At 40.3% G+C, this 72089-nt stretch overlaps 1 protein-coding gene across 3 annotated transcripts; it reads left to right on the forward strand.

Moving 5' to 3' along the window:
* The first annotated feature begins 24383 nt into the window (after positions 1-24383).
* On the forward strand, positions 24384-46574 carry LOC148032860 (protein PHOTOSYSTEM I ASSEMBLY 2, chloroplastic-like). Of its 3 annotated transcripts, none has more exons than XM_087683527.1 (4): positions 24384-24756; positions 39690-39893; positions 42823-42915; positions 45627-46092. In XM_087683527.1, the coding sequence occupies exons 1-4, from the start codon at positions 24594-24596 to the stop codon at positions 45638-45640; spliced, it is 474 nt and encodes a 157-aa protein (XP_087539653.1). In that variant the 5' UTR covers positions 24384-24593; the 3' UTR covers positions 45641-46092. The 3 variants fall into 3 exon arrangements, with proteins under 3 accessions (XP_087539653.1, XP_087539651.1, XP_087539652.1); XM_087683525.1 differs by lacking the exon at positions 45627-46092 and adding an exon at positions 46188-46574 and having other exon boundaries at positions 24392-24756; XM_087683526.1 differs by lacking the exon at positions 45627-46092 and adding an exon at positions 46188-46550 and having other exon boundaries at positions 24402-24773; positions 39719-39893.
* The last annotated feature ends 25515 nt before the right edge of the window (positions 46575-72089 follow it).

The raw sequence follows: 72089 nt of genomic DNA on the forward strand, positions 1-72089 counted from the left end.
AGATAAAAGTCAATTTGTTGTAGCTAAGGAAAGTAAGACTCTCTAGAGAGGACCTAAGAGTAATCGACATCCTAGCATAATTGATAAACCATTCCCAACCACAAAAGAATAGTTGCCCTTCCCTCCAATATTTGAGGCAAAAGAATAGGACCCGATGGAGGTTGGATCAACACTAAAAAAGCTTAAATGCATGGAAGGATATACCTCCTTGAAAGTGAGGATAGAAGCCAAGCAAAGAAGAAAGGAAAGAGTGGAGAAAATCAAAAGGAAGTTTGATGCATCACCCTAGTAAGTGCTAGATATAGCTTTCCCACAAAGGTGGGATCCCACTCCTGCTAGTTTTGAGATAGCAATTTTTTTGTGCTAGAGCAATGGGGGTCCCAAGGGTCTCCTATGTAGTGTACTTTCTATCTTTCAAAGGGACTCTAGAAAGTACTTCCTATCAGGGCATTGCAAAAAATAATTAGCATGGAGGCAAAAAGGTGGTACTCTTGTAACCACTCTTACCAACATTCCATATCCTACATTGGCAAGTACCATCCAATCCTATTTGGATGAAGAAAAGAGGAACCACAAAGAAAGCAGCAATAGTCACGCATCTTCAACTTCCCGTTGATCAAGCATTGGTACATAGAGCTCTCACTAGATGTTCTTGCTGTAAGAAAAAAGGACATCTTATAAACAATTGTTGGAAGAAGTATCCCGAGAAAATGAAATGTAACAAATGCAAGAAGATAGGGCATATCACTAGTAAATGCCCCAACACTCCTAATGTACCCAAAGAACTGGTGGCCAATTATGCCTCCAATTCATCTGAAGATCGACTTTTTTGAGTTTTTAAACTATCTACCTAAAAACACTCTTGTAGCCTGATTTATAAAGGCATCCCGGCTGTTTAAAGGGGGGGACATCTTACATGCCTTGTAATCCAATGCCACCCTGGCATTGAGAGGGGGTGTTAGAAGATAAGCATAGGAACCCACTGTAAGCAAGGATGCATAAGGGCAGATGGGTGTGAATAGTCTTAGGGGCAGGGGAAACCCTAACCCTAGCTTGGCAAAGGCTATATAAACATCCTATGGGTCACTATCAAATGTGGGAGAGTGTACCCAAGTTGTACATGGAAGCAACTTAGTAAACAAGATGTTGTTCTTGTACTTTGAGCTCTCTCCTTCCTCTTGTGCACACATTCCAATGCTGCAACTCTGATTTGTCACAAAGATTGTCATTACTATGGCAAGCATGGCTGTTGAGATGACAAGCTCAACACATGCGGACATTGATGATGGACCGCCTGGTTAGATGGGTCCACACGTCTACACTTAGCACGTTGGTGGTCATTATGACTCTCACATGGCCACTGACTCATTACTTATTATATTCAGGTAATTGCACCTATTTACAGAGCTGGCAGAGTTATAGCGCCAGTCGACTAGTGTAGTCAATTATGCATTGTTTGGCTTAGTAAAGTGTGTGGAAGAAGAAGAAGAAACCAGCAAGAAAACGTTTTGGCCTCCATCTCTCTTCTTCTCTCTTGAGTGAGCTTCTCCTTGTGCATTCTGTGTGTGTTTGGCGCAGCATCTTGAGCAAGTCCCCCCACCACGCGATTCTTGACATGGTATCAAAGCCGCTCCATTGAGAGAGGCTGATTTCGAAGGCTGAAGCGAAGGAGAAGAAGCAAGATTCGAGCAAGCAAGCCACGGGTAAGAAGCTCTCCCATTCTTTCACTCTCTCTTGGATAGTGCATGTGGAGGCACCGAAAGCAGGGTCAAGCAAAAATCTCAGATTACAGTGAAATTGCAGTTACTCTGGGCATCTGAGGCTGTTTCAAGCCCCGTTTTAGAGCCGCAAGGTTGCGAACAGCAATTTCAGGGTACACTGTGACTTCGACTGTATTGACCGAAAGCGGGTGCACAGGTTACAAATCTTAGATCTGTAAGTTCAAAGGTGTTTACCACTGAGTAAACATAAGGTTTATCTGCAAACTGGTTGCAGATTGCATGTATTGTTGAGTAGACAGTGAAAAAGGATGTCTGGTGTATTGTTGTGCACTACAGGTCAAGGGTTGCAGAAGATTTGCTTGCTGTAGGTATTAATTTTGTGATAATGGCAGAGAACAGTGGAAGGCCCATCATTGAGAAGCTCGACAAGAACAACTACCCTTCGTGGAAGTTCCGTGTCACGAACTTCCTTATTGGAAAAGGCCTCTACGAGTTTGTTTCAGGTGAAGAAAAGGAGCCGGAGGTGAGTGATCCTCCAACTGCAGAAGAGACAAAGGCACGGAAGGAATGGAATGCAAAAGACAAGAAGGTCATGTATTGGTTATCTGCAGTAATTGACAATAATATGCTGGGACACATTAGAAATGCAGAGAATTCATATGCAGCTTGGACCATATTGAAAGTATGTTTTCTGTAAATACAAAGGCACGCAAGATTCAACTCAAGCAAGAGTTGAATACATTGAAGAAAGGGAAGATGTCTATCAATGAGTATGCATTGAAGGTAAGGAGCATTGGAGATGCCTTGGCAGCGATTGATGCAATGCCGATGATGATGATTTGGTGTTGTCTACCTTGGATGGACTTAACAATGAAAAGGCTTGAAAGTCTTTTGTAACTTTCGTATATGTCAGAAAGCCATTTCGAGATTTCGATGAGTTGGTCTCCCCTGAAGAGATCAACATGCAGAGTGAGACATCTGAAAGAAGTGGTGAATAGGTCCAAGCTTTCTACTCCAGTTCAGGAAGGGGACGTGGCAGGTTCTCTTCAAGAGGCCGTGGTACAAGACGTGGTAGTGACAACCAGCAAAACAGATTGAATCAGTAATTTGGCGATATGCAGGTTTCAGGAGGTCGTGGTAACTTTAGAGGCAGGGGGAGCTTTAGAGGAAAAGGTGGATGGCAGAACAGAGGTTCTAACAACTCTGGTATTGTGTGTCACTACTATGGCAAAACAGGTCATATTGCAGCCCAATGTTATGCTAAGAAAGATGATATCCGCAGTGGTAAGCTGCACCAAGGAAACTATGCATCGTCTTCACGACAGATAAAGACAAAAATGAACGTCTGTTTGTTATGCAGCATATGCTGAATGCTGTTACAAGAAAGGGAACACATGATGATGTTTGGTATGTTGATTCAGGTGCATCCAATCATATGACTAGTCATGCAGAATGGTTTGGAGAGATGCAAGATTTGCAAAATGCAAGTTATGTGCAGACGGGTGATGATTCATGCCACCCAATTTCACACATTGGAAAAGTTTCCTTGTCCTTGCATGATGGTAAGACAAAGAGTCTTTCAGATGTATTACATGTGCCATCTATTACAAAGAACTTGGTGTCAGTGGGTCAGATGGTAGAGCAAGGGCTACAAGTCAGATTTAATGCAAAGGGCTACTTTGTAGAAGACTTCAATGACAAGTGCAGGTTAGTTGCAAAGGGAAGTAGAGTTGGACGTATGTTTACTCTGGATGCTGGAATTCCTACTATGAATGCTGTTATGTATGCTAAAGGAAAAGGTGTTGTTGCATACATTGAAATTTGGCACAAACGCATTGGACATGCAAATGTTCAAAGGATGAAATTAATGCAGTCCAAAGGGTTGGTTACATGTTTGCCTACATTTAGAGTTGCAGAATTTCATAAGGTATGCGAAGCATGTCAGTTTGGTAAGCAGGCAAGACAACCCTTTTCACATGACAGAGATGTAAGCAGAAACATCCTTGATGTTGTACATACAGACATTTGGGGGCCTACACAAAATGTATCTCTTGGAGGCAGTTCATACTTTGTCACATTCATTGATGATTGTTCTAGAAAGCTGTGGGTATATTTTATGAAGGAAAAGAGTGAAGCGTTTGAGCACTTTAGAACTTTCAAGGCTGCAGTTGAAAGAGAAACAGGCTTGAAAGTAAAGTGCTTGAGGTCAGATGGAGGGGGAGAGTACCTCTCAAATGAGTTCAGTAATTTTCTGAGGTCTCATGGGATAAAGAGACAGTTCACATACAGGTATACCCCACAGCAAAATGGGGTTGCAGAAAGGAAAAACAGGCATATTGCAGAAGTTGCACGTGCCTTGATGGGGTTGAAAAGAATATGCCTAAGCATTTTTTGTCTAAGGCTGTTCATACTGCTGTTTATATTATGAACAGAACTCCCACAGCTGCAGTTCATGGTATGACTCCTGAAGAATGCTTTACTGGCAAGAAGCCTGATGTATCGCACTTGAAACTGTTTGGCTACATTGTGTATGTTCATGTGCCAGATGAGTTGCGGAAGAAACTGGATCCAAACGTTGAAAAGTGTGTCTTTATTGGATACTCTTTAGAGCAGAAAGGGTATCGCTATTGTCACATGTAAGTTCAGAGTGAGCAGGGATGTCATCTTTGATGAAATGAGCAGTTGGTATACATCTAGTGGTGATGCATTGGATGATGATGATGATCATGATACTCATGTGTAGATTGAAAAGCAAGAATCACAGACTCTTATGGACCAGAGACATCATCTGGTAGTCCTTGGTCTGGGAGACTAAGGAGTACCTCTACATCTTCAGGTGCATCTAGTAGCACTACAGGTAAAGACAAAGGAAAGAATGAAGTGTTAGATGGCATTGATGTAGTCCTTGATGGAGACTCCAGTGGCTCAGAGAGCTTAGATGATGAGCTTGGTATTCCTTCTGTCAAGACACCAGGTGTACAGAGAGCTCATAATAATGTAAAGGCTCCATTGAGTGATCCGGTGGTATGCAGATCTAGCAGGGTCAGATACCCTATTAAAAGATTTGGTTTTGAAAGTTATGCAGCTCACCATTATGCTTATATGGTGAAACTAGTTGAGGATGTTGAGCCCACATGTTTTGAGGAGGCTGTTGGTCATGCTCATTGGGAGGTAGCAATGGATGAGGAGATGGCTGCATTAGAGGCCAATAAGACTTGGGATCTTGTATCATTGCCGAAGGGCAAGAAAGCTATTGGATGTAAGTGGGTTTATAAGATTAAGCACAATGCAGATGGTTCTATTAGTAGGTACAAAGCTAGATTGGTTGCAAAAGGCTATGCCCAGACATATGGCATAGATTATGATGAAACCTTCAGTCCAGTTGCTAGGATGGCAACTGTCAGATGTGTGATTGCTTTGGCAGCAGCCAAAGGTTGGAGGTTGCAGCAAATGGATGTGAAGAATGTCTTCTTGCATGGTGATTTGTAGGAAGAAGTGCATATGGATCAGCCAGCAGGTTATGAAGATTTAAAGCATCCCACGTATGTGTGCAGGTTGAAGAAGGCGCTCTATGGGCTCAAGCAAGCACCTAGAGCATGGTCTGACAAGATCAGAGAGTATCTTGTCAATATTGGCTTCTATGTTTCTGATGCTGATCACTCACTTTATGTGAGAAAGGGAGATGCAGCTTTGGTCATCATAGTCATCTATGTGGATGACTTGATTATTACAGGTGATAGTGATAGTGGGATTGTTGAAGTCAAGGATTTTTTGAAGAAGAAGTTTGAGATGAAGGATTTAGGTGAGCTAAGGTACTTCCTTGGCATTGAGGTGATCAGATGTGATGATGGTATATGGCTATCCCAAAGACAGTATGGCTTGGATATGTTGTCCAAGTATGGTATGATAGCATGCAAACCACTTTCAGTCCCGTTGGAGCAGAATGTAAAGTTGAGTGCTGATGTTGGGGATGAGATAGAAGACCCTACTATGTTCAGGAGGATAGTGGGGAGTTTGATCTACATGACCATGACAAGGCCAGACTTGAGCTACACTGTTGGTCTTGTGAGTCAGTTTATGCAAGTACCTAGAAAGCCACATTTGGATGCAGTCAGACGTATATTGAGATATGTGAAGTCCACATTACATTATGGACTTTTCTATGAGGCAGGTACAGATGTACAGGTGTTTGGATACACAAATGCAGATTGGGCTGGTAGTATGTGTGATAGAAGATCTACCAGCGGATACATGTTCTCTCTTGGTACTGCAGCAGTTGCTTGGAGCAGCAAAAAGCAATCTACAGTTGCTTTGTCGAGTACAGAGGCTGAGTATAGAGGTGCTACTGTTGCAGCATGTGAGGTAGTATGGCTACAAAAGTTAATGGCTGATTTGGATGTGCAGATGGAAGATCCAGTTGTCATTTATTGTGACAACATGAGCAGTATACAGTTGGCTAGGAACCGTGTGTTCCATGCCAGGACAAAACATATTGAGGTACACTACCACTTTGTGAGAGAGAAGGTACTAGTAGGTGAGATTGACTTGGTGTATGTCAGTACACACGATTAGATAGCCGACATCTTCATGAAGGCATTGGGTATAGAGAAGCTTCAAAAGTTTCGAAGCTTACTTCGAGTTGCAGAGATGCAGTTGAGCTTGAGGGGGAGTGTTGAGATGACAAGCTCAACACATGCGGACATTGATGATGGACCGCCTGGTTAGATGGGTCCACACGTCTACACTTAGCACATTGGTGGTCATTATGACTCTCACATGGCCACTGACTCATTACTTATTATATTCAGGTTATTGCACCTATTTACAACTGGCATAGTTATAGCGCCAGTCAACTAGTGTAGTCGGTTATGCATTGTTTGACTTAGTAGGCCACTTTCCTTTATGTTGTATCTTATCTATACTTTGTGTACATTGTAAAGTGTGTGGAAGAAGAAGAAGAAACCAACAAGAAAACGTTTTGACCTCCATCTCTCTTCTTGTCTCTTGAGTGAGCTTCTCCTTGTGCATTCTGTGTGTGTTCGGCGCAGCATCTTGAGCAAGTCCCCCCACCATGCGATTCTTGACAATGGCCACATTGCAAAAGAGTGTTGGAAGAAGCAAGATTATCAAAAGGGTAGATAGCAAGGTCATTATTCATCTTCTAGGCAGATGGTTGAGCAAAACCTGCTACTTCATAGAGGAGTATAGCAGAGGATGTATATTGGCCACTAAAGGTCAGAGACATGACAAGATGTTTATAGTAGATACAAATATACATGAGTTGAATGCTACCATGTTTGCTCATGATGGGGCAAGTATCTGAGACATTGATATATGGCATAAATGGATTGGACATATAAATGTCCAAAAACTGAAAAGTATGTAGCATAAGGAGCTTGTTACAGGGCTACCAAGATTTAAGTATATTGATTTGGGACATGTATACATAGCATGTTAGTTTGGGAAACAAGCCAAGTTTCCATTTGTTGAGAATACATTGAATAGCAATAGGCCTTTATAACTTCTACAGTTAGATATCTGGGGACCTATGCATAATGCATCACTTGGTGGGTCTCAATATTATGTGACATTTGTGGATGACTATAGCATGTACACATGGATATACATCTTAAAGCATAAGGATGAGGTGTTTGACAACTTTATGGATTCTAAAGCTCATGCTGAAACCTATTATGTCTCATGCTTACGATCTGATGGTGGCGGAGAGTATATCTCAAAGGAGTTTGATATATACTTAGCAAAGCATGGGATTAGGAGGCAATTGACTTGCAGATATACTCCACAATATAATAGAGTTGGTGAAAGAAATAACAAGGTGATTATTGAGGGAGCTAGGGTCATGTTAAATAAGAAGGATATGCATTTGTCGTATTGGGCTAAAGAAGCACTTATGATTATCTATGTTATGAATAGAACATCTATTGTAGGAATACATGAAAAGACACCTTATGAGGAACTATATGGCTACAAGCCTAACATATGACATTTGAAAGTATTTGGTAGTATTGCCTATGTTCATGTTCTCAATGACAAATGGAAGAAACTTGACCCTAAAGCAGTGAAGTGCATCTTCATTGGATATTCACAAGAAACAAAAGCATATAAGTGCATTGTTTTGACTACACGAGAGATATTACTCGGTCATGATATCATATTTGATGAGTTAGCATCTTGATATGGTCCCAAGTAGGCTACAATATATGATGACACTTCACCAAGCATGTATGCTAAAAATGGACACTAAGGCACTTATTTTATCAATGGACCTATTCAAGATGCATCTGGTAGTGTAATTCCTTGGGCAGGTTAGCTATGCAGCCAAATGGGTCTCCATCCACTAACATGGATATGTCAATGAGGGGGAGAGATACAAGAAAAGAGAAGGTTTTTGATGTTTTTACAGGTCCATTGACTTCAAGATATGACTCTAGTGAGAATCTTGATAGTGAGTTTGACATACTTGTAATGGTTACACCTGGAGTTAAGTAGAGATATGTACCGCCTCATGAGAGAGTTGAATCTAGTTCACCTCCATTGCGGAGATCGTAGAGAGAAAGGAAGCTTGTGGATAGGCTTACCTACAATGGATAGTCAGTGAGACATTATGCATACATGACAAAAGTGTTGAAATACAAAGAGCCTATATCTTTTGCAAAAGCAATTAAGGATGAGAACTTGTGCAAGGCTATGGATGATGAATATGAGGCTTTTCTGAAAAATAGAACATGGAATTTGGTTGAGTTTCCTGAGGGCAAAGTGCCTATTGGATGCAAGTGGGTCTACAAAGTAAAATGTAAGTCTGATGGCTCACTAAAAAGGTACAAAGCCAGATTGGTAGTGAAAATATATGCCCAATAGTATGGGTTGGATTATGAGGAAACCTTTAGTTTGATTGCTAAGAGGCAACTGTACGGACTTTATAGCATTGGTTGCATCCAAAGGCTGGAATGTTTTTTAGATGGATGTTAAAAATGCCTACTTAAATGATGATTTGGAAGAAGAGTTTATATGGATCAACTAGAGGGCTATGTGCATCCCGACTATCCGTCAGATGTATGTAGATTGAAGAAAGTATTGTATGGCTTAAAGCAAGCCCCGTGAGCTTAGAATGCCACAATTACTTTCTACTTGCAGACACTTGGATTTCAGCTAGGTAAAGCGGATCATAGACTATTTACTAAGAAAAGAGAGATAGGATATGTGATTTTGGTGCTCTATCTAGATGATATGGTGATCAAAGGTGATGACATACAGGACATTGATGACATAAAAGCTATATTGTAGAAATAATTTCATATTACGGACCTGGAAAAGCTGAAATTTTTCTTAGGCATTGAAGTTATGCATACACCTCATGGGATATGGATGATACACAAACAATATGCACATAATATGTTGGAGAAATATGGCATGGTAGAATGCAAACCCATGGACACACCACTAGAGCAAAATGTAAAGCTATTTGTTGATACAAGAAATGTAATAGAGAACATGATTGTGTATAGACAGATGGTTGGTAGTCTAATCTATCTCACTATCACTAGACCGGACTTGAGTTATGCAATTGGTTTTATAAGCATGTTTATGCAATAGCCAAGGAAACCTCACCTAGATGCTATGAGGAGAATTTTGAGATATGTGAAGGGTGCATTGCCTTATGGGTTTTTCTATGAGCATGGTAAGACTATTGATCTTATAGGTTATTGTGATGTAGATTGGGTTGGTTGTATGTATGACAGGAGATCAACTAGTGGATATGCATTTAGTCTTGGAAGCAACATGGTTAGTTGGAGTAGTAAAAGACAACCTATTGTGGCTCTCTCAAGTACAAAAGCGGAATACAAGGGTGTAGCATTAGTTGTGTGTGAGGCTTCTTGGCTTGTTAAATTGATGGATGACTTGGGGATTCATGTGGATAAACTAGTCAAGTTGTATTATGATAACATGAGCAATGTGCTCTTGGCAAGCAATTCATTTTATCATGCCAAGTCAAAGCACATAGATATACATTACCATTTCATCAGGGAAATGGTGCTTGGAGGCAAAATAGACCTCATACATGTGAAGGCTAAAGACAAATATCTTTACCAAATCCCTTGGTAGAGATAAGTTCACTCATTTTAGATCACTGCTTGGAATACATGAAGTGATTTGAGCTTGAGGGGGAGCGTTGAGATATGCAAGCTCAGTCTACCTACTATTTTCTTACTCTATCTAGCAATAGATTAGCTAGATCACATGTGTGTGTAATAAAGTCAATTAGAATTAGTTGGTACAGTTAGACTAAGTCTCTTTACACTACTTGACTTAGGTTGTAATACATTGTGCTTTGTGTTATTCAGTTAGAGTAAGTGTGATGAATAATGAAGAAGAAGAACATTGAGAGTTACTTGCTCTCTATTGGCCATATCTCTCTCTCATCTTTCTAATAGTTCGCACGTGTTGAGCCTACCATCTCAACACTCCCCTTCAAGCTCACATGTATCTCTATAGCTCCAACTAAGCTTTGAACTTTTCAAAGCTTCTCTACACCCAATTCCCTTAAAATATCAATTATCTAATCCTATGTGTTGGCATATACCAAGTCAATCTCTCTTGCAACAAGTACCTTCTCTCTCACAAAGTGGTAATGCACCTTAATGTGTTTTGTCCTAGCATAAAACAATGGGTTTCTAGATAACTATATACTACTATGTTGTGACAATGAATGACAATTGGCTTTGCATATCCAAATCACCCAATCACTTTTGCAGTCATACCACCTTACATATTTCCATAGCAACACCTCTATACTTAGCCTCTGTACTTGATAAAGCAACTGTAGGTTGCTTTTTGCTACTCCATTCAACTATTGCACTACCAAGGAAAAACATTAATCCACTAGTAGATATTCTATTAAACATGTTACTAGCCCAATCTGCATCTATATATTCAAATACATGTATATCTTTACCTGCCTCATAAAAAATTCATAATGCAATGTGGACTTCACATACCTCAATATGCATCTAGCTACATCCAAATGAGGCTTTCTAGGCATCTACATAAACTGGCTGACAAGGCCAATAGTATACTCATGTTTGACCTTGTGATAGTCATGTAAATGAGACTTTCTACTATCTTCTTGAACATATAGAGTCTTCTACCTCATCCCCAACATCAACACTTAACTTCACATTTTGCTCCAATGGCACTGAAAGAGGCTTATATGCTATTATACCATACTTGAATAGCATATCCAAGATACACTACCTTTGGGACAACCATATACTATCATCATGTTTGATCACCTCAATACCAAGAAAGTAACTTAGCTCACCCAAATGCTTCATCTCAAACTTCTTCTTCAAAAGGTCCTTAACTTTAGCAATTCCATTATCATTGTTATGTATAATAATCAAGTCATCCACGTAGATGACTATGATAACCAAACATGCATCTCCCTTTCTCACTGAGTGATCAACATCAAAAACATAAAAGCCAATGTCGACAGGGTACTCTCTGATCTTGTCAGACCATGCTCTAGGTTCTTGTTTCAGCCCATAGAGTGTATTCCTTAACTTGCATACATATGTGGGATGCTGTAATAGCAGCCTTGAAAGTTTTAAAGTGCTCAAATATATCACTCTTTTCTTTTATGAAATATATCAATGGCTTTCTTGAACAATCATTAATAAAGGTGACAAAATATTTACTACCACCAAAAGGGATATATTATGCGTAGGTCCCCAAACATTTGTATGCATAGCATCAAGTATATTTGTGCTCACATCTCTATCATGCAAAAAAGGTTGTCTTGCTTGCTTACCAAATTGACATGCTTCAATCACTTTATGAAATTCTACAAATCTAAAAAAAGACAACCCTATAACCAATCCTTTGGATTACATTAATTTCAATCTTTGCACGTTTGCATGTCCAATACGTTTGTGCCATTTTTCAATATCTACAACCACTCCTTTGCCTTTAGCATACATAGCAGCATTCGTAGCAAGAATTCTAGCATCAAAAATGAACATGTGGCTAACTCTACTTCCTTTTGTAACCAACTTGCACTTATCATTAAACTCTTCCACAAAGCATCCTTTTGCATCAAATCAAACCTACAATCCTTGCTCTACCATTTAACCAACAAATACTAAATTCTTTGTAATGGATGGCACATGTAATACATCTAACGAAATCTTTGTCCTCGACCATTATGCCAAGACAAGGAAACTTTTTTAATATGTGAAATTGGGTGGCATGAATCATCACCTGTCTATACATAACCTAGATTTTATAAATCCTACATCTCTCCAAACCATTCAAGATGACTGGCCATATGATTAGATGTAGATGAATCAACATACCATACATCATTATGTGTCCCCTTTCTTGGAATAGCATTCATCATATGTTGTATAACAAATAGACACTCATTTTTGTCTTCATTCTGTCATGAAGATGATGCATAGTTTCCTTACTACCATTTACCATTGCGGATATCATCCTTCTTAACATAACAGTGGGCTACAATATTACCTATTTTACCATAATAATGGCAAACAATACTAGAATTTCCAGAACCTTTGTTCTACAATCCATCTCTTCCTCCAAAGCTTCCCCTATCTCTAAAGTTTCAATGGCCTACTAAAACCTGCATTTCACAGAACTGATGATTTAACATATTTTGTTAGTGGTGACAATACCGTTACCTATATCTGCAACCATGCCTACAACTAATTCTAAGAGAGATATCTCTTGTAAGAGGGGTTTTAGAGGTGGATCTAGCTTTATTGGACTAATTTGATTGATAGGAGTTGCTCATTAGGTTTAAGTGGTAGTAAGAATATCATTAGAGTCAAATGAAACTATCATAACAATCATTTTTAGATTGGCTTGAGGCCTTGTGTGTGAGATACAATACTTGCAACAATAGATGTCTTCACCTCACAGTCAGTAGCACATAGCATAGTAATGGGGCAATTTGATTTTGAAGAGAGTGCAATTTGTGTCCCTTTATAGCTCCCTTGATGGAGCTCAAAGTGTATGTTCTCTGCGAAGTCATTTGCCAAGTGTGTTTTGTTCCTTTTATAGAATAGTTTAGATTTAGCACCTTGCATTGGGCATTGTGGTGCTTGTTCTATTTTCTATGTGTGTGATTTGGGCAGATGGTGAGGTTGGGATTGGAACATTGTGGCGTCAAGCCACTAAGATTGTGTCACCGTGGTATGTGATAGCTCCAATAGCCATATCCATGTGTTACTGGCATAGTAGCCATGTGCCCATACATGACTTTAGGAATCCATCTAGCTTGCTCATGACTGCAACATTAGTGCTTTCATCTCACTGGACATGACTGAACAACTCTTACCGAATAAGCTGGAGCAAGCAAGTAAAAAAGAGATAAGGAATGGAAGAACAATAAAAAGTAGAGTCTTGTGATATCAATGCAAGACCAAACCTCTCTATTCTGGCAGTTGGACATGCTTTGATTGTTTGTTCTTTGAGCAACTTGTGGAGTAGAGTATCACCCCCTCTTAAGAAGTGCACTAGCTGAGGTTGAAGATGTATATGGCATTGCTTTGGTTGAGGAAACAAGTGTGCCCTTGCTAAAAGTTGTAATTATCCTCACATTGGTTAGCTCCAAGTAAATGCAATGTATTTTAAAATCGGACACACATTTGATTTGTCGTGTAAATGGGTGACCCAACAATACCTCATTCTCAACTCCTTCTATGTAGGTAACACATGGAATATGGTAGGCAAACTTGCAGTCTCAATAGTCAAATTGCTTGGCACTTTCCTAACAATGTGTAAGGAGTGCCTTTGTATGGATTCACCTTTGTAATAGTCAAAACGAGTGGAGGTTGGTCAAAACATTATATGTCATGATGTTACAATCAACACGTTCATCAATCAAGGCATTAATAATGTATGATTTCTTTGATGACAACTTAACTCTAATATATGTGGTAGGTATTGGCTCTTCATCTTCAAGGTCAATCTCAATGATTTTTATAGCACATATGGAAATTGGTGGCAGTGCCATTGGAGGGTTGTGCAATGGGTATACTGGTTGATAATACATTTTGATTGAACTACCAAGTGTGTCATGTTGTTACCCAAAGTCTTATATACTTACACATTGATATTTTGCTTCAATTATTACTTGAATTTTCTACCTTGCATGTTAGATAAGCTCATATTGTGCATGCACACATGCAAGGTGTGGAATGCAAGTTCTTTGGTTCAAAATTAACTATGCACAAATTGTATTCAAATTATTGAGGATAGTGTGGGTTTGTGATGCTCACACTCACTTGGCCACCATGAGTTCTCTATCTAAATCATGTTGTAATCATCCAACATAGATAGATTGTTTTGATATGGGTAGGATGTTAATTCAAGAATGGTTAGAGCCCATTGGTATCGTAGACCCTAAACCCTTACATTGGTAGACATGCTCTTATGAAGACATCTCTTCAATCAAAAAAAGAATGCAAATTGGCTACAAGCGTAAGGTTGCAAAAAGTGACATAAATGTGCTCCATATGAAGTTGAAGCACCAAATATAATTAGAAAAACTCTCAACTGTGGCAGTTGTGTTACATGTAAGTCTCAATTTGAAAATGAACCATAGTGCCAATATATTAAATGGATCATGTATGGTTTGTTGTTCCACCAAATAAGGAAAACATATTGTTACAAGTTTGCATCAAATGTAATATGCTTACTCCATGTGATGCCCAAAAATGGTTAAGAATTGTGATCAACAGCACGAAAAAATGAATGAAGTGAGAAAGGATTGGAAAATTTTCATCCACCATCACACATCATGGAAATTATGAATGTGTGTTAGCACATACATATGCAAAAATCAATTATTCCACAATTGCATGTATTGGCAAGTGATAGAAGGCACTGTCATCTTTTGAGTTGGAAATTATGCCCTTATTCAACAATACATGATTATTAGGCATGGCTACTAATTGAAATATCTTTTAAAAAAATGGATATGCAAACCTACTATTGATTCAAGAAAGAACAAGCAAGCTATGCAAATCGAGAATTCCATGATAGATTACCTTATGTGCTTCATCATGTTGCCATGCAATAATGTAGCAAAAAAGTTGAACCATAGGTACACACATCCTTTATAAAGCAGTATTTATTATAATGTGATTAAAGTTATAAACAAAGTAGGACTTCTTATGAAGTGATTAAATACAATCACAAAGTAGCATTTATTAAAAGTGATTATAAGTTAAAGACATATAAAAATTTGTTATATCCATTTTGGATGTAAATAGATTTGTGTCGTAGGGGATGCAAGATGCAAGGATCAAACTCTTCTCAAAGGACCCAACAATACAAGGGTACTCCCACCACCTGCAAAGGTTTAGACACAATATGCCACGTGTTGAAGTGCACCTCTCCACACAACATTTTTCTTAATTGTATGGACTTCCCCGCATAAAATTTAGGTGTGCATGTTGTGCTCTTGATATTGATACCTTAAATAAGTAGTGTAATAAATTCTCTAGGTTATAGGAAGTAGCCTTTGTGTTTGTTTAGCAAGTTCCTCCTCATAATGGTAAAGATTTGAAGACATCACTATTATTTTCTCATCCCTATGATGTTTATGAAGATAATTTGACTTGAAAATATTCCAAATGATTTGTGTGGACACACACATACAATCCATAATCAGGTCATAGGGGTATCTTTTACATGACCATTGTGGATCAATAACAAGAAAAACCCACCTTGGGCAGAGAAGAACTCAAAAACAAATCTATTAGTAAGGGTATGACCAAGTTTCAGTGCAACCTTGATTGACAAATGTAGACCCTCAAATGCATTGTCCATGGAGGGTGATTGAACCTTGAATACATTGTTTGATAAGTCTAAAAGTTACCCAAAATAGAGAAGTGAGTGTATGCGAGCATGTGTAGCTTAGGTCAATAAATGGCAAGAAAGAAACATACCTCATGTAAACAAGATCTCAAAAGACTAGTATAACTATATTAGTAAAAAGGGTACCATAGAATGTTCACTTCGGTGTGGTTTGGGACACTTCCAAGGCCCTATTGAATATATTCTACTATTTGAGTTCTCGAGGTGGAGCATCATATGTGTCCAAAAGAGTGTGCAATTCTTCAAATATTACTCAAGTATGCATGTATGTGGAACTTATGAGCATGCTTAATTTCAACGTACATAGAGCATAATTTTGTGTTGTGTGTGTCATTAGAAGGAAAGCTTTACTTGAGCATGCATAGACCTAGGCCCATATCTACATTTGATTGCACTTAATTTTTGCAGATACATGCATATACTTATATGTGGATAATACGTATCCCACATCTTCATTTGGGTCATATGAAATCTTAATTAAAGTCATTGTGAGCGTTAGACCTCTCAAAAGTATAATGTATACATAAAAACTAAATGGTGCAAGCCAATGCTATGTGACTCAATTGAGGCTACCTCAAAGTAGTAAAACTCTAGCTCAACATCAAGGATTGGCAACATCCGTTGCAATTATAATCTTGCAACTATGATATTGGTTGCACCACTACTCACTAGCATGTAAGGGTGTGATTCATGAGTGCAAGCGCTCTCTTCATGATGTTCACAATATTTCACATCCTTATGTAGGTCTTAGTCACTACATATTTAGCTCATGCTTTGTGTACCTTATTCACAATATTCAAAAAAAGTTCATCGGCTTGTGTTCTATCCTAGTATTGAAGGCATGTAGCTTTAAGGTCACAGGGAATGTTGTCTTATTGTTGTTTAAGTTGAAATTTGGTAATTCTCATTTGTCATTAGCACTAGACTTCATGGGCATGTCATTCATTGCAAAAGAACTTTTTGGGACACAAAGTGTCTTAACTATGATTGACATTGGTGCAAAGCACCGAGAGAAAATTTGCACTTAGTTTTATTTTGAAGGAGATATGAGATACTCTTGGTTTGATGAGGTGAGGAATACAGGTGCTGAGGAGATTTTAGGAAAGATGAATGAAGAAGCTAGTAAGTTTTAGAACACTACAACTATTAAAATTTTAACTCTGTGGCAAAGCCAAGTTTTCCAATTCACCTTTGTGGGGCAAAAAGGAGTTTTCGAAAGTTGGTATAGAACATCTAAGGATGCTTAGAATGGTTAGAAGAACTCCTAGGGATACTTGTAGTTCATACCATCTTTAGCCCTAGCATGTTTGCTTCCCACGAGATGCAAATATTTAATACAACATTATCGTATGGGAATTGATGCCCTTTTAGCTCCTCTTTGATGTTCAACACACAACTCAGGTCCCTCTGTGCCATATTTGACCGCGAGGAGAAGCAATACGAATCAAATGCACCAGCTAGTTAACCTTCGACAATGCAAAGGTTGATAGCCAGTTGAACATTCATATGCGAAATATTCAACCATGACAATGTTTGTATTTGTATGAACGGTGATGCTTTGAGAATATCGAATATTACAAGCTTTTCACTTCCAAGCATACCCTAATAATAATAATAATTTTTGAGGATCATATTTCAAATAATTGACAAAGCTTTTGAGAAACAATCTATTATCTAATGGTATATGTTTCACTTTTTGTTTCATGGCATAGCTCCATATTTGTCAAAAAATGAATAATAGCTAGATGACAGCTATCCTTATCTACTCTAGTTCGTGGTTCAGTTAGTATGCCACCTTAGTTAGTTGAGTTTGGTTTGAGACCCATATATAGGGTTCTTCTATTTCTTTGTATGAGAGTTCTTTTTGGCTTACACAACTAAGAAGAGAAAAAAACTGTTTTCAGCCTCCACCTTTGTGTGTATTCCCCCATTGTGCAAGCAAGAAAGCTACAAGTGAGACTAGTTCCTTCTCTCCCACAATCTTGACACTTTTTGTACACAAAAAGTATGCATCGACCAATTGTTCATTATCATTTATGCACCGCCTAACCTATGTTCGCTAGACACATCCAAAATGGTACACAAAATCAAGGTTTATCAAATAATAACAAACCAATATTGACAATATCACAATGAACATCAAGTACCATCAAATTAACAATAATCAACTAGCACACCAAATCAACATTAATTGATGAACAATCTACACCAAATGTAATGTATTTAATACTCAAAAATAAAAAACTAAACACACCAATTAACATAATTAACACTACTAATATAAATAAAATAATAAAAATTAACTAGTCCATACACTTTATTAGTAATAACCAATTAAAAACTAAGTCAAAGTTAATTAGTGAATAATTAACATACCAAACATAACAATTACCATATAGTAAATGGTGAAAAATTAACAACATAAACAATTACTACAAAAACGATAGAGGCCACGGAAGTTGAATCTCTTCACCATGCTCGAAGCATAGACCTACCAAGCTCTCTGGGAGAAGGTGGAAAGAGGGATTTATTTATTTATTGATGCACCACCCCTCTTCCCACCTTCCCACTTGTGGTGCAGACTAAATACACCTTCAATTGTTGCTATTTTCATCTTCAATCTCTTTTTTTGAATTCCTATCTCCAAATATAGTTCACACACACACACACACACACTCTCTCTCTCTCTCTCTCTCTCTCTCTCTCTCTCTCTCTCTCTCTCTCTCTCTCTCTCTCTCTCTCAACATGCTTTAGGAAATGTTGTCCCTTTGAGTTTCTCCACTAGGTTGGTTGGATTTTGAATCAAGCTCTACTGATTGCACTTGTTGGATTGCTTGAATGATATCTACATTGATTAAGATAGCAGTCTCTACTAGTCTGTTCCTCAAACTATTTTGGTGATCCGTATCATATCAAGGTGCATTACTTTCTCTCTCTAGCTTTGTTGTAGCTTCATGTGCCCATGCATCATCAAAATTATCTCCATGCACAATACAAACATTATGTAGAACAAGGTATGCCGGTACCATCTTTGGGACATTTTGTAGGAGCATATCACATCTCTTCAATAAAATGCAAAAAAAAAGCTTTAAGGATTCCAAAGGCTCTTTCAATTGGCATATGAGTACTTGATTTTATATACTTCCTATAGTATTATTCTAGAGATAATCCATCTTTACTTCCCTTGAAAGGAGGTAGCATCCAAAGTGTGCAGGTTAAGCACAATTGCAAAAGAAGAAAATATTGACCCAAAGCACCCATTACACATCATTGCCCTAATTCAATACATTGAAAAACATTCCAATCATGCATTGAGCCTGCCCATCCAATGTCATAGTCCCAAATAACACAATTGCTAGCCACGGTCATTTCAAGAATCAATGAGTGAAATCCCTTCCTATTGAAATCATCCTCATGGTTTTGTCTTGGGGAAATGATTGGTATATAGTTGCTATATCTACTACACCAATCACACATGGTATACCTCCAATGCTCAAGAATGCATTTGCAAATGTTTGCATTTGTTATGCACTTGGCCACTTTATATATTGACCCAAAGAATCCATTGCACATCACTGCCCTAATTCAATACAATAAAAAGCATTCCAATCATGCGTTGAGCCTACCCATCCAATGTCATAGTCCCATATAAGACAATTGCCAGCCACAATAATTTGAAGAATCAATGAGTGAAATCCCTTCCTATTGGAATAATCCTCATTGTTTTGTCCTGGAACAATGATTGGTATATAGTTGCTATATCTACTGCACCAATCACAAATGCTATACCTTGAATGCTCAAGAATGTGTTTGCAAATGTTTGCATTTGTTATGCACTTGGCCACTTTATATACATGTTGTGCAAACCTAAAGTCATCAATGCATCACAAAAGTCCAAAATGGTTATTTGTGTAAATGATGTTGAGACTCTATGCAAATCAGCTAGAGGTCTCGGGTTTGAGCCATGTGTAAAACAATTTAGAGCCACACAAACCCACTTCTCATTAGGCATTGCTCTTTGGTAATTAGTATTTTTGTGGTGCATTTATAGTGCCAAATTTTCAACTATATATTCAAATGTACTTTTGCTAACTTGTAGTCTGTTTTTAAACATTCTTCTCGAAAAACTACCTAGAAGTCCTTACTCCATGAAAGTTTGTGTTCTAGGATAAGCTCAACATGCTCAACGATCATGCCTTCGATGAGCTATACTAGCACAACAAACTAGAAAACCTCAAGCCATACACTACATTAAAAAATGCAAATGCATAGCTAATTCATCAACATCGTCTGCTTCACTTTAGTAACAACTCAAAGCATCGCCATGATAGTAATTATGATACCAATGACACAAATCACTAACACATTATCGCCATCCATTTACCTATCAAACCATAAAATGAAACATTGTTGGTTATTTGGAGACTATATTTAGAATGCACTTTAACATACAACAACAAATAGACTGAATGACCAAAATTAATCACATTGCTCGATCCTTCAAACTTTTGATTACATCTAGCAAAGCACACATAGAGCATGCAAGCGCATCCATTATCGTAAGCCTTCGCTCATCGAAGGATTTCTTGTCTTCAGAGTTGGATTTTTGGTTTGTTATACCATTAGTTGAAGTAGTGCTAGCCATATCATTAAGCAACTCCTCTATCTTGCTATCTTTCTTATGTTGTACTCCTTGGGTACTTACTTGGTCTGGGCCCAGCTTTTGGAGGCTTGTTTGAGGCAATATCATCCACAACATTAATGAATGGATAAGTGGAGATAACTTTGGTGTTGTCTTTAGATGAGGACACACCACTCACAACAAGTGATGCATGTGCATGGCTAACTATATTTGCATGATTCCACATATATTCATCTACAAGATCATACCATTGGCAAGTGATCTTGCGATTGTTGCCTAATATGGCATTGTGCACTTTGTCTTTTTGATAGGAGTCATATGCATGTCCCCAGCATTTTCTACCAACCTCACCATCCTTGTCAAACTCAAGAAATAAGGATGCAAGTTGTGTCGCCACCTTAGTCCACATGTTAATGCCTTACTTAGGTGGTTTAGAGAATTTAGTACTCATTGATCCATAAATATGGATGAATTGTACAATCCATGCATCTTTCCATTAGGGCACTTGTTTTTTGGATGCAGTTGTTTGATCTTGTGCTTAGGATTGGGTTTCTTGGGTCTTTCCTTTATGTACTCTCTATGGTTTGGATGGCTTCAGTGCATCAATTTCAGAAGCAGCTTGATGTGTGCACTGCTTTTGGGCTTGTGGTACTCTAGATCCTTGGGAATCGATAGCTTCAACTTCAACTAGTGTATCTTGGGTTGGCTAGAAAGAGCTTGTGGATGTGGAGATGCCTCTTGCATTGGTGAGGGACCATGTTGAGGGCTATGAGTGAATGGTCGTATGATTGCATTTTGATGTACATATGTGGAAGCCTCAATGCCTAATTGTCTAGGCCTTTGAAATGGTGCAATTTGGGGAGGGTGAGGGGTAGCCAATGGAGGGCGACTTGGAAATGCAGACATTGGAATGCCTCCATGCACACTTTGACTTGGAATAGTTGCGGGTTGAGGTGCCATATGGAAATACATCACATCATTGTTGAGCATCAATTCCTAGCTCATTTGTGGCATACGGTGTAGAAACTCCTCCATGTCATTGCTATCTTGTGAATTCATTGTGTCTACTTTCCACATTACTAGCATTTTAATGGTTGTTTAGTTGGTGACTTGTTGCAATGAGAATGAATCATAACATGGAATTGAATCTTAATGTAGGATATGAAATTGCAAGCATAACATGACTACAAGATATACAAAAAAACGTGTAATGTGTTGCCCAAATACTTGTATTTTAATGGCTTGTAGACAAACTTGAGATGGAAGTTCAAAAGTACAAGGATGTGAGCATAGATAATATGTAATGGAGAGGTCAACGAATATTTTTTTAATGCAATGGAATAGAAATTCTTGTTAGCACCCAACCATAAGAAATTGTTCATTTGACATTTTAATCATCGATTGAAAGCCAGATTCTTTCATTACTTTGCAATGTATGAGATGCTATTATAAGATCCAAGATACACGCTTGACTTTCTTATATACTTAAAATATATATGGCGAATATTATGCTAGCACAGAGGGAGAATAGATGAGAGAAAAGAAAGATGTAGAGAGAGAGAGAGAGAGGTAGAGAAATTAGCAACACACTAGGGACTGGAAGATGGGCCAGCCCCTTTGTGGAGTTATATTATTGACAAGGAGCAAGCTCCTCCGTTACACATAAGCCAGTTCTTACTTGTAGATCTTGGAAACAAGATCACGGTTCCTTGCATGGTATACAATTGGCTAACACTTGCACAACTTGGAAGTTGGCACCTTTTGATCCTTCTTGAGTCTCTTTCTCTCCTACACAATATGTGTAGGGCTCTCCTCTTGGCGCTTGATTTCAGCAGAGCTTCTGCAGCACTTGCACCTTCTCTTCTCCTCTTGGAACTTGACTTCAGTAGAGCTTCCGTAGCACTTGCACCTTCTCTTCTCCTCTTGGATGCATGCAAAGTGATGCTCCCTTTACCTCCCTCACACCCAAGGAGAGCCTCCTCTTTTATAGGTTTTCAAGAGCTTCTCTTCTTGGAGAGAGACTTGAGTTGATCTTCATGCAAGATGTGGTTGTTCCATGACGTACTCTGGAGCACTAATTTGGAGATATATCTGTGTGTGTGTTGTTCAGATGAAAAAACGTCCAACATGAAAGTTGTAGATCTCGTTGTTTTCGATAACCCTCGGCCCATTTTTAGAAATTATCTTTCTATCGCGAGATATTTTAAAATGGATTCACCATGTCTTTTTTTAAAAAAGAACAGCTTCTCAAACTGTACTCTTAACTTGTGGTCCATGCAACCACCTTAAGGAGAGCTCATTAAATTGCCTTGGGCCCTAACCTTAAGATTGACTTCCATACAAAAGCATGTGTCTTTTTAGACCTTAGAAAGAGAAAATCACTTCTCTCCTCACTTCTATCACGTCTCTTGTCTTTCTTAGTGAGAGAATTACCTCTCTTATCTTTCTTAATGAAAGAAAAGACCTTAAACCTTGACTTGTAAGGGAGAGGATGACCCCAAATGAATGCAATGCTCATTACACGCAAGTAAACATTCCCAGGCGTCCCTAGATGCACACATAAATACATATACACAATGCTAATGCACTTCCTCTCCTTAGAACTTAATCCATCTTCATTTATGTGTAACTCCTTGGTTCTTGTGTACACTCTTACACTTGGCAGATACGTCTTTCCCCTTTCATAACTTGTATTGCCTGTACCAGATATCTCCATCACAGTGCTTTGATCACCCCATTAAGTGATGCACTAGGAATATTGGTGTCTAAATGGTCTCATGGCCGTGCTAGATCATCATCAACACTTAAAGAAAAGTGCGTCATTAATTTATTGACATGAATTTATTAAATAGAGAATGCGTAATAAGCAATCAATTTAGTGACAGATGCAATGCAGAAGCTATTGTCCAATGAAAAACTACCATTCCATTTTTTTTAATAGAAAAAAATAATCAAATGCACCATGTTCTTTCTCGACCTTAAGTCCCCTTATTTTGTCTAATTGCAATATTCAAAAGTATTATTTCAAACTTAAAATTTGTACTCAAATTATTTCAATCATCAAAAGCCACTACATCAAAACTGACTAGTAAGACATGTCATTACCTAGTTTTGATAATTTACATAATTCAAGTGCATTTACATTATTTCAATTTTAACCATCTCATTACTTAGTTTCAATCATTTACATCATTCAAATACAATTGAGTTATTTCAAATTTAACCATCTCATTACTTAGTTTTGATCATTTACATCATTCAAATACAATTAAATTATTGGGATCTCAATAGTGTGCATGCATGTAGGGAGTATAAGGGTTTTGTAGTGGTGCAAGGCTATGTGCCATAATAGATATAATGTGGAGCATGGTAATAGTAGCATGGAATTCAAAATATAACATCCGAGATTGATGCATACTTGGAACTCAAGGTAGTTAATGCAAAAGCCACAGAAATAGCTGTGGTGTTGCGAAATCCAAAAGTAGTTTTCAAATTGCAATAGTGATGTTGATGCGAATCCTATATAATATATGGATCAGAAATGCATAGAACTAATGGAAAAGGTCACAAAAGTACTTCCAAACTAGGGAGTTGTTGTTGATGGCATGGTTGGTGATGATGCCACACCACAATTGACGATTGCAAAGGTAGAGGTACGAAACTCCATCGAGTGCAAAGAGACGATTATGTAGGCAAAATGGCAATGATAGGATCAAACGGCACTGCTTCCTATTGGTTGCCATGGGAGTGGATTATTTTGTCCAGCTGAATTCCCTTGTACACAATTTGGAGAAAAGAGGGTAAGGGAAGCATCAAAGTCATGGAAAAGTGGTCCGCATGTCCATAGCTTGTGTGCAGACAACATGCGAGTGTTTCACACAAGCCTACCTCCTATTGGTTCTCAAATTGGAAATTAGGGGTGCTGCGTCCACAAGCTAGTGTGTAATTAACATGAGCATCAGCTCATTGGAATATTCTGATATTGAAAAAAAAGCAGAAATGCAAAAAAACGAATATGAAAAATCGCAAGAGTGTCTATTATAAAACTTTCGTTCAAGCCGAAAATGTGACGCAAAATCCGGGTCCATTAAGGGCCACTAGTTTTCTTAGATTTCCATTAATTCAGGTAAGAAGTTAGAACCGAAATACTGAGATATACAAATATCTCTCTGCTTGTCATCATCATCATCATGAACAACAATTACAGGAACACAGGGTGACAGAGAGAATAAGGGACAATCGCGAGGAAAGAAGACGCTTCTTTCAGGCGAGCTCAAACACTAGCGACAGAGAGGCAAAGCTAAGTCATGTCTTCTCTGTCTCACTTTTCCTTGGGAGTTTTTACCCCTTCAGCTCAGATTCCATCGTCGAGGCATTCAGCGAAGGCCTCTTCCACCATTCTTTCAGCAAGGGGGGCTCAGGAAAGCACGCCTTCGCACGAAGCTGATGTGCAGATAACCAGCTCCACTGGTAAAGCTGAAACCTCGGTATGCTCCATTCTCTGCATGCATTCTTTATATTGCAAGGCATCTCATTACTGCTACGTTTGTTTTTTAAAGGTTGATCTCTCTCTCTCTCTCTCTCTCTCTCTCTCTCTCTCCTGCATTTCAGTGGCATGTAACGTCCAGCCTTTTATGTGCTAATGTTTTGTCAGATTTTGAAGTATTACTGGCGTTTTACCCTGAAATATCATTGATTTTCCATTGTAGATAAAGCTTAGTTGCGACTGTTATATGCTTGAATGCCATTTTTATGGAAGTCACGTTCTTAGGCTTGCACTCAAATGAACGTCTGCAAGCATTTCAACATTGTTTTATCATTGTCTAGTAGTAACCTTTACTTAGGCATTCGAAAAACGAGTCAAAGTGAATTATCCGTTTTGTCGTCATTGTTACTTAGCCAGGATAGCAGATTTGCTGCCATTTGTGGTGAGGTTTTATTTTCTGTGTTTCTTATGCATCAGCCATAGTTGGTGACCGTCTACGAGAGTTTACGTAAAGCCTGTCTGGTCATACTTAACAAAGTTGCAGCATAAAATATGCTGTCAATGGTGTAATGATAATTGAAATGCAGAACTCGATCAAACTCACACACAGGTTTTCTGCTGTCGAACTACTATACATTAAGTCATTTTACGAAATCAATTCTAACAATGGCAGAAATAGTGGTAAAACGCAGTGATGTGAGAACTACTCAAATCACCAACATAGTAACTATCATGGATGATTGTTGCAAGAGGGCCTAAAGAAGCTGTCCATATGAAACGGCAGAGCTCCCAAGAATTGTTGAGCTCCTTTGTGTTCAGATTGTTCGCATAATCTGACTCAGCTAAAGAAGTTTGAGTATTCTGGTAATCAAGAAGAGATCCTGTCAAACTTGCATATGAGATTGCAAGGGCAGCTTGAAAATTTCCCATCAAAAGTGCCTAAATTGACTTCTTGGTGGACACACACGTGTGTGTGCACACACACACACACACACAAGCCTCACTGAAATTGAGCCACAAAATGATACATAGTGCACACTGCCATGTGTGGAGTTTGGACGAAGTTCAAAATTTTGTATGATTTTAAGGTGGCAGTTGGAAGCTGGGTAATTAATAGGGTGAAAAGTGCTCAATATGCTCACTCCATATAGCAATTTGCAGCTGTCAGTCTTAAAAGCCATTGCCCTCAAACTAATGTAAGCTATATGTTGGCAGTCTAGCAAGGAGCTTGCCATGGTCTTGCTTTTGTGAATCCCGATTTGATTCCAATTTCAGCTTTTTTCATTATCATGAAGCTGTGAGAGTGCACGACAGAAGGAGAAACATGAGCATCCACACACACACACACACACACACACACACACACACACACACAGAGGATGAAGGAAGAAATACTGCACTGATTGAAGAAGAATTCTGAATACAATGATGAGGACTGATCACTCTGTGCACACAGCTTGGAGCGTCAGTGAGGCACCATGTTAGGCTGAGACGATGAAGGCAGCACCAATGAAGGAGAGCGTCGGAGAGAAGTGTGCTCAAAACCTGTAGAAGTGAGAGAGTGATCAGTGAGGTGGCTATAAATAGCCAATAGCCTCCAAATCTGGCCGACTGCAGCAAATGCATAAAAATGACTGCGATAAATGCAGTCTGACTTTTGGAAAAAATGGGAAAAATAATGACAAAAATAACCAGCAATCGTGGAGCAGTCTAACACTGACAAGAGGTGGAAACCTCTTGATAGACTAGGCAAATGCACAAGAAATGTGTCTAAAATGGGAGAAATGCACACTAAACTGCCAAAGCTCCCATGTCTTCGTCAGACTCTGACAGGAGATCACAAGCAGGAGATGATAGATTGATATGACTAAAGCAGGTAGACTAACACCCCCTCTCAGATCCTAGGAGTTTCTGAAGATCCAACAACCTCATGTGATGAAGCGTAGAAGCTTGAGGAAAAGGCTTTGTGAAGAGATTAGTGGCATTGTCCTCTGTGGGATAGTAGGCCACCGCTAACTTGGAATCCATGATCCGCTTCAAACATAATGATACTGAACCTCAATGTGCTTCATGCGAGCATAAAACATTGGGTTCTTCACTAGAGCAAGGGCACTCTGGTTGTCCATGTGTAGCTTCGTAGGTCCTGTTTGAGAAAAGCCAATCTCCGCTAACATGCGACGGAGCCAAACCACCTCTATGGTGGGAAAACAAAGGGCTCCTTACTCGACCTCTATCGAAGAAAGAGCCATAGTAGGCTACTTCTTACTACTCCAAGAGAGAGCTCTTGATTCAAGGAAAAAGCATAACTTGTAGTGGACCATCTCGAATCCACATCATTTGCCCAATTAGAGTCACTCCATCCAGAAAGAGTAACCGCCTCTTCATACATGATCCCACAAGACCAAGTCATCTATGAATGCTGAAGAATGCGTAAGATTGCTCTCCAGTGATCCTGTGTAGGAGTCTTCTTAAAAGAAGACAGCAAAGCCACCACAAAAGAGATGTCCGGTTGAGTATGAATAAGCCAGATCAAAAGGCCAACAAGGCACTTGTAACGGATAGCATTAGTAAGGGGATCTCTTGTTGCCACAAGCTTGAACTCAGAGTCCATGGGGCAAGAAAGAGGTCAATACTTGGCCAAATCAAACTTCGAAAGAAGCTTGGAGATGTATTGGTGCTGGGAAATAAAATGCCCTGCGCTATGTGATAGATCTCCAATCCAAGGAATAAATGAAGGATTCCAAGATCCGTCATGTCAAACACGTGTCTCAAAATCTTTGGAGATTAATCTCCTGTGTAGAGCTCCTAGTGATGATAAGATCATCCACATACAAAATAAGGAGAACACAACTGTCACCCTCAACCTTGTGGTAAAGGTTGGGGTTATGTGCCGATCAATGGAAGCCAATTTGTAAGAAGAATTGATCAACCCTTTGGTACCAAGCCTTGCGAGCTTGCTTCAAGCCATAAAGGGCCTTCTAGAACTTGTAGACATGGTCCTCCTTCCTCTGCATAAGAAAATTTGGAGGTTGGGAAACACAAATCTCTTCTCTAGAATGCCATTCAAGAAAGCGGACTTGATGTCCATTTGGTAATCATGCCAATGATGATGGGCAGCGATAGCCAAGATAGCCTGAATAGTAGACATCCAAGCCGTAGGTGCGAAAGTCTCAAAATAGTCCAATCCTACGCATTGTGCAAAACCCTTGGCAACAAGCATGGCTTTGTGCTTGTCCAAGGAACCATTTGCAAGATATTTGGTCTTAAAGACCCACTTCACACCAGTCACCTTCCGCTTTCGAGGATGGGTAATCAACTCCTAAGTTTGATTTTGCTCGATAGAATTGAGCTCAGTCTACATAGCCTACCCTCAAACATCTTGTGCAAGAGCCTCATCAATTGTAGTAGGCTCTCGATCTTGAAGAATTTGTGACATAAGAGCATATTTCACACAGAGTGGCCTATCCTATTAGGCCTGTAAGTGAGCAGATTTATGTGGACTTGAAGGGGTAGCAGGAAAGTGAGAAATGCTTGAATCCTGCATAAGCCGTCTATACCACAAAGGAATGTGGAGAGGTTCATCCTGCTGCGAGGGAGGCAAGGAAGTCTCTGGTACCTGTAATGCACCTATCGAAGAAAGGGACTCCCCCTCTTGAAGTGATGGGACATCCTCCGGATCTAAAGAAGGCTCCCCTCTTGATGGTGAAGGATTCCTAGAAGTCTCCGGTGAGGAGGCTAAAGGGTTGGAAGTACTCAATGAAGAAGTAGCATTCGTTAGGGGTGGAAGGGAAGTAGAGATAGATGGAGGAGTAGTAGGTGGAGGGGGAGGAGCCGATGACGAGGGAGGGGTACTAATAGGAAACCTAGAAGGAATAAGAGGAACTAAGGTTGGGGGAGGGTCAGTCAATGAGGAGGTATCACCTGCACAAGAACCATCAACCAAATTGTCGGAGGCCGCAGCCTTGTCGAAGATCACATCTTGGCTTGCCTCAATTTTTCGTGTGGACAGGTTGTAGAGCCGATAGCTCTTTGTGGTCGTGCTACAACCCATGAAGATAAGCTTCCAAGATTTTGAGTCAAGCTTCATTTGCCTCTTCTTCTTGTCAACATGGACATATGCCTCACACCCAAAGATGCGACAATGGGACACAGAAGGCTTCTTCCCAAAGAAAGCCTCGTAGGGGGTCATGTCCATCGAAGTAGAAGTTGGATATCGGTTGCGGATGTGAACCATTGTAGCCATTGCCTCACCCCAAAGGGAATGAGGTAGGCCCCTATGCTCCAACATGGATTGGGCCATCTCTAGCATGGTTCGATTCACCGACTCTACCATACTATTCTTAGATGGTGTGTTCGGATGGGAGTACTCCACCTGAATCTGGTGATCCTTGCAAAACTCAAAAAAGAGGTTAGAAGTAAACTCACCGCCACGATCCTCTTGTACGGCTTGGACCTTGGAAGTTGTTTGGGTCTCCATAAACACCTTCCACTTGTAGGACCACAAGGAATAGTTGCAACCATCCAGTTTGTCTTCTTTAGGTATAGAAGGGAGAACAGACACCTGAATAGAGGGTATCAAGGAAGGCATCTTCACTTCAGATGGGGCCTTCACTTCAAATGGGGCTTGCTGTGGTAGGTGAGTAGAAGGACAGGTTCGAGGAGACGACTCCTATTGGGTTCGGGGAGTTTCCTCCCATTGTTGGTAATCACAAAACTCTCGATAATCACGTCTCCACTTAGATGAGTGGTGTGAGAAAAGCTCCTCGTCTAAGTCATTGAAGCCTTGAAACTGCATCTTCCAAATTTGCAGTCACCCAAAGAGCTGCAACACAAGATAGGTAATGGAATGTGCCACCTGGACACAAGGATTGTCACAAGACTGTGACAACTATTACCTTTTTGTTGATTTCTTTATTACATATTTTATTTGGGTTTTCTTTTTGGAAGGATCCCTCTTGAAATCTAAACGCCTGAGTTGCATAGCCAGTATGTGAAACAGACAGGAATGTCAAGTGAGTCAAGACTGGACAGTTAAGGTCCAGTACAAATCTGGAAGAGACTGATGGCACTGTAGATTGACAAGCTTGGAAGAGACTTGTGAAAGTGTATATGGGCAAGTGTGTTGAAGAACTAGCCTGGAAGAGACTAGTTCAAAGTGAAGATGGACAAATCTTCAACAGAGTAGTCCATGTGGGGTCATCAGTGAAAATTCACTTTCAGTTGAGCTACATTACAAATTTGGATGTAGCCATAGTCTGCAAAGATGGTCAGAAGACTAGTGGGGATGCAATGGAAGCAACTCCTAAAATTTAGGAAGTTACTATTTTTGGACCTCAAAATCTGTTCACGTCATTATCTTCGTTTTTGCAGGAGGATCAATCCTCTGGTCTGTGCCGGGGTCAAATTCTGCACCGAGTATGGAGAATTTTAGACCGGAAGGTTGGAACGGGAAATATCTTCTAGTGCTGCCACTTGGCACAAATTGGTGCACTTACCTCTTTTAAGAGGGCTGGCGTGCAGTTTTTGGGCTGAAAGGGGCTCATTTGAGAAGGATTGCTACAAATGGAGAGCTCTTGAGAGCTGGTCTACCTTGTCTATGATGCATAGAGGGCTGAGCATGCTTCCTACTCTCTCTTTCTCTCCCTGACAGTATGGTTATGGTGCAGAATCAAGGGCCTTTCTTCTGATTCAGGTACAGCTGTGTGGAATATGTTGTTTTTGCATGAGGCAAGAGCCTCCTTTCTCCAGGAACAGGAGTAGTTGTTGGCTGCCCCTAGCAGGGACAGGTGAGGGTGTTAACCTCACCAAGCAAGTGTCTGAAACAGCACTAAATGAGTACAGATTTTGGACTGTCGAGGGGTTATTTCAGAGCCCAATTGATGTCAGAATCAAGGGGCACTTGGCCCAGATGATGCAGGACAGTGCAGGGAACAATATGAGCTGAGAACAGGTGTCAGAACAGGTCTGAACAGGTCTGAACCAGTAATTACAGTGGGCTGAACAGTACAGGGAAGAATATGAGTTGTAAACAGGTTCCAGAACAGGTCTGAACTAGTAATTACAGCAGGCTGAAATGGTCAATTCTGCACTCCAACCAGAAGATTCAGACTTGGGCAGAGTTTCCCCTCCTGGTCGGCTTGTTTTGGGTCAGTAATTGTACTGTTATGCGGCCAAATTTCACCCAGAATAGGTGAAAGACAGCCCATTGTACTTTCTCTCTTTTTAAAAATAAAGAAATACCGCAAGGGGCGCCTAACTTAGGGGCCAACAGGGTGTCTGTGTGGCAACAGGAGCAGTTTAGCTTCCTGTTTTTGTTCTTGATTCTGTGTCTTTAAGTTCAGGTAAAGTGGACGACTGTAATTTGGGTGAAAGCATTTATGTATTTTGGTTGTACACTACCGCCCTTTCCAGTGAACAGGCCGGTTACATGGTTCCGTTGCTAGGACCGAATCACTTTTTCCCTAAAGAGTGAGCCAAGGTTTGTTTGGGTGTAAGACACAGAATTGTGCATTATGGCTGATAGAAAGGAAGACATGAGAGAGGAAGCGTCTGCATCACAGGAGATCCCTGTTGTTCATGAGGTGGGAGAGTCTTCTAGACCTCCACAGTTTGTTGCTCCTCCTATTATGGTTGAGCCACAAGTTCATACGGCTTCTTCTATGGATGAAGACATTTTCAAGACTCAGTTAGTTGCTGCTGTGAGTATGTTTACTCAAGTGATGCAGAATCCAAGGTTTTTGGCATTTTTGTAGCCTTCCCTTCCTTTACAGCAAGTTGGGCAACCTGCAAAGATTTCGGATCCAGTAGAGGTCCAGGATAAGGGTAAGCATGCTGCAGATTCAGTGGAAACACCAAGGCAACTTGCAGAGTCAATGGAGACTCCAAGATTGGTTCTGACTATTCAGGAACAGGTGGCGAAAACGCTAGTTACACAGGCATTGCCAGTTCAGCTCGCCACTTTACAGCAGCCAAATGTTGGCTTAAATGGACTGGGAAACAGTTTTCAGGCTTTACCACAGGTTTTTCCACCGACTTCTGTACATGCTGGGTACTTTGGAGGTGGATTTGTATTTCAGAGTATGGCTGGTTATGCACCTGGAAACCGGATTTATGTACCAGGAACAGTGTTTGGGGATACACAGGGTTTTATGCCAAACCCCATGTATGGTAATATAGGCATGTAGCTTGGATTTTAGGGAATTCAGGGTAGTTTTGGCATGCCACAGGGCACTTTTGGTATCGCTGGTTATCAAAATCAGCAAGCAAGTATTGTGTCTACAAGTCTTGTAGTCAGTGGTGCGGCAACTCCTATGCCACCTGTTAGCGCTCCTATGTTGCAGGCATATCCTATGGAGCCTTTGATGGCTCATGAGAAGCCAAAGCCATACAAGAAGGTGGTGCAGCCGTACAGTTTGACATCTTTCGAGGATTTGAAGATAGGACTAAGGCTCTTTCTTTCTTATAGCAGTTTGATGCCGCATTTGCAGGAGGGAACTTTACAGAGCCTTCTAAGGTTTGGAAAGCTGCCACTTTTCTTAAGGACAATGCTAATCAGTGGTGGAGTACACTGTTGATGCAAGGACAGGCTCCTGCCACTTGGACTTACTTTAAGCAAGTATTTGCTTCTGCTTGGTTGACCAATGAATTTGAGATCGATGTTATGTCAGCTTGGCACAATTTGGATGCATCTAAATGCAAGGATCTGGAAGACTATAACAAGAAGTTTTGGGAGGCTTTGCTTCCAGTCACTTCTTACAGGGTTGTGCCATTGACCGAGCAGATAGAGAAATATTGCTGTGGGCTGCCCAAGGAACTCCGGAATTATTGTACAAAGACAAAGGTCACCACTTTGACTCAGTTAATTGAGAATGCCACCACAGGAAATGCACTATTGTTGGGACAGTCAAGTGGTTTTGGGGGCAGCATTAAATAGGACAAATCTGAAAAATTTTCAGCAAAGAAGCCATTTGGTAAACATGTTTCTTAGATTTCTCAAAGCACAGGTAAACCTTGGCAGTTCAAGAAGAAGCGAGCCAAGTTCTTTGGATAGCAGTCAAAGGACCAGAAGAAACCTTTTGTGCGCAAGTCTCTTGAAGAGAGAGGCTTTAATGGCTGAGAGGAAGTGCTTTATCTGTGAGCAAACTGGTCATATTGCGTCTAATTGTCCGGACAAGAATAAGAGATCAGCTGATGATGATAAAGAGGACAGGAAAGGAAAGAAGCCCAAACCTTTAGCAGGTTTAGTGCCAAATATGCTGAGAGACAAGCCACACTCGGATGCTGATGAGCTTTGCAGAGCTTGGGGTAAAGTTAGGGATCAACATGTACTTATTTTCTTTGATCCTGGAGCTAAGGCAAACTTTATCTCACCAGAGTTGGCTTCTACTTTGGGCATCAAAGCAGAGGAGATGGGCTACACAGCAGAGGCAGGGTTGGCATGTCCTGGCCGCTCAGAGTCAGTGACACCCATTCTTGGAAAGCTGTGTCTTCATGTACAGTCTTATATTGATGCAGAAGAATTTTATATCATGCCACTTGAAGGTTGTGATGTCTTGTTGGGAATGCCATGGATGTTCAGAAAGCATGGTGTGTTGGATGTCTTTAACAAGACACTGACTTTGGAACATAGGGGAAAGTCTCATGTGCTTGATGTGAAGCTTAAAGGAGAGTCTGTACTTGTTGTATCGGCTTCTGCCATTACATCTGTAATAAAGAATCATCTTTCTGCGAACTTGATTTTTGCACGTGATGTTAAGGATAATGATGAGTCAAATTTCTCTATGTTAAATAGAGACAGGTCTGCTTTCTTGTCTCAGTTCAGTGATTGTTTTTCTGACTCATTACCATCACAGTTGCCACCAGAGAGGTCTGAGGATCATGCAATAGATTTGGTGCCAGGCAGTAGCCCACCAAATAGACCTCCGTATAGGGTTAGTGCAGCCCAACAGAAAGAGATATTGAGCCAGGTGAATGAGCTGTTGAAAAAAGGGCTGATTCAGCCAAGTTCATCTCCCTTTTGCTCGCCAGTGCTCTTAGTGCAGAAGAAGGATGGCTCTTGGCGCATGTGCATAGATTATCGAGCGTTGAAAAAGAGTACCATCAAGAACAGGTTCCCCATTCCAAGAATTGACGACATCCTTGACTGTTTGGAAGAGTGTCAATTTTCAGCAGGACAGATTTGAAGAGTGGATACCATCAGATCAGGATTAAGCAAGAGGATGTGCATAAGACTGCATTTAGGACCACGTTTGGTCTCTATGAGTTCTTGGTAATGCCATTTGGACTCACTAATGCTCCTGCAACGTTTAATTGAATGATGGACAGGATTTTTCGTCCATACAGGCAGTTTGTTGGTACATTCTTTGATGACATGATTGTCTTTTCAAAGAATGAACAGGAGCATAGAGAACACTTGAAAGCAGTCTTTGATGAGCTTTGCAGTAATAGGTTGCTTATCAATGGCAAGAAGAGTGAGTTCTTCTTGGAAGAAATCCAGTTCCTGGGGCACATAGTGTCAAAGGATGGTGTCCGAATGGATCCTGCTAAGGTTGAAGCAATTAGAACATGGCCAGATTTGAAGACTGTCCATGATGTTAGAAGCTTCTTGGGTTTGTGTTCTTACTACAGGAGGTTTATTCGCAATTTTGCAGAGATTGCTTCACCTTTACATGCTTTACAGAAGAAAGGAGTCTCTTTCCAGTGGACACCAAAAGAGATTTCAGCTTTTAATCTTTTTAAAGAAAAGATAACTTCTAGTCTAGTGATCATTCTGCCAGATCTTAGGAAGTCATTTGTTGTCCAATGTGATGCTTGTGGCAATAGCATTGGTGCAATGTTAATGCAAGATGGCCGGGTAGTGGCTTATGAAAGCAGAATCTTGCGAGGGCTAGAGAAGACTATGCAGGTCTATGAGAAAGAATTGCTGGTTGTGATTCATGCGCTTTCTTGTTGGAAACACTACCTACTTGGGGCAGATTTTGTTGTCCAGACAGATCATCAGACATTGCGTTATTTCTTAACTCAGATTAAGCTGTCAGAAAAGTATATGCGTTGGGCAAACTTTTTGTCAATGTTCCATTTTTAGATTATGCATGTGGAAGGCAAAAAGAATGTTGTGGCTGATGCTTTGTCAAGGAAGCCACAAATTTCAGCTGTGTCAATTCCTTATCATCATGAGCTTGATGATATGAAGGAACAGTATGCTGATGATGAGGATTTTGCAAGGATCTTTGATCAGCTTGTCAATGGACAACATCATGAGCATTATCTTCTCAAGGATGGTTTCATGTTGATGCATGGTAGACTATGTGTGACTATGCCATTGAGACGGAAAGTTATGACAGAGAGTCATTCTCCACCGTATGCAGGGCATTGTGGTATTGATGCAACAATCAAAGCAGTAGAGACATTCTTTATTGGCCTTCTTTGAGAAGAGATGTGGATGCTTTTGTGCGGCAGTGCTTGATTTGCCAGAAGGTCAAGTTTGACAGGCAAAAAGCACTAGGGCTTTTACAGCCATTGCCTATTCCAGATAAACCATGGGAAAGCATAGCTATGGATTTTATCTTTGATCTTCCAAGGACACAGACAGGAAATGATGGGATATGGACTATTATTTGCAGGTTTAGCAAACATGCTCATTTCATTCCTATCAGGAAGAAGATAAAAACAGATCAGATGGCACGTTTGTTTATGTGCAATGTCTTCAAGTATCATGGTATGCCACAGTCTATTGTCAGTGACCGTGATCCACGGATGACAAGTCTATTCTGGAGAGGCATATTTGAGAACATGGGCACAACGCTTAAGTTCTCATCGTCATTTCATCCACAGACTGATGGACAGTCAGAAGAGGCAAATTCTACTGTCTTGGATCTGCTTAAGTGCTATGTGTCAGAGCACAAGTCAAAGTGGGAGCAGTATTTACCTTTGGTCGAGTATACATACAATAATACTGTGCATTCGTCAACAGGCAAAGCCCCTTTTGAAATTGTTGAAGCAGGTAAAAAGGTTCCTCTCATTTTGCATACAAAGGATAAGATCTTTCAGGCAGATCAGTATGTGCAGAGTATGGATGAAATGTATCAGAAAGTTAAGCATGCCCTTTAAAGGACTCAGGCAAAGCAAAAGAAAGCTGCTGATCATCACCTTCGTGAATTGATATTTTCACTTGGTGATTGGGTACTGTTGCGGTTTGAAAAGGCATGCTTAAAGAAGCGGAACGGCAACGAAAGTCTTTTCACTAAGCTTAGTATGCGATACTATGGGCCTTTTCAAGTAACAGAGAAGATTAGTGATGTCAGTTATAGGCTGAAATTGCCTGACAATTGGAAGATTCATAATGCTTTCCATGTAAGTCTTCTTAGACCCTATGTAGGTGATGTGCCAGTAGATATGCTAGTTGAGGAACAGCCCGAAGTTGAGGAACTTGATGAAATTCTTGTTCTAGAACAGCCACACAAGGAAAGGAAAGTGAAAGGCAAGGTTGCTAGAAGGTATTTGGTTAAGTTCAAGAACTATCCAGCTATAGATGCTAAGTGGATGGACGAAGGTGAACTTGCAGAGTCACCTAATGTGTTGGAACTTTACCTTGAAGCATTTCGCTTGCAACCTGCCTTGACCCTTGTATCTCTAAGCTGAAATAGATTGTCAAAGTGACAATTGCTTAAGAAAGAAAATATGTACAGAAATAGATTTTGTACAGATTAATACTTATTGTGTCCATATGGTTTTCTCAGTGCTAAAGAAGTAAGTATTGCTTGCAAGAATACAGTTTTTACTTCTTTTAAATTGAATACATGTTGTAACAATGGTTACTCGATCGGGCATGTATTTTGTGAATTGACTCAGTGGGGATATCATTTTGATGTACCGGCCACTAGATCTCTAGTCAGGGTGATGTGGAGTCATCAAATGAGAATTTGCCACTATGGGGATATCATTGTGGTGTACCGGCCACTATATCTGAAAACAGTGATGTGGAGTCACATGATGATAGTCTGCCATGTTTCACAGTTAGAACATACATGTGTTAACAGTGTGTTCAGTTCACAATGTTGACTGATAGCATGTATGTGTTGTACATGTGCTGCCAAGTGTAAGTTCATTGGGTTAGCTGGAAGCATGTATGACATTCATGCAAACGAGGACGTTTGCGATTTCGAGAGGTAGATATGTCACAAGACTATGACAAGTATTACCTTTTTGTTGATTTCTTTATTACATATTTTATTTGGTTTTTCTTTTTGGAAGGATCCCTCTTGAAATCTAAACGCCTGAGTTGCATGGCTAGTATGTGAAACGGACAGGAATGTCAAGTGAGTCAAGACTGGATAGTTAAGGTCCAGTACAAGTCTGGAAGAAACTGATGGCATTGTAGATTGACAAGCCTGGAAGAGACTTGTGAAAGTGTATATGGACAAGTGTGTTGAAGAACTAGCCTGGAAGAGACTGGTTCAAAGTGAAGATGGACAAATCTTCAAGAGAGTAGTCCATGTGGGGTCATCAGTAAAATTTCACTTTTAGTTGAGCTACATTACAAATTTGGATGTAGCCATAGTCTGCAAAGATGGTCAGAAGACTAGTGGGGATGCAATGGAAGCAACTCCTAAAATTTAGGGAGTTACTATTTTTGGACCTCAAAATCTGTTTGTTTGTCATTATCTTCGTTTTTGCACGAGGATCAATCCTCTGGTCTGTGCCGGGGTCAAATTCTGCACCGAGCATGGAGAATTTTAGACCGGAAGGCTGGAATGGGAAATATCTTCCAGTGCTGCCACTTGGCACAAATTGGTGCACTTACCTCTTTTAAGAGGGCTGGCGTGCAGTTTTTGGGCTGAAAGGGGCTCATTTGAGAAGGATTGCTGCAGATGGAGAGCTCTTGAGAGCTGGTCTACCTTGTCTATGATGCACATAGGGCTGAGCTTGCTTCCTACTCTCTCTTTCTCTCCCTGACAGTATGGTTATGTTGCAGAATCAAGGGCCTTTCTTCTGATTCAGGTACAACTGTGTGGAATATGTTGTTTTTGCACGAGGCAAGAGCCTCCTTTCTCCAGGAACAGGAGCAGTTGTTGGCTGCCCCCAGCAGGGACAGGTGAGGGTGTTAACCTCACCAAGCAAGTGTCTGAAACAGCACTAAATGAGTACAGATTTTGGACTATTCAGAGGTTATTTCAGAGCCCAATTGATGTCAGAATCAAGGGGCACTTGGCCCAGATGATGCAGGACAGTGCAGGGAACAATATGAGCTGAGAACAGGTGTCAGAACAGGTCTGAACCAGTAATTACAGTGGGCTGAACAGTACAGGGACAATATGAGTTTTAAACAGGTTTCAGAACAGGTCTGAACTAGTAATTACAGCAGGCTGAAATGGTCAATTCTGCACTCCAACCAGAAGATTCAGACTTGGCAGAGTTTCCCCTCCTGGTCGGCTTGTTTTGGGTCAATAATTGTACTGTTATGCGGCCAAATTTCACCCAGAATAGGTGAAAGACAGCCCATTGTACTTTCTCTCTTTTTAAAAATAAAGAAATACCGCAAGGGGCGCCTAACTTAGGGGCCAACAGGGTGTCTGTGTGGCAACAGGAGCATTTTAGCTTCCTGTTTTTCTTCTTGATTTTGTGTCTTTAAGTTCAGGTAAAGTGGATGACTGTAATTTGGGTGAAAGCATTTATGTATTTTGGTTGTACACTACCGCCCTTTCCAGTGAACAGGCCGGTTACAAGGATTGTCGCCTAAGGAAGAGAGAGGAAAAGCTGATGCCTGGGGAAGAAAAGCTGCCGCCACCCCACCAGATAACGTCACCTTCTCCTGGATGATGTCGTCTCCTCCTGTATGGCCTCCTCTTGAATCCCTGTGTTTGCAGCAAAACACAAGTTTTACCACCAAAAAATTGACTCAATCACCCTAGAATGCTGCGCTTGCTGCAAATGCAAGAGATGAAAGTTGAGTTTGATGGTTGGGCCCCTCTGCAAAAGATCTCACCTCCATGCTCTCAATTAGGCTCTGATACCATGTGAGTGTGCGACAGAAGAAGAAACATGAGTAGAGAGAGAGAGCGAGAAAGGAAATAGAAGATGAAGGAAGAAATACTGCATTGACTGAAGAAGAATGCTGAATACAATGATGAGGACTGATCAGTCCCTGCACGCAGCCCGAAGCGTCAGTGAGGCACTGGATCAGGCTGAGATGAGGGAGGCAGCACCGATGATGGAGAGTGTTGGAGAGGAGTGTGCTGAAGATAACCTGCAAAAGTGAGAGAGTGATCAGTGAGGTGGCTATAAATAGCCAACACCCTCCAAATCTGATTGACTGCTGCAGGAGGCCCTAAATCTGGCCAAATGCAGCAAATGCATAAAAAAGACTTCATTAAATGCAGTCCAACTGCTGAAAAAAATGGGGAAAATGATGACAAAAATAACCAGCAGTTGTGGAGCAGTCTGACACTGACCAGAGTTGGAAACCTCTTGACAGACTAGGGTAATGCACAAGAAATGTGCCTAAAATGGGAGAAATGCACATTATACTGCCAGAGCTCCAATGTCTCTGTTAGATTCTGACAGGAGCTCACAACCAGGAAATGACAGACTGACACGACTAAAGCAGGCAGGCTAACAAAAGCTCCCCTAGGATATATCTACTAAGCAAATGAAGGGGAAAGATATTGGTAATTCCCACTTTGACCAAGTGTTTACCCATGTTTTGATTAAATGATATGCTCTAGCAACTAGTCCACTCAATGGGTATGTTATTCACCAGATTGGGAATCAAGGTTGTTCACATGTTCTAATTCAAGTTTCTTAGTTCCTTGTGCTCACATATCAGTCTGTTTATCTTAGATATTCAATGACAATGGCAATGAGGGCATTTTTCTCTTTCCTCAGTTACAATAGAAAAGGATGACATTGTGTGCTGTAGGTAGCATGATGAATTTGTATCCTTTTCAGGCATCCAGTATAAGTTCACGACGGAGTTTCCTGTGCTCAGTGTGCCTAGGTGCATGCATACCTGCTGTGCAATTGACAGAGTTGGCTCATGCAGAAGATCGGGAAGAGGAAGGAGATATTCTTCCACCTTCCAAACAAGTCTGTAAAAACTGTGGAGGCTCTGGAGCTATTATTTGTAAGTGTGTAAACATTAACTTTGCATGTTTGTTTGTCTCTTCTTTTGGGGCCATGAAAAGTTGCCTTGAAAGTTAGTATTGAGCTGAATTCTATCAGTATTTTCTTTTTCTTTGACGTGAATAGTTGTTACAGCTCCAAAAGTTATCTCACAGCATAGATTGGTTTAGGCCTTAAAAGTAAACAGCTACGAGAATGTTGCATGCAACAATAGCTTTTTGCTATATCCAAAATTGAATGTTTTCTTTACTTAGAATGAAAGAGTCCTGACACCCCCAGCTTGTGCAATTATGGGAAGCCTCTTAATGTTGTGAATTTGAGAGATGTTTTGGAAGATCAAAGTTGTTTGAACTTTGAATATTTGATTCTGTTAAAAAATGCAGTAAGCACATTCTTTTCTAGTTAAATGGTGGATAGATATCAAAGCCCACATGCAAAAGCATTGCTAGAGCCCAAGTCATAGCATTGAAGCTTCTGCTTGTCAAGTATTTTGTTTACATTGATCCACATTAGATTGACCTAGCACGTAATCTATCATTTTGGGCATGCTATGAGAGCTAGTTTTGCCTAGCAAAATTTTCTTTCCATTAATCAAAGCAAACAGTTGAAATAGCAAGTACTACAGGCAAACAGAAAAGCTAAATAGTCCAGCCTAAACAACGAAAGTCATCTAGCTAGAGAAGAGTTGCCTTCTTATTAATAGAGACTCTTTCGTGTTATTGTAGCCTGGCATGATGATCGCTTCAGTGGTTAAGATGGCTATTTCTGGGTTTTGGGACATCAGGGGTGTTAGTTCTTCCCATCTCTGTTCCTGTCCCATGTCACAATATAGTCACAAGATACGCATATTCTCATAGGTTATCATTTGTTTCAAACACCTGATTTATCAAAAGATAATACAATGTACAGGAAAATGTAAAATGGGAAGCATGAGTGTAGTAGGTGTCACTTGAGTAGTGCTCTTGTAGGGGTATTGTTCACATATGTAAGCACCCTTTTATGATGATGGCCATTCTAATACAAATGGAAGATGATACAAGAAGATGAAATAGATACAATGATCAAATCCCTGTAAGTATCAAGAAACTGCCCCCTCTCACCCCTGAAAGGTACTGCCAACCCCTAGTGGTGTCGCCCAGCTGCTGTCTTCTTCAGAACAGCTTTGTTTTCATCCTCTTGCAGCCTCATGAACCACTGCCTGCGACATAGACATCTTCTTGACTGCATTTTGTGCTGTCCATCAAAGTCTTTGGCTAGACAGTATATTGCTGCCATCTGCTGGCTGGCTTCAAATAGAAAAATGCATGCTGAAAGGAGTAAAAAAAAAGTCTCAAACAGTTGGGATGATGTGGCAGCAGCTTGCGGATCTCCAGGGCTCTTGGTGATGATGACTGAGGCCTGGATGATGACTGCAGCAAATAGGTGGTTGTGGAGAAATGATAGGGTTTGCAGGGAAGGGGTACAAGAATCAAAGTTCATTTTAATTAAAAGCTTGGTGAAGTGCATTTCTCATTATGGTGTCTTACATCAAACAAATACATGACTCCCTTTGTCTTTTATTGCGTATTTCACCTTTTAGAAAGCCCAATCAGCATCCACTTCAAAGGAAGGAGGATGATGATGTGGTTGCACCGTTGCTATTGCATCTTCTTGTACGAAGGGGTCTTCTAAAGTAGGAACAGCATCAAGGAAGCTGGAGTGTTCTTTTTTCACTTTTGCCAACTTGGTAGAGTATCTTTGTTCTGTATGACCAAGTTTCTTGCAGAATGTGTAAGGAGGCGGTTGTTTCTTGTAATGAGCTTTGTTGATCATGGCTTCTATAAATCAAGAGTTTTGACTTGTAGATTTTTGTCTTTTAATCTTCTGACCTCTTCTATGAGGAGAGGGACCATGTCATTACCATTACAAGGTGTATTGCAGGCAACTCGTAAAACAGCAAGAACTTTGTTATTTTTTGGTAAGTCCTTTTATACTTGAACAAAGAACTGCTTTCTTATCATTTTCAGATGGAGGAGCTGAAAGATTCTTGAGCTGCTGGATGATTGATGATAAGGAACTGAGGTGTTCAATGAGAGGAGTGGAGTTAATGATTTTCAAACTAAAGAATTTTTGCTTCAAAAAAAGTCTCAGAATTATTGATATTGTTACTGGATGTAGTTTCCAGCACTTTCCAATTCTAATCCTCATGGAACCATTCCACCCTTTCATGGGGGCATCTTGAATGCTCTCTTCAGGTTATGGATGGAGATTATCTGTTCTCTCTGAGGGAGATTAAGAGGATCCAGGGGAACTTTGAGCACATGATGTGGAGATTTGCTTTTCTAGTCATTCAGGACAGGGGCACCTTGTTTGCTTTGGGACCTCACAAGTTTTGTATTACATGCCTCCAGATTAGCTTTTTTTATAGCCATTTACTAGACACTCTCATACTTGGAAGGTGCTTTTTCTAATGTGCATTTGCCTTTTGTTGGAAAAAAATTGGTCCATTTTGGACCCAACCACGATCATCCTGTTGTTAGTGTGCCAATTTTATTTCCTCCCTTAAAACAATCGTTTGATCTCATTTTCTATGGAAAAGCTTCTCAAGCGTCCTGCAAAGCAACCAATCAATCAATGATCAGTCCCTTTGAATGTAGTGTAGTACACTAATGTATTTGCAACATACATTTAATGTCTCTTCCACTCTTTCATTATCTAACTTTTAAAGCTCACGATCAGACCTTGAGTATATTTAATATACAATTGTTAATGCATTCGAGCATTCCGGTGATTGTTAAATTTCTGATCACGTCCGTTAGTCCCTCTTAAATCGACATTTGTGTTTACGTTGGGTTTTCTTGAAGCTCAGGAGTAGGGAGGGAGAGGGGAAGGAAATTCAGGGAGGGAGGGAAAGATTTTATGCTGATCTTATTACTTTTCATGTCTTGTAGGTGACATGTGCGGTGGGACAGGGAAATGGAAGGCTTTAAATAGGAAAAGAGCTAAGGATGTGTATGAGTTTACAGAATGCCCGAATTGTTATGGTAAGTTTCAGTTTATTATGTTGTGGAATAATTATGTTTTGTTGTGGAATATATGAGCTGTTTGGTTGGATATATGGAGACCATTTCCTCTTTTGATTTATGTATTTGTTATTTTTTATGTATTTGGTTTGTTTTTTGACTGAGTGTCTGTTTCACCTTGAGAGGAGTTTTGTCAACCAAACAATTGAAAGGGTCGTGACTTGTACAGCAGTCTTGGGTGTCAAGCTTTCCTTATACTCTTAGTGTCTCTTCTCCCACGTCTCAGCATCAGCCATGGAGTCACGCATAAGTTTTTGGTGGGATCACGGTGCTTTCCACATGAGCAAAGGGATTACAATATATGACATTTATTTTCAGCTATTCAGGGAGTCGAGATAAATGTCACCACCCATGACTTGTGTCCAGAATTTTCCGTTCAGGTTTCGTCTTTTGGATTAGCAGTAGTGTTTGATGTTGCATTTAACATTCCCTTTGTATATTGATGCTATGTGGCTACATAGTCAGGAGAGGTATTGATGAGCTTGACCTTAAATCTTTCCTAAGTGGTTTGCATATAATTGAACAGGATCAAAATTCCAGCCAGGCTCCCTATTACCTCCCAAATCACTCATTGAAGGCTGAGATCCTATCTCTATAGAGGCCAAATAAAGTGGGTGAGAGGGGGGAGGGGGGGGGGTATGGGGAGGGGGGGGTATCCTTGCTTCCAAGTTTCCTGAAAAGTGTTATGTATATTCTCACACATCCCTCCCCAAGGATGTCGCTCTCTGAACAAATCAATCCTAAGTTAATGATACTCCAAGTCATATATGATACATGATGGGATGCCACTTCTGCAATCATCAGACAAGGTGGCTCAGGGAACAATATCCAAAGGGGCGGTCCTAGAAATTTACAAATTGTCAGTATATCAGCCTATTTTTTAAAGCAAATGGTGCTGTAGGCAATGTGTTCTTCCCAATCAGCAAGCTTCGACTTAAGGTGGAGCCAAATACTGCTACAAGAGTGTGTAGTTTATCAGTCAGCTCTTGTGCTGTTCTGGAGTTTGCAGATGGCCCTAACTAGGGAAAGTAGAAGTGATGGGACATGGATCTGAGGGTGGTAGTTAGGGACATTGTAGATGATTTTGCAGCTGTGGACCACATGATGAAGAGGTGAGGAGTGTTTACGCTCTGTTGGTGGGTTGTTGTTTTGTTGTGTGGGTTGGGGGTGTGTGCCTTTGATTGTTCTCCATGCAGTTTGAGGGTGGGGGGTCTTTGATTGTTCTCGTGCACTTTTGCAACTAGATGCCAAAAAGAATCTATATGTTTTATCCTCTCATCCAGCAAGAGGCTCTCACTTGTTATGATGATTGAGGACTTGAGGCAAGAGAGTTTATCTCAATAATTCTTGTCCTGTCAACCATCCTGTGGTTGCTGTCATATGGTTTTTAGCTGGTAGAGGTCTGGGCACACAGATGAAATAGTGTAGACATGTGTAGAATGTCGGTAAGCTACGAGAAAATGTAGGCCGGGCTAAGTCACTCAGGTGGCTGTATCTAGCTGATTTTCAAAGTGGACATGGGTAAATTGGGTGGTCTAGGGGGTGCTACGAGTTTCTTGACCAGCAGTCTCCATCTTGATTCTGGATGACAGAGGAGGATGGTGGAGGGATTGGATGATGATGTCAAGATCAGAATCTGTTGGCCTATCTTGTAATCTAATCTGGAGTTTTAGGCTTTTTAAAACCCCAATTCCATTCATTGCAACTCATCACTTCTCTCCTTGGCTGAAACTCTTGTCTCTTTAGCCTTCTGGTGACAAGGATTGACTTTTTCAAGAACTCTTAGGTATACTATGTTTACAGCATTCATTCTCCCGTGTCTTGAGCTTGTCTGCTAGCTATTTGTTGTATAATGATTGGATTCTGTTTTAAATTTGACGGAGCCAGGGAACTTCTAGATTGAGACTTTAAAATCCTCGAGATCAGCTTAGAGAAAATATGATGGAGGTGAAATCACCTTCAGATTGAGGTCTTAATAGCACCAAGATCTCTATTTACTTTCTTGCCATTTGCACCTTCGACAATCCATGAAAACCAAACACCCCAAATCACCCAAACACCCCCTGCAAAACCCCACAAAATTAAACCCCCCAAAACTAACTTCCTCCTAGCCCACAATCTATATTTGGAAGAAGGCAGGTGCTTTTGCAGATTCAATGTGGGGAATTCTTGCACAGAGCTCGTTCGCTGTTTGTGAATGGTCTTTCCCAATCAGCTTCGTTTACACACATCTGCAGGTCACAGCAAGATAGTGATGATGATTAAGACACCCATCTTGGTGTTTTCCTAGCCTTCTTCAGCTGATGCAAGTAATGGTGGCTTCTTTCCTCCTGCTACATTGGGTAGGCCCATTCCTGGGTATGTTCACATGCATTTTCCTTACAAGATATCAGGAAGGGTATGCCAATAATGACTGTGAGCGGAGAAGCTTAATCTCTGGATTTGATTTATTCTACTGGTTTCTCCCAAAATGGAGACAGAATGATTGCTTCAATATGGAAGAACCATCCATATGGGAATGTCTCAACTCTAAAGGTCCAACTTTCTGGGAAGGACTTTCTGAGGAAGGGACCTATGGACCTTGGGGGCAGTCTTGAAGAAGAGAGACATGGGAGGTTTTAGAGGACGAGCAATTGAGGATTTTTCTGAAGTTTGATCAATGTTTGGTGCAGAGTTACATCCATGAGAGAGGGAGGACCTGTGGTGAATGTGAGTCATTTTTGGGGGCGGGGGGAACTGTCTTCATGATCCTAAGCCTTCACACATTTTGAATCTTCCAATTATTGGATACCAGGGGCTGATCAAGGATATCATGCAAATTTGTAAAATGTTGTGTGTTTTCCTTGTTAGCATCATTCGATGCAATTGACATCAGAGGAAGGTGTATGGGGGAGGCTCTTTGTTCTTGATACATTCAATACGAAGCATTCGTTTTGGGGACATTTCCATCCCTCTTCAACATGTGCACAAGCTGCAGTGATTTATGCTTCTTGATGTTTGTTAATACTTCTCTTTTTGCCGGTTATAATTGTGCATGCACATGTTGGATAGTACGCGCCACTAGCATGGAGGTAAGCTTGGTCTTTTCTCCAGTTAGATGCATGGTTAAACAAACCCTTTTCAAGCTATTATCTCTATGTTGACTCGATGTATACTGTTTTGCAATTTACTGCGTGATCTCTTTACAAGATCATAAATTCAAGCTTGTTGGCTTTTGTAACTTAAATTATCAGGACGCGGGAAACTGGTCTGCCCAATTTGTTTTGGGACTGGTGTTGCCAACAACAAGGGCCTTCTCCGAAGACCAGAATCAAAACCTCTTCTAGATAAAATGTACAATGGAAGATTGCTACCGAGTATGTGATGTAATGTGTAGGTAGAAAACCATTTGTTCTTGCTTCATGGTGTGATTTATTCAAGGCTCAAATGTGGGGGATATTCTCTTTCGTAACAGTCATATAGGTCAGGTTCTGTAATATAGGAGGGAATTGTGTATGGATGATAAATGTATTTTTGCAGAGTAGGAAAGTATTAACATTTTCTAAAACTGCTTTTTATGTCGGGTTTTTGGGATGTGGCAATGGTTGTGTGCAGTTAATGAAGAACATGAATAAAGGCCACATTTAATGACAATGGCCAATTATGTTTTGCTATGGATGGCATGATGTAATCACAAGGGCCTGCTAAGATAAAGAGTAGAGGCTAAATTGAAAGGCTTGGTGAATGAGACGAAGGTGAATGCCAAAGATAAATAGGTGAAAGGGGAAACTTATTGCACCAAAACCCTCGAGCTAGGATAGAAGTAGAAAAGTTGATAGGGTTTCAAAATAAATTAATAAACTTAAATATAAGTTTTCTGCCAGTAGCAATCAAAAGTTTAGTAGTAAGACAAATGTTAAGATCCTTTTCGGCAATCTATGCCATCAGTAAGATGTATATGTGCATACCTGAGAGAAAGAGAGAGAGAGAGAGAAAGGGAAGGAGAGAGAGTAAAATATAGAGAAACCAATGTAGGATGGAAAAAATTTCAAGTGTCATAATATAATTGATATAAAGGTTTATATTTAGAATATCTTGTGCATCAGGAAACTTAGGATGGACATAGTCTTGACTAATGTTACATGAAAATTTGAGGTTTAATGTAAAATGAAATGCAAACATTTTAAAAAGACCTCTACAATTTAAAGGAGATTAAAAACTTTGAAACGAAACTTTAAGTCATAGAAATGGAGAATGTATGTAGTTTGGTTTAAAAAGGTTTTTGGTGAACATTGGTCCTAGCCTTCGGCAAACGAATTATCTCAAGGCCAAGATTCTTGCGGGGTTGGCACTCCCATCTCTTAGGATATTGTAGAGGTCAACAAGGGTGAGTGAGGCCTAGGCTTTGAGAGGCCAAAGGACAATGAAGATAAGCTCATCCTTTCCCACATCAAGTGGATGAATGAATCGTAGCCTAGAGGGAGGGGGGCTATTGTTCAAGCTTGTGATGGTATCCTAGAGGGGTACACAATAATGATTGGATCACAAGCTTGCGATGGTACACAATAAGGTCTTCCTCTTTTGCATTAACTTCTGTCTTCATTTTGTTGGTAATATAAATCAAAGAATGCATTGAAACATTATTGTCAAAGGAAACACCAAGAGAAGCATGCACATTTGTAAAACAGAACCATTTTAGAAGCACTTTAAAGCATGAAAATTAAAAGGCATATTTACATTATGAAGAGTGGGTTGAAGGAGAGGCACATGTATAAGTTTCATGCCACCATCATTGTGCATAGTATCAATGGGAGTAGTCTCCATATCCATGTGGATGCACATTGGAAACCCATCATTGATACTATTGTAGAGCTAGAATCAGTGAGAGTTGCATATTGTGTAGCAAAATAATCCTTGTCTCTTCGCAAGTAACTCTACAACATCTACACCATCCACACCATCCAACCTATTGTGACATTCTTCCATCAGTCTTTTGATCACTCAAATGTTTTGCAAATCTCACATCTTCTAAAACAAGACTTGAACATGGCTTGGTCTTAAGCACAATGATGTCTCCTTACATGAGTGACATGCACTTGCACAACTTGCATCTCACATTTTTATAATCTCCACAATATTTTTGAGGATGAAAGTGAAGAATATGACAATGCTCTTGTTTATATCCCACACCATTAGGTTTCACACAATAAGGATAGATCTCTTATGTATAACAATACCCATGCTCTCCACAATCAAAGCACAAAACCAGAGTATCATTTTCTAGCATGTGCTTACAGTTCTCATAATCTTACATGATATCTATTGTTAGTGCGTACTAATGGATGATCTCAACAAACACATTGTCATATTAGTTATGTGTGCAACTTTGTTGTAGCAATGGAAAGTACTTAGCCCTTAACATAAGAGTAATTTGTACATAATGCACCAAAAACATTTGGAGCACAACATAGTTTACCATATTACCATCACATTTCTCCAAGGTGTCATACAATATATTATTGTATTAGGGCCTTGTTCATGATGCAAATTAATTGTACATATTTAGTGTAGTAAAAGTTAGTGTACATAATGCACCAAAAACATTTGGAGGACAACATAGTTTACCATATTACTATCACATTTCTCCAAGGTGTCATACAACATAAGAGATGCAAATTAATTATACCTATTATTGTCATGAACAAGGCCCTAATACAACAAGGCCCTGTTCATGATGCAAATTAATTATACATATTTAGTGTAGTAAAGTTAGTGTATATACCTTTCTTGCTTAATATATTGTGAGATGTATCATTGTAAGACCATTTTTTCGTGGTGTACTTTTCAAATTATGGGAACTATACACACCAAGGGTCTTTCAATTTGCAAGGAAATGATTTCAATATGGGAAGTCTAATGTGCTTATAAAAAGGAGGTGTATCTAATATTTGAATATAAGAAGGGGATTAAAGTTATGTATATTTGCAAACTTGTGATACTTTTCTACTATTCTAGGGAAATATTTGGCCACCTTCAACATATACTTGTTATGTTGATGTTATTTATGTGATCTTACAATTAAAATGCATTGAGCTTACCATTGATTGAAGTCTCAAATGTTAGAATGTCACACATAAGGCTTTGATTGGCCTCTATGGATGGATCTTTATCCAGCAAGTGGAACTTTTGGTTGTTTTTCATGCCCAATCATTTTTCTATGGGTGGTGGTACCCCATTTGTAGATTCTCAAATATGATCTACTCTAAACTATTTTGCTTCAAGACAAACACAGTAGCATTGAATAATACAAATGCCACCAATGTAATCGATACACATTTTTAGATTTGAAGGTTTAGGTATACTATTATATGGTCACCAAAGTGTTCATGATGGAGACCATGAACAAAAGATACATAACACATAAATAAAGATAGCAAACGTTGTAGAATGATGTCTTCATAATTTTGCACGAATAAGAAAAAAAATTCTATAGCATATCATCTTCCCTTAGTTATAGAGGTTTTCCCAACAAGGTATAAGGGGGTAATTCTTGTAATAGCTTTGTTTCTCTCTTAGTAAGTCCTAGAGAAGTACTATTAAGTTGCAAGCATATTTGCACAACGTGTGTATTTGGACTAGAAGTTTCTACCAAGAACAATAACGCATCTAATAGATCAAGATCATCTTTGTTGTTTCATTTGAGGAAGAATTCCCAGACGAATACTATCATAAGGAGATGGAAACTATTAAAATTGATGATCATGTCAAATCAATGCTCTTGGAGCAAGAGTAGCCAGAGGAATGAGCTTCATGATCTAGATAAAGCTTAAAGTGCACGTATTGCATGATAGGAGGTAGTATTGAAAATTTATCAAGGAAAACCATTGCTAAGTACCCATTTTTATCAATGTATGGTTTTTTCTTTCTCTACTACTTTTGAGTTGTCATAGTCCTTTTGGCAAATGACAACATCTAGCTATCCATTAAGGAATTGACATGCATGTGGAACCCCTTCAACTAATGTAAGGGTTGGAGAATTTGTTCTTCCCCATTAGGCACTTCTATAGGGTTTGGAGGGCTTGATCACATTTAGGAGACCATACAAACTCAATTTGTTTCCTAAAAATGAATGCATGAAAGGAGTAAGCACCATGATCCACTCAAATGTAGTATCAAACAAAAACTAATGCTAAGCATTCCAATACATAAATGGATGCAATATCTTTTTATTTTCGACCTGCACTAGTAGTAGTTGGTCTGATTTGGATTATCTGTTTTGCCATAGGGCTAGACCTAATGTTTTATTGAGCCAAATTGCACTTAGGAGAATGCTACTTTCCTAAAAAATTTATGCAAAGGAGTTGCTTTGGTTGCAAATAGAGCACGAGAAACCTCTCAATTATGTTTGACTTAATGGGTAGCAATTGGGAGGTAATCTTCTCAGCCTTTATACAAGGGAATTGCTTTGGTTTCAGAAATGGCAAACATGTTTGCTACACGGCTCAACAAACCTCTCAACTATACTTTTGGAAGGTTGATCACAATTAAGAGACCATGTAAACTCAATTTCTCTCTTAATTTATGGTTTTGTTGTAAACATGGCTCAAGAACCTCACACCTACTTGTTTAATGGGCATTGAGATAGAAGGAATCTTCTCTTTATGCAATGGATTTTCTTTAGTGGCAAACACAACCAACATGTTTGCCACATGCCTTGAAACCTATCAACGACTTTAGCTTAATGGGCATGGATATGGAAGTAGCATACTAATTTATTGTTGGGTTAGTTGCAACTTGTTGAGTAGAGATAGTTTGACCTATCAATATGCTTTAAAAAGAGCATTGAAAAATCCACATTTGTCAAGGTTGAAGCATATCACAAACTTTTGAAATCTATCCAAACACTAATTGAAGTGCTTCCAGTGTTGAAGTTGAGACTTGAAATGTGAAGGGTATTTGAATAGCCTCAATACAATCATGCAAGGAATACAAAATCTACAATCCTTTTTCATCGGACATGACAATCTCAGACTTTCTTTTCACCTGATGATAACATTAACACTTGAAAACAAGTCCCATTTGGCATGAAAGTATTTACAGTCCTTGTACAATCAAACTCCTTGATCGACCATTGCTTTCTCAAATTAGTTAACACACATTTTCATTTCCTTTCCTCTTAAGAAAAGGCTATATAATGTGATCCTTTAGGGTTTGAGAAGCATTGACCTCATTTGGTTCTTAAAGCAATTGTTCTTAGCATGGACTTGTTTGTTATGAATCCTTTTGAACTAGGTTATTTTTTGTAATGTGGTCGTTGTATTAGAATCCTTTTGAACTAGGTGGTTGTGCATTTATTCTTTGGTGTGTTTGGAATTAGAAGGTTGGATTTAATAGCCTTTGCCACAATGGGAACTTATCGTTATGTGCCACAGGTTGTCCTTTTCTTTCCTCGGTTATAGTGACCACTTTGAGATGTACCAAAACAATTGTAGGCCCCTAAATCTTTGTATGATTGTTTTTCCTATTGTTGGTTTCTAAAAGAATGCCAACATCTACAACTTTGAGATGGGAAGCCTTGGGGCCAAATGTTTAACCAATTCTCTAGGGTTTTGGGCTAGTGTTTTTGGTAGTCATTTAAGACTCTAAAAGGCTAAGCTAAGTGTCTAGGGCATTTTGGTGCTTGCCAAGGAGAAGGGGGCTCCTTGAAAGGTAAAGTAGGTTGATGAGATAAAGGAAATGCATCGCAAGTGATCACCTCTGACAAGTTTGGATTTGGAAAGGGATCTACTACCCTTGTCATGTGAGAAAAGTGTTGAGAAACCCTTCACCCTTCACCCGCAGTTTGCGTTTAGGGTTTGCAGCCCCAAAAAGGGGTGCCATCCTCGACTGATTGTGCCTATTTATAGGCCACTCTCTCATTCATGCCTTACCGTTGATTCATTTAGTCCGCCACCTCTTCTCTCCAGCCTCTCCACTACCCTCACACCCCTTCAGGAGGACATTGTGGTTCGTGGTTCGTGGCTGTCTTCATCATCTTCCTTGTGCTACAGCACCCTTGGTCCCTTGTATCACATTCACTCCATGATTTGGAACTTCATCATTCCATTCATCTGAGTTTCTTTCTCTCTTCTCTTCTCTTCTCCATGTTTGTTGAGTTCACTCCATGTTTCTCCCCGCCAACCCTAGTGTCTCGCTAGCACGTCATCTTTTGACATGGTATCAGAGATGGTTCTGCTCAAACAGTGGCAAAGATCCTCCACTCCAGTGACGACAAAGATCGATGGCGGGTTCAGCATCCATTTCTCTTCTTCTTGCGATGTATCAAAATCTCGTTTTTGTAGGTCTCACGTGTTTTCAGCTTGTTATCCACACCCCTTTCGCAGAGGACATCGCAGTCTCAGCTGTCCCTTGCTGTCATCTACAGTCTGGCACGTGTTTCCCAGCCTTCCACCCACAGTTTGCAGTTGTTTACAGCAAAGCGACTGTTGCTGATCACTCTCCATTCAGAAAAAAATCTCATTTTTGTAGATTTCAGGTGTTTCAGCTTGTTGCTCACACCCCGTTCGCAGAGGATATCTCAACCGAAGCTGTCCATTGCTGTCTCCATTAGTTGGCGCTTGATTTCCAGCGCTCTTCACACAATTTGGAGCTGGTTTCACTCAGGCAACTGCTGTTCCTGTGCAGACTTGCTGCCGTATAGCTTGCCACATCATTACTTCTCGCTGCCTATGTTTTTAGTCTTTCTCTCTCTCCTCACCTGTGTTTTTCTACTGGTTGCAACCTCTTATTGTTGCTGGTCGCATCCTCCTCCCACTGGCAGCTCACATCCAGCCCTTCCACTGCCCTCCCACCCCTTCAGGTGGACATTGTGGTTCGTGCTTCACACTGCCCTCACACCCCTTGGGGCGGCAGACATTGCAGTTCGTGGTTCAAGGTGGCTTACCTCTTCCTTCTTCAGCAAGGCACATTGGTATCCATGGCTTCTTTACCAACAGATGACCAAACTACTGGGTGCTTCTACTGTGGCATCATTGTTGAGATGGCAAGCTCAACACATGTGGACATGGATGATGGACCGCCTGGTTAGATGGGTCCACACGTCTACACTTAGCACGTCGGTGGTCATTATGTATCTCACATGGCCACTGACTCATTACTTATTATATTTAGGTTGTTACACCTATTTACAGCTGGCATAGTTATAGCGCCAGTCGACTAGTGTAGTCGGTTATGCATTGTTTGACTTAGTAGGCCACTTTCCTTTTATGTTGTATCTTATCTATAAGCTTCTCCTTGTGCATTCTGTGTGTGTTCGGCGCAGCATCTTGAGCAACCCCCTCCACCACGCGATTCTTGACATGGTATCAGAGCCGCGCCATTGAGAGAGACTGATTTCGAAGGTTGAAGCAAAGGAGAAGAAGCAAGGTTCGAGCAAGCAAGCCACGGGTAAGAAGCTCTCCCATCCTTCAACTCTTTCTCTTGGATAGTGCCTGTGGAGGCACCGGAAGCAGGGCAGAGCAAAAATCTCAGATTGCAGTGAGATTTGGTGTGCGCGAAGAGCGATGTATATTCTGCAGATTAACCCTTTAGGGATTTCCCGCAGTTATTTTGGGCATTTGAGGCCGTTTTAGGGCTCGTTTTAGAGCCGCAAGGTTGCGGACAGCAGTTTCAGGGTACGCTGTGACTTCGGCTGTATCGACCAAAAGTGGGTGCGCAGGTTACAGATTTCAGATCTGTAAGATCAAAGGTGTTTACCAGTGAGTAAACACAAGGTTTATCTGCAAACAGGTTGCAGATTGCATGTATTGTTGAGCAGACAGTGAAAAAGGCTATCTGGTGTATTGTTGGGCACTACAGGTCGAGGGTTGCAGAAGATTTGCTTGCTATTTGGTATTATTCTTGTGATAACGGCAGAGAATAGTGGAAGCCCCATCATTGAGAAGCTCGACAAGAACAACTACCCTTCATGGAAGTTCCGTGTCACGAACTTTCTTATTGGAAAATGCCTCTACGAGTTCGTTTCAGGTGAAGAAAAGGAGCCGGAGATGAGTGATCCTCCAACTGCAGAAGAGACAAAGGCACGGAAAGAATGGAATGCAAAGGATAAAAAGGTCATGTATTGGTTGTCTGCAGTAATTGACAATAATATGCTGGGACACATTAGAAATGCAGAGAATTCATATGCAGCTTGGACCATACTTGAAAGTATGTTTTCTGTAAATACAAAGGCACGAAAGATTCAACTCAAGCAAGAGTTGAATACATTAAAGAAAGGGAAGATGTCTATCAATGAGTATGCACTGAAGGTAAGAAGCATTGCAGATGCATTGGCAGTGATTGATGCAATGCCCGACGATGATGATTTGGTGTCGTCTACCTTGGGTGGACTTAACAATGAAAAGGCTTGGAAGTCTTTTGTAACTTCCATATATGTCAGAAATCCATTTCCAGATTTCGATGAATTGGTCTCCCTTATGATCACTGAAGAGATCAATATGCAGAGTGAGACATCTGAAAGAAGTGGTGAACAGGTCCAAGCTTTCTACTCCAGTTCAGGAAGGGGACGCGGCAGGTTCTCTTCAAGAGGCCGTGGTACAGGACGTGGTAGTGACAACCAGCAAAACAGATTGAATCAGCAATTTGGCGATATGCAGGTTTCAAGAGGTCGTGGTAACTTTAGAGGCAGGGGGAGCTTTAGAGGAAGAGGTGGATGGCAGAACAGAGGTTCTAACAACTCTGGTATTGTGTGCCACTACTGTGGCAAAACAGGTCATATTGCAGCCCAATGTTATGCTAAGAGAGATGATATCCGCAGTGGTAAGTTGCAGCAAGGAAACTATGCATCGTCTTCACGACAAAATGAAGACAAAAATGAACGTTTGTTCGTTATGCAGCATATGCTGAATGCTGTTACAGGAAAGGGAACACATGAAGATGTTTGGTATGTTGATTTAGGTGCATCCAATCATATGACCAGCCATGCAGAATGGTTTGGAGAGATGCAGGATTTGCAGAATGCAGGTTATGTGCAGACGGGTGATGACTCATGCCACCCAATTTCACACATTGGAAAAGTTCCCTTGTCCTTGCATGATGGTAAGACAAAGAGTCTTTCAGATGTATTACATGTGCCATCTATTACAAAGAACTTGGTGTCAATTGGTCAAATGGTAGAGCAAGGGCTGCAAGTCAGATTTAATGCAAAAGGCTGCTTTGTAGAAGACTTCAATGACAAGTGCAGGTTGGTAGCAAAGGGAAGTAGAGTTGGACGTATGTTCACTCTAGATGCTGGAATTCCTACTATGAATGCAGCTATGTATGCCAAAGGAAAAGGTGTTGTTGCAGACATTGAAATTTGGCACAAACGTATTGGACATGCAAATGTACAAAGGCTGAAATTAATGCAGTCCAAAGGGTTGGTTACAGGTTTTCCTACATTTAGAGTTGCAGAATTTCAGAAGGTATGTGAAGCATGTCAGTTTGGTAAGCAGGCAAGACAACCCTTTTCACATGACAGAGATGTAAGCAGAAATATCCTTGATGTTGTGCATACAGACATTTGGGGGCCTACACAAAATGTATCTCTTGGAGGTAGTTCATACTTTGTCACATTCATTGATGATTGTTCTAGAAAGCTGTGGGTATATTTTATGAAGGAAAAGAGTGAAGCTTTTGAGCACTTTAGAACTTTCAAGGCTGCAGTTGAAAGAGAAACAGGCTTGAAAGTAAAGTGCTTGAGGTCAGATGGAGGGGGAGAGTACCTCTCAAATGAGTTCGGTGATTTTCTAAGGTCTCATGGGATAAAGAGACAGTTCACATGCAGGTATACCCCACAGCAAAATGGGGTTGCAGAAAGGAAAAACAGGCATATTGCAGAAGTTGCACGTGCCTTGATGGCTGAAAAGAATATGCCTAAGCATTTTTGGTCTGAGGCTGTTCATACTGCTGTTTATATTATGAACAGAACTCCCACAGCTGCAGTTCATGGTATGACCCCCGAAGAATGTTTTACAGGTAAGAAGCCTGATGTTTCACACTTGAAAGTATTTGGCTGCATTGCGTATGTTCATGTGCCAGATGAGTTGCGGAAGAAACTGGATCCAAAGGCTGAAAAGTGTGTCTTTATTGGATACTCTTTAGAGCAGAAAGGGTATCGCTGTTACAACCCTGTCACATGTAAGTTCAGAGTGAGCAGGGATGTCATCTTTGATGAAATGAGCAGTTGGTATGCATCTAATGGTGATGCATTGGATGTTGATGATGATCATGACACTCATGTGCAGGCTGAAAGGCAAGAATCACGGACTCTTAGTGGACCAGAGACATCACCTGGTAGTCCTTGGTCTGGGAGACTACGGAGTACCTCTACATCTTCGAGTGCATCTAGTAGCACTACAGGTAAAGACAAAGGAAAGAATAAGGTGTCAGAAGGCATTGATGCAGTTCTTGATGGAGACTCCAGTGGCTCAGAGAGCTTGGATGATGAGCTTGGCATTCCTTCAGTGAGGACTCCAGGTGTGCAGAGAGCACGTGTTAATGCAAAGACTCCATTGAGTGATCCAGTGGTACGCAGGTCTAGCAGGGTGAAATACCCTGTTAAAAGATTTGGTTTTGAGGGTTATGCAGCTCACCATTATGCTTATATGGTGAAACTAGTTGAGGATGTTGAGCCCACATGTTTTGAGGAGGCTGTTGGTCATGCTCATTGGGATGCAGCAATGGATGAGGAGATGGCTGCATTAGAGGCCAATAAGACTTGGGATCTAGTATCATTGCCGAAGGGAAAGAAAGCTATTGGATGTAAGTGGGTTTATAAGATTAAGCACAATGCAGATGGTTCTATTAGCAGGTACAAAGCTAGGCTGGTTGCAAAAGGCTATGCCCAAACATATGGCATAGATTATGATGAAACCTTCAGTCCAGTTGCTAGGATGGCAACTGTCAGATGTGTGATTGCTTTGGCAGCAGCCAAAGGTTGGAGGTTGCAGCAAATGGATGTAAAGAATGCCTTCTTGCATGGTGATTTGCAGGAAGAAGTGTATATGGATCAGCCAGCAGGTTATGAAGATTTAGAGCATCCCACGTATGTGTGCAGGTTGAAGAAGGCACTCTATGGGCTCAAGCAAGCACCTAGAGCATGGTCTGACAAGATCAGAGAGTATCTTGTCAATATTGGCTTTTATGTTTCTGATGCTGATCACTCACTTTACGTGAGAAAGGGAGATGCAGGTTTGGTCATCATAGTCATCTATGTGGATGACTTGATTATTACAGGTGATAGTGATAGTGGGATTGCAGAAGTCAAGGATTTTTTGAAGAATAAGTTTGAGATGAAGGATTTAGGTGAGCTAAGGTACTTCCTTGGCATTGAGGTGATCAGATGTGATGATGGTATATGGCTGTCCCAAAGACAGTATGGCTTGGATATGTTGTCCAAGTATGGTATGACAGCATGCAAACCACTTTCCGTCCCGTTGGAGCAGAATGTAAAGTTGAGTGCTGATGTTGGGGATGAGATAGAAGACCCTACTATGTTCAGGAGGATAGTGGGGAGTTTGATCTACATGACCATTACAAGGCCAGACTTAAGCTATGCTGTTGGTCTTGTGAGTCAGTTTATGCAAATACCTAGAAAGCCACACTTGGATGCAGTGAGACGCATATTGAGATATGTGAAGTCCACATTACATTATGGACTTTTCTATGAGGCAGGTACAGAGGTACAGGTGTTTGGATACACAGATGCAGATTGGGCTGGTAGTATGTCCGATAGAAGATCTACCAGCGGATACATGTTCTCTCTTGGTAGTGCAGCAGTTGCTTGGAGCAGCAAAAAGTAATCTACAGTTGCTTTGTCAAGTACAGAGGCTGAGTATAGAGGTGCTGCTGTTGCAGCATGTGAGGTAGTATGGCTGCAAAAGTTATTGGCTGATTTGGATGTGCAGGTGGAAGGTCCAGTTGTCATTTATTGTGACAACATGAGCAGTATACAGTTGGCTAGGAACCCTGTGTTCCATGCCAGGACAAAACATATTGAGGTACACTACCACTTTGTAAGAGAGAAGGTACTAGCAGGTGAGATTGACTTGGTGTATGTCAGCACACAGGATCAGATAGCTGACATCTTCACGAAGGCATTGGGTACAGAGAAGCTTCAAAAGTTTCGAAGCTTACTTGGAGTTGCAGAGATGCAGTTGAGCTTGAGGGGGAGTGTTGAGATGGCAAGCTCAACACATGTGGACATGGATGATGGACCGCCTGGTTAGATGGGTCCACACGTCTACACTTAGCACGTCGGTGGTCATTATGTATCTCACATGGTCACTGACTCATTACTTATTATATTTAGGTTGTTACACCTATTTACAGCTGGCATAGTTATAGCGCCAGTCGACTTGTGTATTCGGTTATGCATTGTTTGACTTAGTAGGCCACTTTCCTTTTATGTTGTATCTTATCTATACTTTGTGTACATTGTAAAGTGTGTGGAAGAAGAAGAAGAAATCAGCAAGAAAACGTTTTGGCCTCCATCTCTCTTCTTATCTCTTGAGTGAGCTTCTCCTTGTGCATTCTGTGTGTGTTCGGCGTAGCATCTTGAGCAACCCCCTCCATCACGCGATTCTTGACAATCATTGGATACACCATTGATACTTTTCGACTTCGACCTTTGCTCCCCACCCCTCCAGAGTATATGCGTCTTCCACTAGGCACTCCTTGTGCCACCTCTCCTTTTTGGGCCACATAGATCATTCTGCATTGGCTATCAGAGTACTATGCTCAAGGCAATAATACGCATTCGATGCGCACTAAGTCCTTTTGAGCACATGGAGGATCGATTGGTGCTAGGACCTCTTGGAGATTTTCGCAATGCCAGTAGTAGTCTTCTCCCACCTATTTTCAGGTACAGTGGCTTCCACAACCTACGAATCTGCAGTCTGCTCCATCGAGAGACAGTGATTGTTTGATACCGTCTCCTCGTCAGTCTGCTCCTTCGAAAGACAGTGGTTGCTTAACTTCTTCCTCTTCTTCAACTACCCACTCTGCTCCACTGAGAGACAACGACTATTGCCCACCTCTTGCTCATTCTGAGTCCCACCCTTTCCCACCCTCCACTACTCAGGTTTGAGAGGCTACCTATGGGAGATCTTCAACACCCCAGATACCTTCTTCGGCACGACCGACGGTACTTCCTTTGTGATCAAACATTTCAGAGTCTGTGATCCATGAGTTTTTGGATTCCCTATCTACTTCAAAGGGGGATTTAGAGGGGGATGTTATTTCTTTGCCCTCAGAGGGAGCATCTACTTCTTCTTTGACTTCAGCGGGGGCCCCTCCACCTCCCACCTCAGAGGGGGAACTTTCTCCACATGAAACTCTTCACCCATCCTCTACTTTCTTGGGGTGGCTGTCTTCGACCAGTCATCTCTTCTACTGATACCCAGGATCTTAAGGTACCACCTAGATTGGGACCTCGGAGGTTTAGCGCGCGACTTGGTGACGAGGCCTTCATATTCCTTCCAACATGGATGCATGGAGCTAGTGGCTTCTCTCCCGAGGTTGAGTTTCAGGTTATGTTCACTCTGTCTACTACTATTCTTTACTGCAGGTTCCCTTTTCGGTGGAAATCTTAGATCTTCGGGATTCTCTACATATTCTTCCTCTTCTTCTTTCCTTCGTCCCTTGGTCCGCATGGAGCCACCTCCCGAGATCGAGTACGAGCATATCCTTATGATTCTCGGCACCACGCAAAATCCGACATACCTCCTATGCATTGCATGATTTCATCATCTTTGTATTAGGGCGCTTGGGTAAGTGAACAATTTTCCTACAAGGGTTATTGTCCAAGTGGCACCTGCTACATGGGCATTCTTCAACATGTAGCATTGCATCTCCACCTCACTCTTCTCTTGTTCCCCTTTTTGGGTGTCTGAAAGGGGGTGTTGAGAAACCCTTCCTCCTTTCACCTGCAGTTTGCGTTTTTGTGTTTTGCATTTAGGGTTTGCGTTTAGGGTTTGCAGCCCCAAAAAGGGGCGCCATACTAGACTGACTGTGCCTATTTATAGGCCACTCTCTCATTCATTCCTTTCGGCTGATTCATTTAGTCCATCACCTCTTCTCTCTAGCCTCTCCACTACCCTCACACCCCTTCAAGAGGACATTGCGGTTCGTGGTTCGTGGCTATCTTCATCATCTTCCTTGTGCTACGGCACCCTTGGTCCCTTGTATCACATTCACTCCATGATTCAGAACTTCATCATTCCATTCATCTAAGTTTCTTCTCTCTTCTCTTCTCTTCTCCATGTTTGCGGAGTTCACTCCGTGTTCCTCCCCGCCAACCCTACTGTCTCGCTGGTATGTCATCTTTTGACAAAAAGGGCACTCATTTGGTAGTTGATATGTGTTCTCACACCATCATGCTAGCATGCACTAAATGGATGAGTTGTGTTGCTGAATAGTCATATTAGAAAGATCTTATATACAAGTGTGTGGAGCTCTCATCCAAAGGGCATTACGACCAACCGCATCTGCAACTAACAAGTCGGTGATATAAATGCACAACGGTCACCCTGGCATATCACGAGTGGAGCTTGATATCTCAACACTCCCCCTCAAGCTCAATCCCAATTCCTGCACACCAAGCTGGTCTCTGAACTTGCGCAGCTTCTCTGCGCCCAATGCCTTCGTGAATATGTCAGCTACCTGATCCTCTGTGTTAACATAAACTAGATCAATAAGACCTAGTAAAACCCTCTCCCGCACATAGTGATAATGCACCTTAATGTGCTTTGTTCTAGCATGATATACTGGGTTATTTGCCAAGTGTATACTACTCATGTTGTCATAATAAATGACAACTGGCCCATCTGTAGGCTGATGCATACCATAAAGTAGCTTATGCAACCAAGCTACCTCACATGCAACCATTGCTGCACCCCTGTACTCAGCCTCTGTACTTGACAAGGCAACTGTAGGATGTTTCTTGCTGCTCCAAGTGACTGCAACACTTCTAAAAGAGAACACATATCCACTGGTAGATCGTCTATCAGAAATACTACCAGCCCAATCAACATCAGTGTATCCATGCAATTGTATCTAAATCCCAGTCTCATAAAATAGTCCATACTGTAATGTAGACTTCACATACCTGACTATGCGTCTAGCCGCATCCAAATGCGGTTTCCTTGGAGCCTGCATAAACTGACTTACCAATCCAACAGCATAGCTCAAATCTGGCCTGGTAATAGTCATATAAATCAAACTTCCTACTACGCGCCTGTACATAGTAGGGTCTTCCAGAAGCTCACCTGCATCTGCGCTCAGCTTCACATTCTGCTCCAAAGGAACTGAAATAGGCTTATAGCCTGTCATCCCATATTTGGACAGCATGTCCAATCCATACTGCCTCTGCAAGAGCCATATCCCACTTGGTGATCTTATCACCTCAATGCCCAAGAAATAATGTAGCTCTCCCAAATCCTTCATCTCAAACTTCTGCTTCAATAGCATTTTCACATGAAGGATATCTTCATCACTATCACTTGTGATAATCAAATCATCAACATAAATGACAAGCAGCATAATACCTTTCTCTGTTTTTCTCACATAAACTGAGAAATCTGCCTTGGAAATCTGAAAGCCAATAGTGACAAGATAATGTCCTATCTTGTCAGACTATACTCTAGGTGCTTGTTTCAAGCCATACAAGGCTTTCTTCAACCTGCAAACAAACTTAGGATGAACAGTATGCACATAACCTGGTGGTTGCTCCATATAGACCTCTTCTTGCAAATCACCATGCAAGAAGGCATTCTTTACATCCATCTGATGTAAAGACCATCCCTTTGATGCAGCCATAGCAATGACTGCTCTTAGGGTTGCCATCCTTGCAACTGGACTGAATGTTTCTTCATAATCAATGCCATATGTTTGTGCATACCCCTTGACTACTAATCTTGCCTTGTATCTGTTCACGGAACCATTTGCATTGTGCTTCATCTTATAAATCCACTTACAACCAATTGCATTCTTATCTTTAGGCAAAGGTACCAATTCCCATGTAGCATTTGCTTCCAAAGCATCCATTTCTTCATCCATGGCTTTCTCCCATTTTTCTTTTCCCATGGCTTGCTCAAAAGAAGTGGGCTCTGGTTCCTGTATCACTTTGACTATATAGGCATAGTGAATGGCTGTAAATCCATCATATTGCAGCCTATCCACAGGATACCTAGCTCTGGTAGACCTACGCAAAGTAGACTCACTTCCAGGTGCTCTCAAAACATCCCTGGTCTTCCTTACTCCAGGTGTAACAATAGAAGGAATACCCAACTCATCATCAATGCTCTGTTCTGAGCCACAGGATTCACCATCCACATAAGAGTGACCCGCATTCACATCAAACATGGGCTGATCTACCTTCTCTTTTCCTTTTCGTGATACCTGCATACCACTATTTACATTGCTTTGAGAATATTCTCCTGATCTCAATCTGCCTGTTCATGGCGAAGAATGTGAACCACTACTAGAGGACACTCCAGGTCCACTAATATCTTGTGACTACTACTATGAATTTTGTGCAGCATTACCATTTTGTGCATCTACATTATCAATTACATTTACTAGTTTATATCAGCTACTCATCTCATAAAAAACAACATCTCTGCTCACTATAAACTTACAAGTAGAAGGGTTATAGCATCTATACCCTTTCTGCTGCAGAGAGTAACCAATAAAGATACACTTCTCAGCTTTTGGATCCAACTTGGATCTCAACTCATCTAGCACATGAACATAGGCAATGCAACAAAAAATTTTCAAATGAGAAATGTTTGGTTTCCTACCAGTATACCTCTCCTCTGGAGTCATGCCATGTATTGCTGCAGTGGGAGTCCTGTTCATTATGTAGACTGCTGTAGCAACTGCCTCAGCCCAGTAAAAATCTGGCAGGTCTTTTTCATTGAGCATGGCACGAGATGCCTCTCCAATATGCCTATTTTTTCTTTCTGTAATTCCATTTTTTTGTGGGGTATGACTGCATGAATATTGCTGCTTTATGCCATGCTCCTGCAGGAACCTTGCAAACTCATTTGAGAGGTACTCTCCCCCTCCATCTGACCTTAGGCATTTTATTTGCAGGCCTGTTTCTTTTTCAACCATAGCTTTAAGAGTTTTGAAATGCCCAAACACTTCACTTTTCTTTTTCATAAAATACACCCACACTTTTCTGTTATAGTCATCAATAAAAGTGACAAAATAATGACAGCCTCCAATAGATGCAGCTTTAGTAGTCCACACATAAGAGTGGATTAATTCCAATGGCTTCTTACTCTCTTGAACATGTCTAGGAAATGGTTTCCTTGCCTGTTTTCCAAATTGACAGGCTTCACATACCTTATGCATTTCTTCAACCTTGAATTTAGGCAATCCTGCAATAATATTTTGGGCCTGCATTGATTTAAGTAGCTGTACATCAACATGACCAATGCGTTTATGCCAGATATCAATATCTGCAACTACATCGGTCCCATGTGCAAACATTGCTGCACTCAATTCAGGCATGTCTGCATCCAACATAAACATTCTACCCTTCTTCTTTCCTTTTGCTATCAAGCGACCTTTATTTTTCATATCCTCAACAAAGCATCCATGAGGATTAAATCTGACATGCAAGCCCTGCTCAACCATTTGACCAACAGAAACCAGATTCTTGGTGATATTCGAGACATGAAATACATCTGACATGTATTTCTTTTTCCCATCCTACATAGACAAAGGAATTTTTCCAATCTGCACAGTAGGATGTGTAGTATCATCACCAGTCTCCACAAATCCTAGTATTTCCATTTTCCTTGCATCCTGCATCCATTCTGCATGACTTGTCATGTGGTTTGATGCACCTGAGTCAACATACCACACTTCGTTGCTTTCTTTCGCACTTGTCACAGAATTGTTCATGTGTTGCACCATAAACAAATGCTCATTTCTGTCATCACCCTGTCTACTAGAAGATGCATAATTCCCTTGTTGCAATTTTCCATTCATGATGTCATTCTGCTTTTTATAGCAATCTTTAGCCATATGACCCATTTTACCACAGTAGTAGCATTCAACATTGCTGTTTGCATTTTGGCCTCTTTGCCATCCACCACGACCTCTTTGGCTCCCCCTGTCTCTAGAGTTACCACGTCCTCCTCCATAGGACTGGTTTTCTTGAGTTTGATGCATATTCTGATTTCTACCACGGCCTCCTCTACCTCTGCCTCTACCTCTTCTAGCATTTGAGTAGAAGACAGTTTCTTTTGAAGTTTCTCCTGAAGAAGATGTACCACCATTTCTCTGCTCCTCAGAAATTAGAAGAGCAATCAACTCCTCAAAATTAGAAAATCTTTCACGGACGGAAATGGATGTTCGGAACTGCACATAATCCTTTCCTAGACCATTCAAGGTCACGGAAACTAAATCATCATCTTCCACTGGCGACCCAATGGAAGCAAGTGCATCTGCAATCTTCTTCACCTTCATGTGGTAGCCATTGATGCTCATACTTTCTCTTTGCACATTTTGCAACTCTTGCTTGAGCTGCATTTTCCTGGCTTGCGTATTTGTGCTATACATTTTTGACAAAGTATCCCATGCCTCCTTTGGCGTACTTGCATCCTGAATATGCACAATCATAGAGTCTGAAATACTGATAGACAGCCAGTACATAACTTTTCTGGCTCTCTCATGCCATCCTTTAAATGCCTGCATTTGCTGTTGATTGGGAACATCAGGAAGAACTGGTTCTTCTTCATTTCTTGCAACAAATTCCCAATATCCTTTTCCCATAAGGAAATTTGTCATTCTAAACTTCCATGCTTGGAAGTTGTTCTTGTCAAGCTTTTCAGTGACAATCTGTGAAAGAGAATCAGACGCCATTACAGAACACTGCAAAAAATTTTGTCACTGTAAAAAACACAGCTTCAGCCTCACAAGGGCAAATCCGCAAAACTGATGAAAGTGGTATTTGACCACACAGTCACTTCCTAGTGACGATTTTGCATCAACAGGCAACAAGGATGATTCTGTAACTCCCAATGTCTCTGTGCATAGGCATACGATGCAATTTCTACGGTAACTTTTCACCGACCTGTAGAATAGTGGTTGCACAGTATAAAACAGGGCCTTTTCTTGAGTACGTGCAGAAAACTTCCGCCTCCAAAACAAGCCCCGAAATGGCCTCAAATAAAAAAAACAGAGCAACCTAGGGCTTAAGCCCTTTCTCACAGCATATACTGCCCTCTTGCTACACCGCGAAGGGCATCTTAATCTGAGACAATGCACTCTTGCACTTTCCGGCTATGCTACCTATAGAGACTTGCTCCCAAAACAGAAAAATGAAAGCAACACTGGTCCTCTTACCAGAACACCGCGAACTTGGTTTGCTTTCTTGAGCTCCTTACCACAAACAAGGCTCTGATACCATGTCAAGATTGTGGGAGAGAAGGAAGGAGTCTCACTTGTAGCTTTCTTGCTTGCACAATGGGGGAATACACACAAAGGTGGAGGCTGAAAACAGTTTTTTTCTCTTCTTAGTTGTGTAAGCAAAAAAGAACTCTCATACAAAGAAATAGAAGAACCCTATGTATGGGTCTCAAACCAAACTCAACTAACTAAGGTGGCATACTAACTGAACCACGAACTAGAGTAGATAAGGATAGCTATCATCTAGCTATTATTCATGGGCGGTGTACCAACCGCATTTGTAACTAACAAATCGGTGACATAAATGCACAATGGTCACCCTGGCATATCACGAGTGGAGCTCGATATCTCAACAAAAAGTGTCCATCACCTAGTGTGTAAAGGGGTGGTGGCCCAATTCCAAAATTTTAGTGCCCACATACTAGGTGCGATTTGGGCAAGCAATGATGGTGTGTAACTAGCTTTAGACTAGGCTGGTTACATTGTGTTAGATAGATGAATGTGTTTAAAAAAGAAAGACATTTTAAGCGACATAGCATGCTTTTATTCGCTTTGTAATTTTTGGATGACAAACACATTCAGGCGGGGAATTCTATCCATGCCCAACTCACATCTAGACAACATTATTTATTAAAATAATTTGTCACATGCCTAGCAAGGTTTGAACACATGCCTAATTTGTTTTAGAGAGGAGTCCCATAGCAAAAGGCCAAGTACTTTTTTATGACACAAGTGGCATGAACTATTTGCAATCAAATATGAGGATTGCTTTTGTACTAGTTGATGTCTAAACAGCCTTAAATGTGATACATATTGATTGATTCAAGTTGTCCCTCTTTCTTATCTCCCTCTTCATTGGAGAATAGATTAAAATAGACTTAACACAAACACAACAAATAAGCACACAAAAGATTGCATGCAATATTCATATTTAAAACTGCTATTGATATTTGCCAAAAGCAAGCCTATAACAATTAGTCTTTAACACAAAAAGTGAAAGGTGCTAGCATCTCTTGGATATAACGATGGTGTCATTGGCCTTTAATACCTTTATGCTACAAGTGTGAATTTTAAGCACCACATCTACTAGCTCATGCCATGCTATCAACATTCATGCAATTGACTGCATGGGAGGTGCCTAGGGTTATTTTGGTCAAGTACAATGATGGGAGCATAGACATAGCCATGAGCAAGAGGGTTGAAGAAAAGAAAGTCCCTATTGCATGCACAAGTCCAATAGTAAGAGTGCACAAGAGGAAGAGGAGTTCATCCTTGGAAGCTGAAGCACTAGAAGCAAAAGATAACTAGTAGTCAAAACAAATCACACATGGGAGTGAGAAAAGAGACTCTAGCAAGGAGTATTGCCTACAACTTGAAGTATATTTGTAATGTGTTGCAAAGATCCTTACACCAAGTTTGGAAAATTTTATGGAAGATAGTAGTGGTGCTTGTAGAGTGACACTTGATGTAGACAAAGAGTGTGAGAATGTGCTCATATTTAATTCAAAGGTAGTATTGGCTTTTCTCACTTGCAAACCCTCAAAGGTAATGGAGGTTTCCGATTGGTTCAACACTAATCTCAAATGTGAGGGAACCATCGATGAGATTTACTATGGTAGGAAAGGGTTTTTTGTTTAGCACGCAGGAAGTAGATAAGTGTTGGATCAAGGTGTGTTTTTTGGGGACTTGATCTGGTGCACACCATGTAATGGCAACCTATGGAAATGAGAAAGGATTACATCAGCAAATATTGTCATGTCTAGGTGGAAATCCCTAAGTTACTAGCCTACTTGTGGAATGTCTTCCATAATATTGCAAAGAGGCTTGGAAAGCATTTTTACATCCCACTGTTTGAAAGTCCATTTTGGAATAAGATTTTATTTTTGTAGGATACAAGCAAAGAGAAACCCTAGAAGCTAGTACTAGACATTTGCTAGAGAGTTCAGTCGTCTTAACCTAATTTGGAACAAACTTGTAGGTGCATGCTTTCACTATGGAAGTAGTAGGGGCAAGAAGGAAAGCTCAATACATCACAAGTGGAAGCCACTGAAAAATGATGGCAATTTGTCAATAACTCTAAAGATAAAAACATAAGTAGTTGGTCATTGATATCATTGTGTCTAAAGTGCAACAAGTTCACAACTTTTGGAGTAAGTCAACCATACCCAATGCTAGTATGGCAAAGACAATGTATCTATGAATCCCAACCACATCTCAATTGAGCAATTGGAGCAAGAGTATCGGGGTATGGACATGAAGTGGTAGATGTTGTCAGCATCTAATGGAGCAAAGCTTTATGGCACTAAAAATTATGGCTAGTCCACCACTCAAACTAACTCCTAAAGACTCAATGGCAAAGAGGGGGACGAATTAAATGCATGGTTTAAAGATCTAAGGGGTTGTTGAAGGTGTTGCCAAAGTATCTGAGAGGGATATCAATTTGTGACCAATTGAAAGGAATGGGGCAGAGGGAAACTTAAACTTGCTCTACAATCAATGTAAAAGGAATAAATGGTGAATCCAATAGAGCTTTATTTTGGCATTAGGTTTATGATCTTATTTTATCGCAAGGATAAGTGGAGTTGAATTGGGATGCATATCCCATTAGAGTCATTTACAACTCAAGAAATGTTAGACTTCTTCAACTAGCTTTCGATTGGAATAGACAATAATTAACTATAATAAATTAATATGGATTCACTGCTAATAGAAAGTAGAGGAAAGACTTATGGAATGAGCTTAGTAGATTGGATGTTAGCAACCCTTATTGGAGGGGAATTTAACATAGTTGTTAACAAAAATGATGCTTTAGCTCTTCCACCAAAAGTGCAAGGAGATGAATTAGGAGAAAGGGAGAAAGCTACCTATGATCGACTTTCAATGGTTAGCCCCTCTCTAACCTATAATTCTTTATGTCATCCAAGGTGTTGTGACCAATGGTAATGCATGGGTGGAGGTGCATGGCTACCTTTGATAAATCATCTAAAGCTTGATTATGATTGCTTGTTTTCTTATCACTACCCAATAATCCTCACCATGTGCACATTTGAAGAAAATAGACAGCAACAAGCATAAACCATTTGTGGCAAGTGTGAGGCATTGCAATCGATTTGAATTTAATTATATGATTGAGGGTCTATGCAAAGGTCTTCAAGATGACTTTGATAGGGGCATTGATGAACCATGGCAAATATTTGTATCTAATGTGCAACAATGCTTAAGGTTACATGGTGTATGGTTATGTAGCAAAGAAAAGGAGTTAGATTGGGTTGAGCAAACCATAAGTCATCTTGCACAAATAGCCAAGGGAAGAATATTAACTGAGCAAGAAGTATAGATGCAATGTAAAGCTATGGAGGTGAGATATTCATGCATGCAAAGGGAGGTAGCAAATATCAATTTATTATTCAATAAAAGGGCTATATTGGACCCTAGTTGTATATTGTCACAATTCATTAATATTTTGAAAATGAGGAAGTGGAAGGAAAACTTGGTTGCATTAGAGAGCAAGGACAATGGATCACAGACCCGCTGCTAATGTTGATAGTATGCAATTATGATTTTCAAAACTTGTATGATACCCTTTCCACCAATGCACAATAGGCTATGCAAATATTACTAGGGCAAATTGACAAAATCATTAGTAAAGGGGATAATATCAATCTTTATAGAAGAATTGTGGGATGCACTGAAAGAAGCATGGGGCAAGGAAATCTCCAAGCATGGATATGCTAATAGTAGAATTCTTTAGGCACTTCAGGCCATTGCTTAAGAGACAAGTTACTAATCTTGTTAGTGTATATTGGAAGAAAGTAATATTTCCTTTGTCTTAGAAAGAAAGTTATTAAGACTCTATTGCCAAAACAAAAGTAATGCATTGACGTCAAGCACTAGATGCCCATTTCACTAATGAGCACCTTTTACAAAAGTGTTTACCAGAGCCAAGCTTTCTCCTATTTTGCAGAAACATAACAATAGGCATCAATATGGTTTTAGAAAAAGGGAGGAGTATTATTGAAAATTCTCTTGATGTATTAATGGCCATGGAATGGGTAGGAAAATTTGTTCAACAAGCTATCTTTTTGCAATTAGACATTGAGAAGGCTTTTGATAAGCTGAGACACAGAAGTACTTAAAGCAAGTTCTAATAGGAATGGGGTTATGTGAAAAGGTAGCCAATCTCCCATTCATGCTAGAAGAGGATGTGCATGCACCTATCTCTATAAACAAAGTTGTTTTGGAGCTATTTAGCTTAAGGAGGGGAGTAAGACAAGGTTGTCCTATGAGTGGGGTGCATGCGAGAAGCAAGCTTTTTGAGTGAGCTTTTCTAGGCAACCTCCAGTTATTGTTCCACACAGTCCACTTATTCCTCCTTTTCTCTTGGGCATATATCAAGTACCATTGATGCTCCTCTAATACCACCACCACCGCTGCCACTATCTCTACCATCACCACCTCCTCCTCCTCTTCCACCACCAACTCCACTAGTTGTTCTCCAGCACCACCACCACATCTTATTCGCCCCCTCCTCACATAAACACCACAACCAATGGTGCCACCAACACTTGATCTCTTTCTCCCCCCATGTTAACTATATCAAGTACTGATTCTCCTCTCTCTCTCTCTCTCTCATTTGATTTTATTACCCATTAATAATAACCCTTGTAATTATGCAAGGGTTTAGAGCTAGTATGAGAACCTGTGTCAACTAGTTTTAAAAGTATTTGGACAATAGTATTTTCACGCAATTACTTGTTCAATTGTGTGCATGTACACTCACATACACACATTTTCATATTCCCCTTCTTTCTCAATTCTTTGCACATGTTTTGCAATTGCATCTTGATGTATTAACACTTCAATTGCACATACATGAGTGAAACCATGACACAAATAGTTTCACTTACACATCCCTCTCCCTCTTTCTCTTGCTCTCCCTCATCCTCATTTGGTTAAGCTTACAATAACCCTTGCAATTGCTTCACAATCTCTGTAAAACGTAGCTCTCTATTGCCTCGTTACATGTTTTAATTATTCCTTCCAAAACTATACCATTCAATACTCGAAACCTTTAATAATTAAATAATTTGATACACTAATAGATTTCGAATTATACTATATGAACTTGCTACAAAAAGGTATGAGATGTGTTGTTTTCAAACTTTTTTAATAGTTAATATTAGGACAATAATATTATCACACTGTTACTCATTCAATTGTGCACATATACATTCACATTCCCCCCTCTCTCAAATCTTTGTATGTCCTTTATTAACACACATCTTGATGTATTAATAATGCAATTGTGCACACAGTTGCAAAACCACATACAAAAATAGCTTCAACAATACATTCCTCTCCCTCTTTCTCTTGCTCTCTCTTATCCTAATTTGATTATGCTTTCTGTAACCCTTGCAATTGCTTCAAAGTCCCTATAAAATGCAGCCCTATATTGCCTTGTTACATGTTCTAGTTCTTCCTTCCAAGATTGTACCATTCAATACTTGAAACTTTCAACAATAAAATAATTTGATAAACTAATGCATTTTGCATTATACTTCATGAACTTACTATGAAAAGATATACTAAGTCCACAACTACATTTGCAAGATGGTGAACCGTTGTGCACAAAGCAAATGTACATATTCATTACACACATCGAATATCAATCGAGATCCATTGTTGGAGGGTGGAATAGGTAATCCCTAACAAACTCATGGACTCCCTAGTGAAAACATGCTAGCTCAATCAAATAGAGAAGCATGTGTTTCAAGAGGATGGTATCCATGGAATTTTCCTCAAATGAGGGTGGGTATATAAATGAGGTGGGTGAGTTCTTTTGCATCTTCTCCATGCTATCATCTACAAGGAGTGTCATTGATATGGGCAATCAATATCATCAAAACATTTTAGAAAATATAGCTTTGCATGACTCCTTTTGGAAGAAGTGGTTACATGAACTATTTTGCATATGCCTTGACCATATTGAAATACAAATTATGGTGCTTTCTTTGTCTGCTTTACACAATCATTTCTGACTAGTTGGAGTAGCTTGCTCAAGTTGTCCTCCATTGAACTCCAAATGGAAATGTTAAACAAGGTACATATTTCCTTAAGAAACTTAGTGAGGCTTGGCCACAAAATCACCCAATATTTGCCTACTTCTAAGAGCTTCACTAGTAATGATCCCTTTTGCTTTAGATGCTTATGTAGAAGTCCCCCATTCACATTGAACACATTAAACTTCTAGGTTGTGGGGGGAGATGTACATGGACAATAGGAAAGATGAACATGCATGTATATTGGTATTACAAAAAGGGAGCTATGTTATGATCAAATATTGCAAGGGTTTACATAAACATATTACCTTTGCTCTAAAAGATCTCCCCTCTTCAACAAAGCAATACAAGCATACAAGTTGTCTTTAAGAATCTAGCCCTACCGTTACAAGGTCACCACACCTTGCATTGAAATCTAACATGATGTCCCCTTCTTTTGTATATGCTTGCAAAAATGAATTCCAAAAAGTTCTACAATGTTGAATGCCATCTATAGTAGGTGGTATTCATACCAAGGGATTAGGAATTTGCTAAAAGCCTAAAAGGAAACTCTCCAACAATTTAACAACAATGGACCTCATACTGACCTCTCATTGGGGCTCCTATTGTATCTCATACCCATTGATCTATAGTAAT

Source organism: Lygodium microphyllum, chromosome 8 (assembly GCF_053477565.2).
Source record: "Lygodium microphyllum isolate KBCC chromosome 8, Lygodium_microphyllum_v1.1.10, whole genome shotgun sequence".
NCBI classification, from domain to species: Eukaryota; Viridiplantae; Streptophyta; class Polypodiopsida; order Schizaeales; family Lygodiaceae; genus Lygodium; species Lygodium microphyllum.

Bases quoted from the DNA above. Each gene is read 5' to 3' on its own strand.
- LOC148032860 (XM_087683525.1), top strand. From the start codon at position 24,594: ATGTCTTCTCTGTCTCACTTTTCCTTGGGAGTTTTTACCCCTTCAGCT. The intron at 24,757-39,689 runs GTAAAGCTGAAA...TGTGTGCTGTAG, and splicing joins GCAGATAACCAGCTCCACTG to GTAGCATGATGAATTTGTAT. The intron at 42,916-46,187 runs GTAAGTTTCAGT...TTAAATTATCAG, and splicing joins AGAATGCCCGAATTGTTATG to GACGCGGGAAACTGGTCTGC.